The following is a 58484-nucleotide window of genomic DNA, read 5'->3' on the forward strand; positions in this document are numbered from 1 at the left end:
CTTACCATTGTCACAGGATGCGAGTGCTTTCAATTTTCTATCAGCTTTGAAAACTTTATCCATATCTGCCTTCACAAGGGCAAGGTGATGGCAATGGTGTGAGCATGGTTCGTATTCAGCAGCTTGCCATGCAAAAAAAAACGGCACTTTCATGGCTTTTTTCCCTAGGGGCATAACAGAAAGACAGGAACATGAAAAAATCCTGAAATCTTTCTCCAATTTCAATCTCAGGGGGACCATCCATTCATCAAAATCCATAACCATTTGATTCACTTTAAATCAACTTTAACACTAATTTCCAAAGCTTTGAAAACTCAATGTCCTGTTTTTCGAAGATGTCTGCATGTTCCATGTAAAATCATGTATTTTCCACTGCCGACCAGGCTAATCATTCGCACACTATGATCTCTGACTCACTCTCTCGCCCTCTTTGATTTCTGTAATACCCGCCATCCCTACCCTCAGCGACCTGTGCTCATATGCTCGAGGCTTCTCCAATTTTCTGACGTTCCTGCTAATGCTTTAAGATCCTTGCACTGAATGTCAGCAATTTTTTCCAGAAGCCTCAATGACGACTGCCCAGCGGCTCTTCCATCCATATTTATGACTATGAAGTGTTTTGAGAGGTTGGTCATGGGTCACATCAACTCCAGCCTCCCACATTCCCTTCATCCACTGCAATTCACCTGCTAATGCAGCAGAGCCATGGTAGATGCCCTCTCCTTGGCTTTACACACATCTCTGGAATGTCCAGATAACAAGGGCATTTACGTCAAGCTCCTACTTATTGACCACATCTCCACCTTCAACACCCTAATTCCAAACAAAAACATCTCCAAGATTGAGAGTAGGATCAATTTCTTATATTTTTATGCCAATTATATGGCTGAATTAATTAAGTCGATTTAATTTTCAAACAAGTCTAGGTTCCTTTTTATTTTATCAGAGTCCAAATGTAAATTTATTCACATTAAAATTATTTGTTTGTTGAAGCCATCCATCTAAGTTCTTATGACACTTACAAAACATGATGAAGCAAGGACACCCAACATGCTGTCTCTATGATAACACGGGGTCGAGCTGAATGAGCACAGCAGGCCGAGCAGCATCAGAGGAGTCAGAAAGCTGACGTTTTTGGTCTTGATCTTTCGTCAGAAAATGGACGCTAAAGAATCTGAGATAAAAGGTGTCGAGCTGGATGATGCTGCTTGGCTTGTTGTGTTCATCCAGCTCTACACTTTGTTATCTCAGATTCCCCAGCATCGGCAGTTCCCGCTATCTATGTGGGCCTCCTCCTATGTGGGCGCTCCAGTTTCCTCCCACAGTCCAAAGATGTGCAGGCTAGGTGGATTGGCCATGCTAAATTACCCGTAGTTTTCAGGGGTGTGTGGGTTAGAGGGGGATGGGTCTGGCTGGGATGCTTCGACGGGCGGTGTGGACTTACTGGGCTGAAGGGCCTGTTTCCACGCTGTAGGTAATCTCATCTCTGAGCATGTGCCTCTGTCTCAGTTCTGTCACAATTGCATTGAGACTTACCCTTCGTATTGGCCCTCTAATAATGCGGCACTTCCTCAAGACTGACCATACAGAATTGAGTCGCTGCCTCAGCATTGACCGCTTGACAACGAGCCACTGGTTCTGAATAGAGCTGCAATACCTCAGTCCTGACCCTCCATTCATGGGGCATGCCTTGAATTCTGACACCTGCATAATGAGGCACTGCCTCTGACAGCAATGCACTCCCTCAGTTCTGACCCACTCAGTACTGAAGATCTAACAGTGCTTCAAAAAAATCAGTGTTGATCCTATGAGAATGAGGCAGGCAGTCAGTGCTGACTCTCTGATAGAGCTGCATAAAGCTCATTCCTGATGAGTGAAACATGTGCATACCCTCAATTCTGATACTGAGGCACTGCCTCAGAATGGACCATCTGACAATGATGCAATACCTCAGTTCTGACCCTCTGACAGTTCTGCAACACCTCAATCCGCACCCTTCAATCAGTAGGCACTCCCTCAATTATGAGCCCTTTGTGGGGTCGTTCTGAGGCAATACCTCATTGCTGAGAGCGGGCCTTTTCATTCACTCATCAGTGCCTAAGGCACTGGCTAATTGTCAGCAGCTCAGTTCTGAGGCAACGTCTCTTTGACAGAGTGTCAGCACCAAGGCAGACCCTCACTGTAATGGTGTCAGAATTAAAAGATTGTCATTTCGAGGGTCTAAGAAGCGGTGTTTCAGATCAGTCAGAGGGTCTATACTGAGGCATTTCAGATCAGTCAGAGGGTGCCTCATTTTAATGCAGTAAGACTTGACAGAATGCCTCATTGTCAGAGGGTCAGAACCAAATCAGTGCCTCATTATCAGACACAGTCCAAAGAGAGGGCCTTGATGTCAGTAGATCTGTTATAAGGTGATACCTCATTGAAGGATCATTCTTGAGTGTGTGCCGCATTGTTCGTGGGTCAGTACGGAAGGAGTGCCTCAAAACTGAAGACAGCCACGTAATTAGAGATTTGGTGCTGAGGTCAGTGCCTCATTGTTACACGGTTAGTTCTGAAGCAGGCTCACATTGCTAGAGGGTTAGTTCTGAGTGAGTATATTAGTTGCACACAGTAAATACTGAGTCAGTACCTCAATGCATTGGGTTCAGAGTTGATGGAGTACAACATGATCAGAAGTTCAGTCCTGAACGATTGCAGCTCTGTCAGAGGGTCAGAACTGAGGGGGCAGTGCTTTACTGTCAGTGGATCAGTTCTGACACAGTACCTCATTGCTGGAGGGTCAGATCTGAATGAGTACCACATTGTCAAAAGGCCAGTACTCAGTCAGTGCCTCAAACAGAGAGTACCCATGCCAATAAACAGTAAATTAAATCTTAAAACACAGAGGATCCTGCAAACAAACCCAAAAACAGAGAGCCTCCTGGAAATAAACTCAAAAACACAGAATGCTCTGCAAATAAACTCAAAAACGCAGATGGCACTGTAAATAAGACACAGAGCTCATTGTTTAAAAAAAACCCTGAAACAAAGATCCAACTGAAACAAAACCATGAAATGAAGATCCTCCTGTAAATAAATGCTAAAGCCCAGAGCTCACTGGAAATAAATCCTAAACTACACTGCTCACTGTAAATAAACCCTAAAGCAGAGAGCCTTCTGTAAATAAACCTTAGAATACAGCCTTTCTATGTAAACCTTAAATCACAGAGCTCTTTGTAAATAACCCGAAAACACAGGCCTCAATGTAAATAAACTCTAAAACAGAGACCCCCCCCCCAAACCCAGCCAGTGTCGAAGCACTGCAACACAGAGCCCCGGTAAATAAGCCATAAAGCACAGATCTACCCTGTAAATTAAGTCAAAAACATACAGGACAGTGTAAAACACAGAGCCCCCTACAATTGTACACTCAAATACTCAGACCCCTTTAAAATGAACTCGAACACACATCCCCCAGGAAGTAGACAGGAAAAGACAGGGCTGAATAAAGCCGAAAATACAGCGCATCTCTTCATGCACCCGAATACTGAGCCGACCTGTAAACTATCTGTAAGACAGGGCCCTTCACAAATAAACCCGAAAAGACAGAGCTCGCGATAAATAAAGAGCGCCCTGTAAATAAACTCTAAAACACTGAGTAAAAACCCAAAGAACTGCGGATGTTGCAAATCAGAAAACAAATACAAAGTTGCTGCAAAAGCTCAGCAGGTCTGGCAGCATTTGTCAGCGGAAAAACAGAGCTAACCGGTTCCGGTTCGGTGACCCTTCCACAGAACCTCCCTCAGTTCTGCTGGGCTTTTCCAGAAACTTTGTTTTTGTTCCTGATTTGCAGCATCCGCAGTTATTTCAGTTTTCAATTCACCAGGCAGTCAGTAACATCAAATGGTTGTGTATCACATATTTACCAGTCAGACTCAAACACGCCAAACTCGTTCGCTCACGTGGTCTGAGAGAACAAGGTGTCGAGCCGGATGAACACAGCAGGCCAAGCAGCAGGAAGGCTGACGGTTCGGGCCGAGACCCTTCTTCAGAAAAGTGGTCACTTGTTAATCTTGTAATCTTTGCCCCTGAATATCCTGTGGTCTGCCCTGTTTACTCATATCGGTTAGCACTCAACAAGGCTTCCGGAGGCTGGCTGGTGTGTCTTTCGTGATACAGGGCCAATCGCCTTCAAATATCCTTTTGTGTGGTTTTTGTGTGACATTATATCATAAGCCTCTTTACTGTTGCACGAAAGGTCCTCTTGACCGAAGCACCCACAGCGCTCCATGTGACCACTATCGCGCTCTCATTCATTCATAACTTTACTGGCCACTCACTTGGGTCCTCTGTTTACTGTTAGCGCATTTCATTCATTCATTCATAAAATTGCGATCTTGCCATACTTTTCACTAATAAAGGGAGACTATAAATTAAAATGTTCCTTCCACGCATTACTGCCTTTTCACAGTTTGAACTCGTGTTGCTGACAGTGTCCAAACCTGTGTCTACATCAGAGTCAATCCCTGACTATGTGTTAATTTTCTAATCTATTCAGAACAATATCTTCCCATCCATCGTGTCACCCGAAACTATGAATAATTATAATATTAATCAGCCCTCAACAAACGTCTCCCAGGACTTGAATAGCTGGCGGGACATCAAACAAGTTTCTGCTTTACCTGTTTCTCTGTTAGATACATATTGACTAGGGCCCGCGATCACTTTCAGAAAGTTCCGACTCTCTCTCAACACAGCTCTTCCGTGAAATTGAGCGAGAAGAATGAGAAGGTCGGCAATAGTGAAATCTCAAGTCCCGGCCGCGGTAATCAGGCCACTGACCTTTCTGCTGTCATCAACTGATTGTCAGCCCAATCACATCACATCGGGTTGATAATCTTTCTGGTGTCGTCTAATTTTTAAAAAATAAAAAGGATCCACACCAGTCATTGCCCTATTTCAAATACCTCAGTCCTGTCCCTGTAATAGCCCTCAATCCTGACCCGATTGGCCGTCAGACAACACTGCACGTCTACGGTACTGACCCTCTGACGATGAGGTACTCTCACAATGAGATGTTATTGTATAACATCCCATTGATTTCGATACTTCTACAAATTAAAGTCTTTCATCTGCCAACGCACAGGGATGCAGGCACTGCCCTGAAGCTTCCTGCCCAGCTAGGAATTCAGTGTAAAACTTTTGTAACTCTTTGTCTTCCCACACATCGGTATGCAGACACTGTCTTAAGCTTCCTGACTGAATACAATTAGAATTAAACTGTGTCAAATAGGGTTCGGTGGGGAACATTTGTAAAGGTGTGAAACTTCGAAAGCATGCAATTTCTGTCGCTGACAAAGGGGCCAGGGCACTGAATTTGTGATTTCAAGTTGCCAGTGTGTCTGGCTGGCTGGAACAATCTGTCCGGATAACTACTTGAAATCGCCTCATGCCATCAGCAGCCACTTCAAGAGCAATCGATACGATATCCTGTGAAAATGGGAACTGCAGATGCTGGAGAATCCAAGATAATAAAATGCGAGGCTGGACGAACACAGCAAGTCCAGCAGCATCCTGAGATGTGCTGTGTTCATCCAGCCTCACGTTTTATTATCTTCGGGACTATATCCTGGTCTTTTATGTTCTTGATATAATAATTGTTTGGTATCCTGTCTTTGTCTGTTGTAGTAGTTGTTTTATGTATCATGTCATTGTAAAATGTGTAATTATTTTATGTATCATGTATTTTGTAAAGTTTGAAGAGCGGGTCTGTCCGCTGCTCGGGGAGAATTACCTGCGAGACTCTGCGCTCTGTGCCGGGTTAAGTGCTGTGATTCTCCACAGCTTGTACTTGCTTGGTAATAAAAGGATTCGTGTTTTTCTAAACAGGTCAGTGTCTTGTTATTGCAACAAATCCGTGAGGGTCTCCGAAAACGAACATGACAACAGTACTGATTCTCTGACAGTGAGGTCCTCCATCAGTACTGACCCTCTGACAGTGAGGTTCTCCCTCAGTACTGACCCTCTGACAGTGAGGTTCTCCCTCAGTACTGACCCTCTGACAGTGAGGTTCTCCCTCAGTAGTGACCCTCTGACAGTGAGGTACTCCCTCAGTACTGATTCTCTGACAGTGAGGTACTCCCTCAGTACTGACCGTCTGACAGTGAGGTACTCCCTCAGTACTGATTCTCTGACAGTGAGGTACCCCCTCAGTACTGACCCTCTGACAGTGAGGTGCTCTCTCACTCCAGTACTCTCACAGTGCTGCAATAACCATCATCCAATGGTACTCGCTCAAATCTGACTCTTTGACAAAGAGGCCCTGCCTCAGAACTGACTTGCTGACTGAGGTACTAACTCAATCCGACTAATTCGCAGTGCTGCAGTGGGAGCTGTGTTTTTTCATGTTGATTTACAGTGGGCCTTCTGTTTTAGGCTTTATTAACTGGATGTCCTGTGTTTTGGGGTTTGTTTGCAGTCGCCTCTGCGAGTTTATTTGCAGGAGGCTTAGTTGAAGGGAGGATTTGCTGGGGGCACTGTGTTTCAGGATTTATTTACTTGGAGCTCTATGTTTTACACTTTATTTACAGGGACTCTGGCTTTTATGGTTTCTTTTACATTTTATTTCCTGAATGACCCTTCTTAGGATTTATTTAAAGGGGTGTCTGTGCTTGAGAGCATATTTACAGGGTTAACAAGGTGTAGAGCTGGATAAACACAGCAGGCCAAGCAGCAGCAAAGGAGCAGTAAGGCTGGCGTTTTGGGCGAGACCCTTCTTCAGAAATGGTAGGGGGAGGGGGATCTGAAATAAATAGGGAGAGGGAGGAGGCAGACAGAAAATGGATAGAGGAGAAGATTGTTGGAGAGGAGACAGACAAGCCAAAGAGACAGGGATGGAGCCAGTAAAGGTGAATGCAGGTGGGAGTTAGGGAGGAGATAGGTCAGTCCAGGGAGGATGGACAGGCCAAGGGGGCAGGATGAGGTTAGTAGGTAGGAGATGGGGCTGGGTTTTGAGGTGGGAGGAATGACAGGTTAGGGACCCTGTACCCCACTGGTGTCAATGTGACTTGACAAACTTCAAAATCTCCCCTCCCCTGACCGCATTCCAAAACCAGCCCAGCTGGTCCCTGCCTCCCTAACCTGTCCTTCCTCCCACCTATCCCGTCCTCCCACTTAATTTCTCCTCTATCCGCCTTCTATCGGCCTCTCCTCTCTCCCTATTTATTTCACAACCCCCTTCCCCTCCCCCATTTCTGAAGAAGGCTCTCGGCCCGAAACGTCAGCTTTCCTGCTCCTCTGGTGCTGCTTTTCCTGCTGCGTTCATCCAGCTCTTCACCTTGTGACCACAGTCACAATGATCTTTAATTGTAAACTAATCTGTCATATAATTTGATCTGTTAAGGTTACAATGGTTCCCGTGCCTCCTATGGAATACACAAATGCTCTCCCTCAGCTCTGTCTCTGGGAATGCAAAGCTGCTTTCTTCCACGCTACCCTCAGAGATAACACCAGCTTTAAACCTAAGCCTAGCCTCAGCCCGAATGTTCACACTTGCATAAACATGAAGCCTAGCCTCAGCCCTAAATCTTATTTACTGGGGGCTGTGCGTTTATGGTTATGTACTTTATGTACTTGAGCTCTGTGCTTTAGGTTTTATCTAATGTGGGTTCCGTGTTTAATAAGAACCAAAAGAACTGTGGATGCTGTAAATCAGGAACAAAAACAAAGTTGCTGGAAAAGCTCAGCAGGTCTGGCAGCATCTGTGGAGGAGAAAAAAGAGTTAACTTTTCAGGTCCAGCAACCCTTCCTCAGAATGGAAGGGTACCCAGGCTCGAAAAGTTAACTCATTTTACTCCTCCACAGATGCTGCCAGACCTGCTGAGCTTTTCCAGCAACTTTGTTTCTGTGTTTAATAGTTTATTTACAGAAGGTTCTGTGTTCTAGGTTTTATTTACAGGAGGTTCTGTGTTTTCGGGCTTTTTACAAGGCACTCTGTGTTTTAGGAAAATTTACGAGCGGCTCTTTGTTCTGAGTTTCTTTTTTACAGTGATCTCCGTGTCTTCGGGAATATTTACAGTGAGCTCTGATTGAGAGCTTGTTTACAGAGGGCACTGTGTTTTAGGGTTTATTTACAGCTAGCTTTGTGTTAGGGTTTATTTACAGGGAGCTCTCTGATTGAGGGTTTGTCGGTAGTGAGATCTGTGTTTAGGGTTTATTTACAGTGAGATCTGTGTTTTTAGAGTTTATTCACAGGGTTTTCTGTATTTCATGGTTTATTTACAGGGTTTTCTGTGTCTTTGGGTTTGTTTACAGTGATCTGTGTTTTAGGGTTTATTTACAGTGAACTCAGCGTTACAGGGCTTATCTTCAGGGCCCTCTCTATTTTGGGCTGATTTACACGGTACTCTGTGTTTTAGGGCATATTTACCGGAAACTCTGTGTTTTAGGGTGTACATAGATATTCGAGGGTCAGTATGGAGGGAGTGCCAGGCATCAGCCCTCACCCTAACCTCAGCCCAAACCCTAACCTTCACCATCGGCCTAACCCTAACCAGAACAGGAAAGAGCCTAAGGGGCCAAATTGTGGATACGCACCCTTCAATGGAAGGAGAGGGGCACCTTCTTCCCCCTCTCCCCCAACTCGACCTACACCCCCACCCCCACACCCTATCCCATCCCCCATCCCAAAACCCTATTCACACTCCCCCTCTACTTTTTATTCTCAAGAGGAATCCAAAATTAGCGGTGTGCATCCATAATCCCTATTTCTGGGGGCGCGGGGGTGCTGGATAACCCCCAGATTAGGGTTGCGCCAAAATAAATGCAGCCTCTGGCACTCTCTCGCCGTGCCCCCCAACCCCGCAACCTGACCTTTATGATAAGCGGGTGGGTGCCTTCCGCCTTTAAAGGGTTGGTTTGTAGGGAGGGCGGGGATGGGGAACCGATGCTGCCTTTCGGGGACCGAGCCGGCAGATCGCAGCAAAGATGAGCACCACCACGGGCGGGCCGCCAGGGGGCTGCAGTCAGAAGAAACATCGCATGGGCCCAAGCTGTGCCTGCCTTTTTGTAGGTTGCATGGAACAGTCCCTCTTCCGTAGCGACACTGGCCCGAAACCCACCTCTTCCTCCATAACATTAACGACTGTATCGGCGCCGCCTCGTGCTCCCACCAGGAGCTTGAACAGTTCATCCACTTCACCAACACCTTCCACTCCAACCAGAAGTTAGAAGTATTTCTAATACCTGTTCACCTGGACTATTTCTAATACCTGTCTCACCTTCCTGGACCTCTCTGTTTCCATCTCCGGCAACCACCTAGAAACTGATACCTATTTCACCGACTCCCACAGCTACCTAGAATACATCTCCTCCCACCCACCTTCCTGCAAAAATAACACCCCCTGTTCTCAATTCCTTCACCTCCACCACACCTGCTCCCAGGATGAGGGCATTCCACTCCAATACATCTCAGGTTTCCTAATATTTCAAGGACCGCAAATCCTCCCCCCGACCCCCACAGTGGTCGAGAACGCCCTTGACCGCGTCTCCCACATTTCCCGTAATTCGTGCCCCCTCTCCGCAATAACAACCAAAACACAATCCCCCTCATCCTCACGTACCACGCCACCAACCTCTGGATCTAACGTATCATCCTCCAACCATCATCTGCAACCCGACTCCACCAAAGACATTTCTCCCTCCCCACCCTTATCTGCTTTCTGGAGGGACCACTGTCTCTGTGACTGCCTTGTCTGCTCCGCACTCCCCTCCAGCCCCAATACACCTGGCACATTGTTCCCTGCAACTGCAAGAAGTGCTACACCTGCCCCTACACCACTCCCCTCACTCCCCATCCCAGGCCCTAAGAACACTTTCCACCTCAAGCAGATGTTCACCTGCACATCTGCCAATGTGGTATACTGCATCCACTGCTCGCATTGTGGCATCCTCTACATTGGGGAAACCAAGTGGAGGCTTGGGGACCGCTTTGCAGAATACCTACACTTGGTTCGTACTCAACAACTGCGCCTCCCAGTTGCGAACTGTTTCAACTCCCCCTCCCATTCCTCAGACGACATGTCCATCTTGAGCCTCCTGCAGTGCCACAACGATGTCACCCGAAGGTTGCAGGAACAGCATCTCATATTCCGCTTGGGAACCCTGCGGCCCAATGGTGTCAATGTGGGCTTCATAAGCTTCAAAATCTCTCCTCCCGATACCGCATCCCAAAACCAGCCCAGCTCGCCCTTGCCTCCCTACCCTTGTCCTTCCTCCTACCTCAAGCCCCAACCTCCGTCTCCTACCTACTAACCTCATCCCGCTCCCTTGACCTGTCCATCCTCCCTGGACTGACCCAGCTCCATCCTACATCCCCATCTACACTCACCTTTACTGGCTCCATCCCCACCTCTTTGACCTGTCTGTCTCCTCTCCACCGACCTTCTCCTCTATGCATCTTCTATCCGTCTCCCCCTCTCTCCCTCGTTATCTCAGAACCTCCTTCCCCTTCCCAATTTCTGAAGAAGCATCTAGGCCTGAAACATCAATCTTCCTGCTCCTCTGATGCTTGACCTGCTGTGTTCATCCACCTCTACACGTTGTTATCTCAGATTCTCCAGCATCTGCTGTTCCTCCTCTCTCTGCTAATGCAGAAAACTTGTTTGATATCCTGCAAGCTGTTCAAGTCCTGGGAGACGGTTGCTGAGGGCTGATTAATATTATGCTTCTTCAAACGATGACACGATGGTATTGTTCTGAATAGGTTAGAAAATTAACATGTACTCAGGGATAGACACTGATGTAGACACACGTTTTGCAGCTGTCAGCAAAATAAAGCCGTGAGGATTAAAACTGTGAAAGGGCTGTAAATGGGGTGGAAGGAGCATTTTAATTCAGTCTCCCTTTCATAGTGAAAGAGTAGGGGTAAATGGGTGTTTATCTGGCTGGCGGTCAGTGGCTAGTAGTGTGTCTCAGGGATCAGTGTTGGGACTGCAATTGTTTACAATTGATACAGATGATTTATAGTCGGGGATGAAGTGTGGTGTGTCAACATTTGCAGATGACACTAAGCTGAGCGGTAGAGCAAAGTGTGCAGAAGAACTGAAGGCCTGCAGATGGTTATACAGTCTAAGTGAGTGGGCAATGGTCTGGCAGATGGAGTTCAATGTCAATAAATGTGAGGTCATCCATTTTGATAGGAATAACAACAAAGTAGGCTATGGTTCAAATGGTAAAAAAATTGCAGCATGTTACTGTGCAAAGTGACTTGGGTGTCGTTGTGCAGGAATCGCTCAAAGTAATATTGTAGCAGGTAATTATAAAGGCAAATAGAATTTTGTCTGTCATTGCGAGAAGGATGGAGTTTGAAAACAGGGAGGCTATGCTGCAGCTGTATAGGGTCCTGATGAAGCTCCACCTGGACTACTGTGTGCAGTTTTGGTCTCCTGACTTGAGAAGGGATATACTCTCACTGGAGGGGGCACAGAGGAGACTGACTTGGTTGATTCTAGACTTGAGAGGGTTGGAATATGAGGAGAGACTGAGTTGGTTGGGATGATACTCATTGGAATTCAGAAGACTGAGGGGAGACCTTATAGAAACATACAAGATTATGAAGGGAATAGATAAGGTGGAGACAGGGAGGTTGTTTCCACTGGCAGGTGAAACGAGGACGAGGCGGGTATAGCTCAAAATAAAAGGAAGCAGATGTCAGACTGAGGACAGGAGGAACTTCTTCACCCAAAGGGTTGTGAATCTGTGGAATACCCTGCCCAGTGAAGCAGTTGAAACTACCTCGCTGAATGTGTTGAAGGCAAGACCAGATCACGTTATGAACATGAAAGGAATTTAGGTTTATGGTGAGCGAGTGGGTGAGTGGAGCTGAGTCTCAAAAAGATCAGCCAGGATCTTATTGAACAGCGGGGCAGTCTCGAGGGGCCGGATGGCCTACTCCTGCTTAGTTCTGATGTTTTTCTATTATAATGTTATAGAACCTCACAGAAAAAGGATATTTTAAAGCAATTGACCCTGCATGACCGAAGACGCGCCAGCCAGAGGTTCTGAGGAAGGATCACCTGACCCAAAACGTTAACTCTTTCTTTTCCCTCACAGATGCTGTCAGACTTGCTGAGCTTTTCCAGCAACTTTGGATATTTTCCCTGATTTGCAGCATCCGCAGTTCTTCCGGTTTTTACTGTGTGTTTTGGTATTTATTTACAAGGGGCTCTTTACTTACAGCCAGCTCTGTCTTTTAGGGTTTATTTGTAAGGGGCCCTGTTTTACGGATAATATACAGGTCGGCTCGATGTTGGGGTGTATTGACAGGTGCTCTGTGCCTTCGGCTTTGTTGAGAAGGAGCCCGGTGTTTCACCTTTTACTTCCTGGGGGATATGTGTTCGTGTTCGTCTAAAGGGGTCTCTGTATTTGAGCGTATAATTACAGGGGGTGAAGTTGATATTGTAGAAGTTTATTTAAACAGGACTCTGTGTTTTGGGGTTATTTACAGTGAAGCCCGCTTTTTACGGATTATAGAAAGGTGTTTGAGGGCCTCTGTGCAGGCGGCTCCGTTTGTGAGGGCGAGGAGTGCGGCTGAAGCTTGGTTTAGTTTGGGCCTAAGGTTCTGGTGAGTGCCGGATTGGGCGAGCGTGAGGTCTGAGCTTTTCCAGCAATTTTGTTTTTGTTCCTGATTTTACTGTATCCACAGTTCCTTTTAGTTTTTACTTCTTTTTGTGTTTATCTACAGGGGGCTCTGAATGTCAGGGTTTATACACTGGGGTTCCTGTGTTTTAGGCTTTATTTCACGGGTGCTGTTTGTTTTAGGAGGCTCTATTGTTTAGTGTTCATTTACAGGGGCATCTGTGTTTGGGGTTTATTCACAGTGAGCTTCGTGTTTTCGGGATAATTTAGTGGGTTCTGTGTGTTCGGACTTAGATACGGGGGCTCTGTTTTCGGGTTTAGTTAAAGGGGCCTTTTTTTTAAGGAGTTATTTACAGGGCGCTCTATGTTTTAGGGTTGGACATCAGCGACCATCTCACAATGATCACTCCCACAGATCTGACCCGCCGACAGTCCTGCAATCTGTTAGTCCTGAGCATCTCATCATGTAGCACTCCCATCAATTCTGACCCTCTGATAAAGAGGCACTTTCTCAGACCAACACAGTGACAATGCCACAATTCCTCACTACTGACAAAGTACTAACTTCTGACAGAGGTAATTCCTCAGTATTGAGCATCCAATAGAAATGCAATACTTCCGTACTGACCTTCTGAATGTGTTGCTCACCATTAATTCTGAACCCGTTCCAATGATGCTCCTCCTCTGTGTTCAGTCTCTCAGAATAATGCACTCTGGCTGTTCTGATCCTCTGACAATGCTGCAATTATGTATGAATTATTATCTTGTATTATCAGTACAGGACTCCCTCAATGCTTCCTCCATTACACTGAGGTCTATCGTTTATATCGGCTCCAACAAACCTGCTCTTATTTGACGGGCCAGGCATTGCTTCACTTGTACAGATTTTGTCAAGTCCTGCTGATGTTTCTGGGAGGACTTTTTCTGACACCTCAGAATTGACCCCTGACAATGTTGCACTCCCCCCTCACTTATGACCGCACCTGAGCTGCAATACCTCGGGGCTCACCTCCTAATTATGTAGCACCCATGAATTCTAAGTCCCTAAAATGAGATACTGCCTCAGTATTGACCCTCTGTTACTAATGCACTAAGTCAGAACAACCCTCCAGCAATGTGACCCTGCCTCAGAACTGACACTGAGAATGAGGCACTCCTTCAGCACTGCATCTCTAATCATACATTACATTGAGACATTCCTTGTGTACTGACCCTTTGAACAATCAGGCATTCCCTCAGTCCTGACAGTCTGACGATTGTGCACTCCCTCAGTACTGGACTTCTGATAATGAGGCACTCTCGTAGTACTGACCTCTCATAGACCTGTAACACCTCAGCCCTTATGCTCTGACAGTGTTTCAATACCTCAGTACTGACCCTCTGACAACGGGTCAGTGCCTCAGAACTGCCCCCCTGACAATAAGGGAAACCGTCATACTGACCCACTGCTTCTGAGGCCCTCCCTCCACACTGACCTCCCAGTGCAAAACTATTTCAGTACTGGCCCTTGAAATGTGAACAACTTCCTTAATTCTGTCCCCCTTAAATGGCAGCACTCCCTCAGCACTGACCCTTTGACAATAACGCACTCCCACATTTTTGACCCTGTGACAATGAGGCACTCCCTCACCCCTGATGCTCAGACAGCGCCTCAATATCTCAGTACTGATACTGTCACTGCCTGAGCATGGACCACTTGACAACGAGACACTGGTTAAGAACTGACCTGCTCACAGAGCTGCAAGACCTCAGTACTGACCCTCTCATCAAGGGACACTATCTGAATTCTGACACCTGCATAATGAGGCACTGCCTCAGCGTTCACCCTCTGACAAACTCCTGACGACCCCCTGTAAAGACTGACTGTCTCCCTGGACGTCCTATAAATACTGACAGTCTCTCCTGGACTCACAATGAACACTGACACACTCCCCAGGGACTCTTTGTAAATACCCACACACACACACACACACACACACACAGGGGCACCCTGTAAATATTGACACACACACAGGGACACCCTGTAAATATTGACACACGACCTGGCAATTCCCTGTCAAGACCAACAGAGTCCCCGGGGACACACTGTGAATATTGACACATCTGTGTGACCCCCTGGAAATACTGACAAAGCCCCTGAAATCACCTGTAAAACTGACACGCTCCGTGGGACCCCCTGTAAATATTGACACAGTCCCAGCAAATCCTGAAAATACTGACAGTCCCTGGGACCCTCTGCAAAGACTGACGCATTTCCCGGGGCCCCCTTTAAATACTGAAAAATTCCCGCGACCTGCAGGGGTTCTGCGTCAGGACTGCGTCAGTATTGACAGGGGCTCTTGGTGAGAGTGTCAGTATTTACAGGGTGTTCCGCGGAATTTGTAATTATTTACAGGTGCTCCCGGGAGTGTGTCAGTAGTTACAGGCGGTCCCATGGAGGGTCAGTATTTACAGGGCGTCTCAGGGATTGTGTCAGGATTGACAGGGAGACTTGGGGAGAGCGTCAATAGTTACAGGGGTGCCCGTGGACTTTGTTTTTTCAGCGGGTGTTAGGGAGAGCTACAGTATTTCAAGGTGGTCCCAGGGAGTGTGCCAGTGTTTACAGGGATTCCAGGGGAGTGTGTCAGTATGCACCGAGCCCCTATAAATTCTGACACGCTCCGCAGGACTCCCTGTAAATACTGACATAGTACCTGAGAATCCCTGAAAATGCCACCACACTCCCAGGGACCCTCTGTAAACGCTGACACATTTCCCAGGGCCCGCTTTATACACTGAAAAATTCCCTCGGCCTCCTCTGTATACTGACACACATCCCCGGACCCTTGTACGTATAGACACACTCTACACAACTAACCACAAATACTGGGATATCCCGGAAATACCGACACACACCCCACGACACACTGTAACTACTGTCACATTCCCTGTAATCCGCTGTAAATACTGAGAAACTCCCTGGGGCTGCATGTAAATACGGACACATTTCCCAGGGACCCCTCTAAACACGAACACATTCCCTGGGACTTCACCGAAACACTGACACATTCCACGGAACCCCCGTAAACACTGATAAACTCCCAGGACCCACTGGAAATAATTACACATTCCCCATTCCCCCTGTAAATACCGATACACACGCCGGAACTCCCGTAAACACTGACACATTCCACCCCCGGATACCGATACTCTCCCTGGGACACCCTGCAAATACTGATGCAATCACCGGGACCGCTGTAAATTCTGTCACACTCCTCGGGAAGCCCTCTAAATATTGACACATTCCCTAGACACCCTTTAAATACTGGCAAAGTCCCAGAGAACCCCTGAAAATACTGCCACACTCCCCAGGACCCTTTGTAAATACTGATATATTCCCCGGGACCAGCTGCAAATATTGACACATTCCCTGTCCCCGCTATAAGTACTGAGAAACTCCCTGGGACTCCCTGTATACAATGACACATTTCCCAGGGTCCCCTCGAAACAATGACACATTCCCCAGGAGCTCCTCCAAATACTGACACACAGCCCCACACCCCTGTACAGACAAACTCCCTGCGACCCACTGTAAATCTTGACATACTCCCTGAGACCCCCAGGAAATACCGACACACCACCCCTCCCGGGACCCCCTGGAAATACCAAAACACTGTAGGGATTCTCTGATTCTATTCTATGATGCCCTTGTCCTGTGAATGAATAAATAAAGAAACCTGGTGAAGCCGCCAAACAGCATAGCCAGCAAGTGATAGACACAGCAAAGTGATCCCACCATCACTGGATCAAATCTGAGCTCTGCAGTCCTGCCACATCTCGTCATTTACTGTGGTGCACAATTAAACAACTGATTGGACGTGAAGACTCCACACATATCCCCATCCTCAATGATGGAAGAGCCCAGCACATCAGTGCAAAAGATAAGGCTGAAGTATTCATAGCAATCTTCAGCCAGAAGGACCAAGTGGATGATTCATCTCGGGCTCCGCCAGCATCACAGATACCGGTCTTCAGTAAATTCAATTCACCCCACGTGATGTCAGGAAACACTTGCAGACACTGGATACTGCAAAGGTCACAGGCCCTGACAATATTCTGGCAATAATACTGAAGACTTGAGCTCCAGAACGTGCCGCTCCCCGTGCCAAGCTGTTGCAGTGCAGTTTCAACACTGGTATCTACCCGACACAGTGGAAAATTGCCCACGTATGTGCTGGATTGCAAACATAGGACAAATCCAACCTGGCCATATACTGCCCCATCAGGCTGTACTCAATCATCAGGAAAGTGATAGAAGGTGTCAGTAACATTGTTATCAAGCAGCACCTGCTCAGCGACGGCCAGTTTGGGTTGTCAGGGCAGCTCAGCTCCTGACCTCATTACAGCCTTGGTTCAAACATGGGCAACACAGCTGCATTCCAGAGGGGAAGTGAGAGCTCCAGCCCTTTACAACAAGACTACATTTGACCAAGTGTGGCATCAAGAAGCCCGAGCAAAACTGGACTCAATGGGTATAAGGGGACAAATTCTCCACTTGCTGGAGTCATACCTGGCACGCAGGAAAATGAATGATCTTATTCGAGGTCAGATATCTTAGCTCCAGGGGATCCCTGCAGGAGTTTCTCGTGGCAGTGTCCGAGATATAACCATCTTCAGCTGCTTCATCAATGAACTTGCGTTCATCATAAGGCCAGAAGTTGGGATGTTCCTGATGATTGCACAATGTTCAGCATCATTCATGATTCCTCAGATCCTAAAGCAGTCCTTGTCCAAATGCAACTGGATCTGGGCAATACCCAGGCTTGGTCAGACAAGTGGAAGTTACATTCACACCACAGAAATACCAGGCAATGACCGTCACCAACAAGAGACAACCCCCTCCTTGACAAACAATTTGTTACATTCACTGCATCCCACACTGTCACCGTCGTGGGGGTGAGCTTTGAACAAAAACTGAACCAGACTCACCACATAAACACAGTGACTACAAGAGCAGGTCAGAGGTGAGGAATGCTGCGGCGACTAACCCACCTCCTGATTCCCCAGAACGTGTCCACTGTCTACAAGGCATAAGTCAGGACTGTGATGGAACGCTCCCCATTTACCAGGATGGCCGCAGCTGTAACAACATGCAAGAAGCTTGACTCCATCCAGGACAAAGCAGCCCAGTTGACTGACACGATATCGACAATCATCCACTCCCTCCACCACCAATGATGAGCGGCCTCAGCAGCACTGTGTACGATCTACAAGATGCATGGCAGAAATTCGCCAAAGCTCCTAATGCAGTACCTTCCAAACCCATGACAGCTTCCATCTCGAACGACAAGGGCATCAAGTACATGGGAACACCTCCTTCAATCCCACTCCAAGCCACTCGTGATTCTGATTTAGAAATATATCCGGAATCCTTCACTGCGACTGTTCAAAAGATGGGAATTCCCTCCCTCATGGCACTGTGGGGGCAACCCACAGCAGGCGAACTGCAGCGGTTCGAGAAGGCAGCTCACCACCAACATCTCCAGGGCAATTAGGGATGGGCAATAAATGCTGGACCAGTCAGTGACACACACATCCAACAAATAATTGAAGAAACAAACTATTATTAATTAGTGATTCTTCACAGTCTCACAGCCAGCCATGCCTCATATACACACATCTTAGTGACAATGTGGTGACCGTAACCAGACCCACAGTGAGCCTGGGCTCATCCACACTCCTCCCAGTCACATTTCTGATTTGAAAAATACACCTTTTTCACAAGAAATCTCTTTGTATATGTACAATGTCACAACTGCAGTTGCGTTCTGTCCAGATGCATATCAAATAAACAAATAAAGCATTGGACTTTGGCTCCACCCAATGAACCAAAGACCTCTCTGAGACATACAACAAAAATATTTACATACATGTGAGACACGGGGAGGGTCCGATAACTGAGTGGGCCCTCATTTACCTTCAGCAGGAAAACCTCAGACAGTGGTCCTTCCCGACTCTGCCTCGGCAGCAGCAGCCCCATCGTCCCAGTTATGCCCCAAGCTTTTAGTGCATCCCAGTTATGCCTCGTGGACACACCACCTGGTTACTGACAGGGAGCCTGGCAGCATCTACACGCTTCCGCGTCATGATGCGGTGACTGTAAATGGTCTCACAGTGGCCCTGGCCTCATTCGCACAACTCACAGGAAGTCCTACTTGACTGTAAACGGTCTGACAATTGCCCTCACCTCACTGACACACCTCCAGTAATTATACAGGGACACAAAACAGTCTCACACCGAGCATGGCCTTATTTACACTCCTCCCAGAAACTAAACAGTGATTGTAAACAGTATCACAGTGGGCCTGGCCTCATCTCCATGCTTCCGACTTTCTCTCCGGTGACTGTGAACAGCCTCACAGCAAGTCTGTCCTCATCCGTGCACCTCCCAATAACTATATGCTGAAGGTAAACATTGAGCCTGGCCTCATCCACACACTCCCTGCAGCTATACGGTAACTGTAAAAGGTCTCACACTGAGCCGAGAGAGAGTAGGAACTGCTAATGCTGGAGTCTGCGAGAACTAGGTGTGGGCTGGATGAACACAGCACGACAGGCAGCATCAGAGCAGCAGGAAAGCTGATGTTTCGGGTTTCACCCACAGCCACTTCCAGGGCAGTGTACTGTGGCACAGGCCAACAAGGTGCACATAAACAATCTGACAGGTCGTGCCCTTCTCACCACCCGCCAATCTATGTTTTGTTGTTTGTTGGAAAGTTCTGATGATGAGACATTGTACCAAATGACTTTGTCAGTCTGCTCTGGGAACTACACGACAGGATCCAGCCTCTCCTTTTCCCACAGGGTCTCGAGCACGCTGCGTGCTGACCACTACCTGATGGACTGGCGGTCAGAGGTTTGTTTCTTTGCAAATTTCACAACAAAGGACATATGTTATAGAACGGTCCAAATACTTGGAGCTTTCCGTGGCAGAGAGGCCAGTCCCTTCGTTCGCAACACTGGGATCAGGTCGTACCTCAGTACCTAGTGACACTTGGTCTTTGCGTACTGAGAGTCTACACACAGCTTAATGCACAACAAGGTGGACATCAGGATGAGGGTGACATTGGGTACGTTCTTCCCCCACTTAGCCAGAGCTTAGTACATGGAGTTGTTGCAGACACGGTCTATCTTAGGCTTTCAGTAGGAATGGAAGATGGCTCGGATGAGGGAAACAGTGCAGTGTGGGTGATGGGCCAGAACTGTGCCATGCACAACAACAGAGAGAGTGCCTCACACCTGATGACCAGGATTTTACCCACAATGTGCACCTCCCAAGGCTTTCTGCACGCCCCAGGCTCTCTGAACTGTGTGCCCAGCACTTTTAGGTAATCTGCCCTGACGGTGAAGGGAATGAAGGATCATTCAGGCCAGATCCCAAAGGACATGGCCTCACTCTTGTCTCGATTTACCGTGGCTCCCGAGGCCAGTTTGAAAGGGTCACAGATGCTCATGAACCTGCGCACTGACACTGGGGCTGAGCAGAGATTGGTGACATCGTTATCGTACAGGGATGCTTTGACCTGCAGGCCCGCTCTACCTGGAATAATCACACTTCTCAGGCTCACATCCTTACTGATGGACTCAGCAAAGGGCTCGATAGAGCACACAAAAAGGCACGAGGGAGTGGGCAGCCCTGCCAGACCCTGGATCTGATGGGTAAGCTCTGTGATTCCCATACGCAGATTGAGACTGCGCTAATGATGTCGGGGTAGATCTGTCGGGCCCAATTGCAGATTCTCTCCCCAAAGCCCATCTTGGTATGCAATATCCTGCCAAAGGCCTTCTCTTGGTCCAGGCTGATGAGGCAGGTATCCACCCCTCTGTTCTGCCTGCCGGTGATCGTATCCCTCGGAGCGCGAGGCTCTCAGAGATCGTCCTGTCCGCTGCAGCACAGGTTTGGTCAGGGTCAGTCACCAATCGCAGAGCAGACCTGACCCAGTTACAAATGACTGAGACAGGATTTTGTAGGCTACATTCGCCAATTATATTGGTCGCTGCTTTCTAACTTCCTCCCTCAATCCCTTCCACTTGCAGGTCAGGGTGATGATACCATTCCTCATGGATTCGCTCATAGTACCTGACAGAAGCATACTGTCGTACAGCTCCAGCAGGCCCTGGCCAATCAACTCCCAAAGAGCTGAATACAACTCGGCTGGAAAGGCATCACTTCCCAGAGTTTTATTCTTTTCGAAGGACTCGAAGGCCTTCTCCAGCTCATCCAGAGATAATGGTCGGTCCAGGCTCTCCTGCTTGGTGTTGTCGAAGACCCCCAGGATCGAGGACAGGAATGTCTGGGTGTCATTGCGCTGGCTGTGGTCAGAGTGTCATACGGACTGGCTTGAAAGGATTTGCTGAGCTTCAGGATGTCTGATTGAGACAAACTTATCGAGCTATGTTCATCCTTCAGGCTGCTGAGCACAGAGCTCTCCTTCAGCATCTTCAAGAAGACGGAATGTGAACACATCTCATTAGGTCACATGCAGCTTTAAAGGGCACTGATTTGGCCTCCATTGGAATACTGTATCGAATTCCAGTCTCCCTGTTTTGGGAAGGATGTTGTGAAACCGGAAAGGGTTCAGAAAAGACTTACAAGGATGGTGACTGGGTTGGAGGGTTAAAGCTCAAGGACGAGGTTGAATAGACTGGGTCTATTTTCCCTGGAGCATCAAAGGCTGAGGGATGACCTGATCGAGATTAGTAACAGCATGAGAGGCATGGATAGGGTTTATAGACATTGTCTGTTTCCTGGGGTGGGAGAGTCCATAACTGGAGGGCATAGGTTTAAAGTAACAGGGGAAAGATCTAAAAGGGATTTAAGGTACATTATTTTCATGCAGAGGGTGGTGTATGTATGAAATGAGCTGCTAGAGAGAGGATTGGAAGCTGGTACAATTTCAACATTTAAAAGCCATCTGGATGGGAAAATGAATAGGAAGAGTTTAGAGGGAGATGGGCCAAATGCTGGCAAATTATTTAGGATATCGAGTCAGCATGAACAAGTTGGACCAAACGGTCTGTTTCAGTGCTGTCTGTCTCTGACTGTTATTCTCTCTTGCTCCACAGTGCAGACCCTGAACCGCAAGATTATCTTGGAGGCCTCCAAGGCAGAGAGTGGGGCTTCCTGCCTCCACACCTCCTGGGGCTCCTTCGTGACATTGACCCGATTGTCTGTAGTAAGAGTAGGTTTTGCACGGGTTTCTGGAGTTTGAACAGTTTTGCCCAACTCTCTCTCATCTTCTGAACACTTTTCAGGACAAAGAACTTCTTGGTGTTCGCTTTGACTGCCTCCCACCAAGTGCAAAAAGGGTCTTCATCGTTCTCCAACCTGTGTGCTCTCTTTTGAGCTTCTAAATGTTTTTCTGGGGTCAGCTTCCATGTTCCCTTGCCAGCCCGCTGGTCATCCTGTAGGTGACAGTCAGCCAGCAGGAGGCAGTAGTCAGAGAAGAACACCGGCTTGACTTCAATGGATGTGATCGAGGACGTGTGGGCGCAAACAGGAAATCTATCCAATGGGTGGAGAGACCCGTCTGGCTATGACCAGGCGTTTCTACTCTATGCTCAGTCTGCAGGGGTGCTGAAGATGTTATGCAGCTTGGCAACTTTAACCGTTTCCATCAGAAATCTGGACATCGAGTCCAGTTCACTGTCATACCCTCCATATTGTTCATTCGTGCCGATGATGCAGCTGAAGTCTCTGGCCAGAATGACTGGCCTGGACATCACCAGCAGCAGTAGAAGCAGGACGGCCAACCCCTCACTCTTTCCCAGTGGGGTCTCCATGTTAATTACTCCGGGAAGCGTTTCTCTATGAGCCTGGCCTGATCTACACAGCTCCCACAAACTATATGGTAACTGTAAACAGTCTTAAAGTGAGCCCGATTGATTCACCCTCCTATCAGTAACTTGCCAATGATTACTGCCTGTTTCACAGTCAGTCTCGTCTGATCTTCTCTTCCTCTGAGTGAATCCTTTCTGTCCTCTTCCCTTCAGCCCGTGCCTTTGAGACTACAGCCAGATTCCCCTTTCATTGCATTACATTCTCCTCACTGTCTCGGTGCTGCCACATACATCACCTGTCTCTGCATTTCCTTCTGTGATAGTGCTTGTGAAACCCATCCCCCTTCCTGCCCCACCTTCCAGCTGCAATGTTGGAAGATCACCACATTGGGCATTGCCATTAGTGCTCCAGCTCATTCATATTTCTTCACCAAACAGAAACACAACTCATCAACAAGAGTAAGTGGCAGGCAAATGAGATACATCAGACATCTAAAAGCAGTTTGTTGTTCAAAAGTGGAACTAACTTTAATTTGTATGCATACAATAGAATCAGGAAGAATAATACATATATAGCATGCAACTCATTTCACTGAACACATTTGTGCAAATAAATAATATCTCTGCAGTTCAACCAATTCCAACAGCATAACATTAGAGACAGAACATTTGGAAATGATACAGAAATTTCAGATACTAATGATTTAAAGAGGAGTACAGATGAAGATCGGGGAAACTGAACATGGTGTATACACAAAAATCCATTTCGCAATTGGAATGCCTCATTCAGGCAATTACATCTCTCTCCCTCAGTCTCAAATGGTCTTCTTCCCATTCGATTTTCTTTTACTCTCTGGGCCACCCCCAATAAGCAGTTCCCTTCCCTCCCCAGTTTAGCCTCATGCCTTCCTTTACACTGGTATGGAATGGTATCTTTCTAGTACGTTTGATTTTCGATGAACACACCGCGCTGGTTTGTGACCAGGTCGGCCAGTTGAACCTCACAGAATATGAGTTGCCCGATTGTTCCATATTAACAGCCCAAATCAGGGAGCCCTGGCTGACAGATAAGAAGTGTGAGCATCAGAGATGCTGACACCCTGGCAACTATCTCTGAATGAGGCAGTGCTAAAGTTGAAGACAGTTCATTTGTAAATAAAAGTTGAATTGGAGATCGACACTGGCCTCCGTGTATTTAAAATACATCTCCAGCACTAGGTTTGAATATTATTGTTATCCTTTTGTTATCAAACATCTCTGTGTGCAGTGATCAGCAGGGTTATAACATGGAGATGTGGGAACAGGTTTGTTTAGATTCCCTACAGTGTGGATACAGGCCCTTTGGCCCAACAAGTGCACACCAAACCTTGGAGCATCCCACCCAGACCCACGCCCCTGAACACTACGGGCAATTTAGCATGGCCAATCCACCTAGCGTGCACATCTTTGGACTGTGGGAGGAGACCGGAGCACCTGGTGGAAACTCATGCAGACACAGGGACAAGGTGCAAATTCCACACAGACAGTTGCCTGAGGCTGGAATTGAACCTGGGTCCCCAGTGCTGTGAGGCTGCAGTGCTAACCGCTGAGCCACCGTGCCGCCCCATATCGTGTTGCTTTTGCACAAATTTTGATGAAGAGGAAAATGCCACTGATAATGGGAACTGCAGATGCTGGAGAATCCAACATAACAAAGTGTGGAGCTGGATGAACACAGCAGGCCAAGCAGCATCTCAGGAGCACAAAAGCTGACATTTTGGGCCTAGACCCTTCATCAGAGAGGGGGATGGGAGAGGGAACTGGAATAAATAGGGAGGGGGGGGGATGCGGACCGAAGATGGAGAGAAAACAAGATAGGTAGAGAGGAGAGTACAGGTGAGGAGGTAGGGAGGGCATAGGTCAGTCCAGGGAAGACAGGCAGGTCAAGGAGGCAGGATGAGGCGTGGCTTGAGGTGGGAGGAAGGGATGGGTGAGAGGAACAACATGTTAGGGAGGCGGAGACAGGCTGGGCTGGTTTTGGGATGCAGTCGGGGGAAGGGAACAGCTGGGCTGGTTTTGTGATGCAGTAGGGGGAGGGGAAGAACTGGGCTGGTTTTGGGATGCAGTTGGGGAAGGGGAGATTTTGAAGCTGGTGAAGTCCACATGGATACCATTGGGTTGCAGGGTCCCCAAGCGGATTATGAGTTGCTGTTCTTGCAACCTTCGGGTGGCATTATTGTGGCACTGCAGGAGGCCCATGATGGACATGTCGTCTAAGGAATGGGAGTGGGAGTTAAAATGGTTCGCGACTGGGAAGTGCAGTTGTTTGTTGCGAACCGAGTGGAGGTGTTCTGCAAAGCGGTCCCCAAGCCTCTGCTTGGTTTCCACAATGTAGACCGGGTCAGGAGTGAGGGGGCAGGTCACTGTGAGGGGGTCAGGACTGCAGGGGCAAGTCACTGTGAGCGGGACAGGACTGAAGGGGCGAGTCGCTGTGAGCGGGTCAGGTCTGCAGAGAGAAGTCGCTGTGAGCAGGTCAGGACTGCAGGGGCAAGTCGCTGTGAGCGGGTCATGATGGAGGGGGCAATTCGCTGTGAGCATTTCACTCAGTCACTGCATCCCATTTCACTCAGTCACTGCATCCATGCTGCATGGCCCATGCTATGTATAAATGTGGCATAAAATCCTTACTTGTATGTTCATTTCTTCTTGTAATAACATATGGCATCAGTAGCATCCTTAATCACTTGCATTTAATCGGAAAGCCTGGTACAAACACCAGATAACATGACAGTCCGAACAGAACGCTTTTTCCAATGCTTTCAACATATAGTCATGTGTGTCTCAGTGAATAAAAATCCTCCTCATTTTACCCCAATTAAATCTCATAATAAAGGGAGTATGTCTGAAAGTCGTCTCATCCGAAGGAAAACAGATTTGCTCCAGGAAAGCTGCTAAAATATATCAAGAAAAATATATATGAAATGATTCTAGAAATTTCTGCAACACAAAGATCAAAGGAAACAATAGTTTGATGAACACACTGTTAAGTGTTGCACTTGCAGATCACATTTTGGAAAACGAACCACACTGATTTTCTACTTTATAAAAAAAAATTGTTCCAAGTCTTCATTATGCAGCAGAGAACTGAAAAGGTGTAGACTTTTAACCTGCATAGAAAGTATGTGCGGAAGTTAAAACAAACAAAAAAAGCCACTTCTGTCCTAAAAAGACAATATTACATTACAAAAAGGCAGGAAAGTTGGAGAATGCAGCATCATGCTTCCTGCAGAGATCAAGTTTTGTCTGTGTCGTAAAAAACAAAAGAACTGTGGGCACTGTAAATCAGCAACAAAAGCAGAAGTTGCTGGAAAAGCTCAGCAGGTCTGGCAGCATCAGTGAAGAGTGAGATCTGAGGAAGGGTCACAGGACGCGAAACATTAACTCTGACATTGTCTACGTCATAGTGAGTTACGTCTATTGCTTCAGCAAAATCCAACCAACTCTGAATGAAAATCAATGCTTAAGAAATATCCAAAACATCCGCTGTCCCCGTTGTGGCTTCCTCTACATTGGGGAAACGATGCAGAGGCTTGGGGACCGCTTTTCAGAACACCTACGCTCAGTTTGCAAGAAACAACTGCACCTCCCAGTCACTAACCATTTCAACTCCCCCTCCCATTCCCGAGAGGACATGTCCAACCTGGGCCTCCTGCAGTGCCATAATGACGCCACCCCAAGGTTGCAGGAACAGCAAATCATATTCTGCTTGGGAACCCTGCAGCCCAATGCTATCAGTGTGGATTTCACAAGCTTCCAAATCTCCTTTCCTGCCACTGCATCCCAAAACCAGCCCAGCTCGTCCCCGCCTCCCTAACCTATTCTTCCTCTCACCCATCACCCCTCCCACCTCATACCGCACCCCTATTTCCCCTCATCCCGCTCCCTTGACCTGTCCGGCCTCCCCAGACTGACCTATCCCCTCCCTGCCTCCCTACCCATACTCTCCTCTCCACCTATCTTCTCCTCCATCCATCTTCCATCCGCCTCCCCCTCTCTCCCTATTTATTTCAGAACCCGCACCCCCTCCCCATTTTCTGAAGAAGGTTCTCGGCCCGAAACGTCAGCTTTTGTGCTCCTCAGATGCTGCTTGGCCTGCTGTCTTCATCCAGCTCCACACGTTGTTATCTCGCATTCTCCAGCATCTGCAGTTCCCATTATCTCTCCAAAACAAAGACTGCTGTCTTTCAAAACCCAATCTCAGATTTTGAAGATAGTCCTGACCCTGAAAAAAATACCAAATATGTATAAAGAGGAAAATTGGAGGTGAAACCATGCAAAAAATTTTCACTGGCACAACAAATGTTCCAACTGTAAAAGCAGGTTAAGCACCTGTATATAAGGAAACTGTACTCAAACTTTAAACAGACACTTACAGCCAACAAATGTGAGAAAGATCCATTTCTTGCTGGATTACCAATTTTGCTGTTGGGAAAATAGGCCTAGGCTTAGCAATGTACATTCAAACAAGATAGCACCCTCTCAGAACTCAACACTCACAGTTGTAGAGTTCTGTTTTCACAGGTTGGAGTATAATAGCATCAAGCACAATACACCAAATCTTCTTTGGTGCCTTTTCCTTCCATAAAACTGCTTTTAGTAGATGTGCACAGAATTCATTTTATACACATTGAACAGTTGCTAAGTTCAAGACGCCAGTTCCAGCACTTGGACTTGCATCTGCTTCATCATCAAAACAGAACAAAATAAAGACCCACTCCTTGTAAGTCACGTTTTCCATTTTTAGTGACAAGGTGAAGTGCGAGAACTGCTCACTTGATGTTAAAATCTCTTAAGTATGTACCTATATATTTCAATTCTGTGAAATATGTGGAATGAGTTCGAGAGAAGGATTAATTTTGTTGCGCTGGGAGAGAGCTGGGACAGTTAAAATAGGTTGAATGGCCTCCTCCCATGCTAAAAATGTCCATAACTGTTCTTGGCCCTGCTAAGTTCAAGTGGCCATCCTTTCATTGTGACTGTGAGACGCAGCATGTTACGATAGATGGCATAATGAAGAAATCCTTTGTTATTAATGAACTTTTCAGCACTCGGCATTCTTCCGAAGTCAAATGTTCGATATGTACCTGTTGCACTGACTTGGTTCCAAACAGTTATAATGTGGAGGTGCTGGTGTTGGACTCGGATAGACAAAGTCAGAAGTCACATGACATCAGGTTATAATCTGACACGTTTATTTGAAATCACACAAGCTTTGGGAGTGCAGTCCCTTCATCAGGTGCGGTCAGGGAGGAAAACACACAGTCACACAATTGATAAGCAGACAGATCAAAACATCATACAACTGGTGTGAGTGGAGTGTCAGATAATAAGTCTTCATCCAGGATGTTTGTTGGTTTGCAGATATTTTGTTGAAGAAACACACAACTTGTAGTTACAGTCAGTGTGGTATCTTATAAATTCTTGCTTTTGAAATAAAGGTTAAAACTCTAAGACAGATTCTGAACACAAGCCTCGAAACTACAAGTCAGAGTCTGACATGAGATGTCACCTTTTGTACATTCCTGTTGCGTTGCCTGATTATCATGACAACACAGCACTGACATTGACTTGATAAACGCATAATGAGAGGCATAGATAGAGTTGATAGCCAGAGACTATTTCCCAGGGCAGAAATGGCTAGCACGAGGGGTCATAGTTTTAAGCTGGTTGGTGGAAAGTATAGAGGGAATGTCAGAGGCAGGTTCTTTCCGCAGAGAGTTGAGAGAGCATGGAATGCGTTGCCAGCAGCAGGTGTGGAAGCAAGGTCATTGGGGTCATTTAAGAGACTGCTGGACATGTATATGGTCACAGAAATTTGAGGGTGCATACATGAGGATCAATGGTCGGCACAACATTGTGGGCTGAAGGGCCTGTTCTGTGCTGTACTGTTCTATGTTCTATGTTTACTTGCCTCTAACACTCTTGGTCAAGGTAACAAAGTGTGCAGCTGGATGAACACAGCAGGCCAAGCAGCATCTGAGGAGCACAAAAGCTGACACGTTGGGCCGAGGCCTTTCATCAGAAAAGGGGGAGGGGGAGAGAGTTCTGAAATAAATAGTGAGAGAGGGGGAGGCGGATCAAAGATGCATAGAGGAGAAGATAGGTGGAGAGGAGACAGACAAGTTAAAGAGGTGGGGATGGAGCCAGCAGAGGTGAGGGAGGGGAGAGGTCAGTCCGGGGAGGACGAACAGGTCTCTGGGGCGGGAAGAGGTTAGGAGGTAGGAAATGGGGGTGGGGTTTGAGGTGGCAGGATGGGATAGGTGGGCTGGTTTTGGGATGCGGGAGGGCGAGGGGTGATTTTGAAGCTTGCGAAGTCCACATTGATACCATGGAGTGCAGGGTTCCCAAGCGCAATATGAGGTGCTGCTCCTGCAACCTTCAGGTGGCATCGTTGTGGCACTGCAGGAGGCCCAGGATGGACATGTTACCTGAGGATTGGTAGGGAGAGTCAAAACAGTTCGCGACTGGGAGGTGCAGTTCTTTCGTGCAAACTGAGCACAGGTGAAGCGGTCCCCAAACCTCTGTTTGGTTTCCCCGATGTAGAGGGGGCCACAATGGCAACAGTGGATACAGTCTACCACATTAGCAGATGTGCAGGTAAACATCTGTTTGATGAGGAAATTCTTCCTGGGGCCTGGGATGGGGGTGAGGCGGGAGGTATCGGGACCAGTGAATTTTAAACGTTGTGATGACAACATTTATGGATATGCAGGGAAAAGTGCTGGGTGTAGGGAGTGCTAGAGGGGAGTGTGGAGCGGATAAGGGGGTCACCTAAGGGTGGTGGGAAAAATGTCTTTGGTGGTGGGGTCGGATTGCAGCTGGCAGAAGGGTCGGAGGACGACGCATTGAATCCGGATGTCGGTGGGGTGGTACGTGAGGGCGAGGACGACACTGTTTTGGTAGTTATTATGGGGTGCGGGTGTGAGGGATGAGTTGTGGGAAACGCGGGTGACACGGTCGAGGGCGTTTTTGACCACTGAGGAGGGGCAAGTTCCGGTCCTTGAACAACCCTCAACAGTTTCTCTTTCAATTCCTCCCACTTCCTACAGACAAAGGGGGTGGCCAGGGTAGCCAAATGGGCCCAAGCTATGCCTGCCTCTTTGTAGGTTACACGGAACGCTCCCTCTTCCGTACCTACACTGGCCCTCAACCCCACCTCTTCCTCCGTTACATTGATGACTGTATCGGCACCGCCTCGTGTTCCCACAAGGGGCTCGAACAGTTCATCCACTTCACCAACACCTTCCTCCCGAACTTGAAGTTAACCTGGACAATCTCTGATACCTCTCTCTCCTACCTGGACCACTCTATTTCCAACCACTGAGAAACAAATATCCATTTCAACTCCACCAATTCCCACAGCTACCAAGATTACACCTCCTCTCACCATATTCCTGCAACAATTGATCTCCTATTCCCCATTCCTTTGCCTCTGCATCTGCACTCCCAGGATGAGGTATTCTATTCCAGTATATCTCAGATGTCCTCATTTTTCAAGGACCACAACTTGCCCCGCTCTGTGGTTGATAACGCCCTCGACGGTGTCTCCAGCATTTCCTGCAACAAATCCCTCTCACCCCACCCCGCAACAACAACCAAAACAAAGTCTCCCTCGTCCGAACGTACCACCCCACCAACCTCCGGATACAACGCATCATCCTTCGAAACTTTCAGATTCTCTGGGAGGCTACGGAGGAGGTGGCGGAGCCTTTGGCCTTGATCTTTGAGTCCTCATTGTCTACAGGTTTAGTACCAGAAGGCTGGAGGGTTGCAAATGTTGTGCCCTTGTTCAAAGAGGGCAGGAGAGATGACCCAGGTAATTATAAACCCAGTGAGCCTTGCGTCTGTTGCAGGAAAAGTTTTGGAAAGGATGATAAGAGAGAGAGGATTTATAATCATCGAGCAAGCACCAATTTGATGGGAGACAGTCAACATGTATTTGTCAAGGGCAGGTCGTGTCTCACAAGCCTCATTGAGTAATTTTGGAAGGTGACCAAGCACATGGATGAGGGTCGGGCAGTTGACGTGGTGTACGTGGACTTCAGTGAAGCCTTCGATAAGGTTCCACATGGTAGGCTATTGGAGAAAACATGGAGACATGGGATTGAGGGAGATTTAGCAGGTTGGATAAGAAACTGGCTTTGGCGAAGGAGGCAACCAGTGGTGGTTGATAGAAAATATTCAGCCTGGAGTCTGGTTACTACTGGTTTGTCTCAAGGATCTGTTTTGGGACCACTGCTGTTTGTCATTTTTATAAATGACTTGGACGGAGGCATTGGTAGATCGGTTAGTAAGTTTGCAGATGACACTCAAGTCGGTGGAGTGGTGGACAATGTGGAAGAATGTTGCAGGTGACAGGTAGACTTGGATGAACTGCAGAATTGGGCGGAAAGCTGGCAGATGCAGTTCAATGCGGATAAATGTGAGGTGATTCACTTTGGGATGAATAATAGGAAGGCAGAATATTGGGTCAATGGAAAGATTCTTGGCAGTGTTGCTGTGCAGAGGGTGTCCATCTATGTCGATCCCTGAAAATTGCCATCCAGGTTGATAGTGCTGTGAAGAAGGCTTCCGGTGTTTTAGGTTTTATTGGCAGTGGGATTGAGATCCAGAGCAACTGTCCAAACAGCTGGTGCGGTCTCATTTGGAATATTGCGTACAGTTCTGGTCGCCCCATTACAGGAAGGATGTGGAAGCATTGGAAAAGGTGCAGAGGAAATGTTGCCTGGTCCGGAGCCAAGGTCTTCTGAAGAAAGGCTGAGGGACTTGGGTGTGTACTCATTGGAGAGAAGGTGATTCAGAGGAGATTTAATAGAGACATACAAGATGATCAGTGGATGAGGCAGGGTGGACAGTGTGGGTCTTTTTCCGAGGATGATGACGTCAGCTTGTATGAGCAACAGTGAGGGATAATAGATTTGAGATAGATATCAGAGGCAGGTTCTTTACTCAGAGAGTGGTAAGGATGTGGAACCCCCTGCCTGCCAATGCAGTTAGCTCAGCCACATCAGGGGCATTTCAATAGTCCTTGGATAAGCATATGGATGATAATGGGATCGTGTAGGGGGATGGGCTTAGATTAGTTCACTGGTCCGTCCACATCATCGCAATGAGCAAAAAAGCACACCGTTGTCTCTACTTCCCAGGAGGCTAAGGCAATTCCGTGTGCCCACAAGGGCAACTTTCACTGATGTACCACAGAAAGCATCCTATCTGGATGCATATCACAGCACGGTTCCTCGAGCAAAACAATCCCGAATTATTATGGCTCCTGCCTTTCTTCTTCCAGGCAGAATTGGTTCTTCTTTGTCATAACTAATTTGGGAGAAAATCCACGCTCAGTCTAAGTTAATTCTTCCAACAATTCAGATACCATGGAATACTGAGCAATGAGTTGGTATGTGAGAAAAAGAGAGAGAGAGAGAGAGAGACAAAGCCAGAGAGGTTGGGGGGGTGGGGGAGGGAGACAGAGACAGAGAGAGAGAGCGCGCGCGAGAGAGCGAGAGAGAGAGCGAGTGAGAGAGAGATGGGCGATGAGGGAGAGAGGGAGAGACAGACAGACAGAATAGGTGACACAATGTGAGTGTGTGAGCGCCTGCATCAGACAGTGAGAGAGATGTTGCTGAGGTGGAGATAGTTGAGAGTGTCGATCACCAACAATCTCTCCTGGTCCACCCAGATCGTCGCAATCGGCAAAAAAGCACACCAAATGTCTCTATTTCCCCAGCAGGCTAAGGTAATTTGGAGTGTCCGCAAGGTCAACTTTCATTCATGTACCAGAGAAAGCATCCTATCTGGATGCATGTCACAGCATGGTTTGGCAACAGCTCTTCCTCAGACCACAAGAAACTACAGAGTCATGAACACAGCATAGTCCATCATGCAAACCAGCCTTCCATTCGTTGATTCCACCTCTACTTCCCGCTGCCTCGGGAAAGAAACTGACATAATCAAAGGCCCTTCTCACCCCACAATTACACTCTCTTCTCCCTTTTTCTGAAGGGAAGATGTAAAAAAAGTTTGTATACATGCGTGAAAAGATTCAACAACAGCTTCTTCACCGCTGTTATTGGACACCTGAATAGGACACTGAAAAGCTTAAATCTAATTTTGATCTTGCTCTCTGTGCATCTTCTCTGTAGCTGTCACTATGTTCCGTTTCACTCATGCGCCTTGTTTGATATCACCTGTCTATACTGCATGCAGAAGAAAACTTTTCACTGTACCTGGGCACATGTGACAATGATGACTCAAATGAAGATAATAAAATGTGAGGCTGGATGAACACAGCAGGCCAAGCAGCATCTCCGGAGCACAAAAGCTGACGTTTCGGGCCAAGACCCTTCATCAGAGATGCTGCTTGGCCTGCTGTGTTCATCCAGCCTCACATTTTATTATCTTGGATTCTCCAGCATCTGCAGTTCCCATTATCTCTGACTCAAATCAAATTGACTGTGTGCAAGAGAGAGATGAGCATATGATTGTGCTCAAGAGTGCAAAGACAGTGCATGAAAGTGTGTGTGTGCGCACGACAGAATGTGTGTGCCAGTGACTGTGCTTGAGAGTGTGTGAAAGGGCGTTCGCACAAGAAGGGAGTGTTACAGCATGCATGAGGGAGTGAGTGTGTCTGTAAGTGTGAGTGAGCTTGACAGCAAGTGAATTTGCAAACCTCAGTGTGTGAGGGAGAGATTTGTGGTAGTGTGTGTGTACTTGAGAGTAAGAGCATTGGCAAAAGATCCTGCAACAGTGCATGCAAGTGTGCCACAGAATGTGTGCAAGACCGTGTACGACTGTGTGATAGTAGGGAGTATGAATGAGTGAGAATGTGATAGAGTGTGTTCGTGAGAGACTGTGTTCTCGACTTTTTTTTGTGTGTGTGTAGTGTGTTTGTGCATGAGGGACAGAATATGCATGTGCAACATCGTGTGACTGTGAACCTCTGAGATAAAGACCACGAGAGCGAGAGAGCGAGAGAGAGAGAGAGAGCGAGCGAGAGAGAGCGAGCGAGAGAAGAGATGAGGAATTAGAAATGATGAGTGGTCAATACCTGGAGGAAATAAAGAACAATGTGTGAGTGTTAAGAGAAGCCGCTGGATGTAATATGGAGGCTATTGTTTTATTGATTGTACGAAATGAAAAGCAAGTGTCACCTCTCAGTGTCAGTGGACAGGAGATGCGCATTAGAGAAGGAGATATAGTCAGCCTTGTGAGAGACAGCAGACAAGTGGCAAATGCATAGAAACTGACATTAAAGCTTTCTTGTCAATGTGTAAAGAGGTGAGACAAATATGACGAGTCAATATTGTACCTTTGCACTCAGTAAAATCATAGAATCATGAATCAGAGAACCCTTACAGTGTGGAAACAGGTCCGTCAGCCCAACACGTCCACGCTGCCCCTCACAGCATCCCACCCAGACCCATCCACCTATAACTCACCTAACCTACACATCACTGAACACCTTGGGAAATTTTGCATGGCCAATCCACCAACCTTGCACATCTTTTGACTGTGGGAGGAAACTCGAGCACCCAGAGAAAACCCATGCAGGCACATGGAGAATGTGCAAACTCCACACAGAAAGTCACCAAAGGGTGGAATTGAGACAGCGGTGTTAACCAGAGCCACTATGCTCTATATTATGCTCATTCAGCTGCAAGCATTTTTTCTGAAAGAAGGGAAACTTACCATCGTCACAGGACGAGAGTGGTTTCAATCTTCTGTCAGCTTTGAGAACCTTATCCATATCTGCCTTCACAAGGGCAAGGTGATGGTAATGGTGTGAGACCGGTTAGTATTCAGCAGCTCGCCGTGCAAAACATGAACGGCACTTTCATTGCTTTTTTCCTAGGGGCATAACAGAAAGACATGAACATGAAAAAATCCTGAAATCTTTCTCCAATTTCAATCTCAAAGGGACCATCCATTCCTCAAAAGTCATAACCAAACTGAACATGGGCCTCCTGCAGTGCCACAAATGATGCCACCCCAAAGTTGCAGGAACAGCAACTCATATTCCGCTTGGGAACCCTGCAGCACAATGGACATGGCTGACAGCTCTGTCAACCACGAATGCAAGGAATGCTCAGTTGAGGAAGAATGCAGACATTTCGGAATCCCTCCAGCAGAAGATGATATCATGAGAACAAATGGATCTGTCTGGACAGTCCTGTTTGTAGATTTTGGGAAGTAAGACTCTATTGTTTGTCATCAAGGATATGGTTGAGTGATCATATTCAGACTGAAGAGACTAAATTTGTGAGGCTGGAGAATGGGTGCAGAACCATGCCTCTTGGAATTCCTGTGCGTGTCTATGCTTGGCTTGGCTACTACGGTTACCTTGTCGCAGTGTCCTCTGAGAGGCGTGATTCTCCACCCATAATGCAACCAACAAACAGATACAATTGGACCCCCACACACAAACCCATACAGATCAAAACCGGAAATGACAGTACTCATGGTAACAGACTGGACAGTGTCAATTCCAGACAGAGTAGAATAACATCGTCTCATTGGAGGCTGTACCGATGATGTCACCGATCATGGTGACGAAACGTCTGAATGAGAAGCCGCCAGCTCGGCGAGCGAGTCAACAACCTCAATCAGAGAACTGGCTGTTTTGAACTACCTTGTTCAAGAGTTTCAGTTTTGATTTTGAATGTTAAATCTCGCTCCCACATAGGGATGGAGGATTACTGTTAACAGCTGCATTCCAACTAATTCATATCGAATCATTATTGTTTTGACCAGTCTTCGGGTCAGGCTCCCTCGGTGACTGAGTCTCCCAAATTGTTAAGTTCCCTCGTGAAAGACTCCCCTTCTTTACACACCCAACTAGATCCACCTCAGTTGGTACGAATTAAGCTGATTAAAAAGGATCTTTGGGTTGTGGATACCTTCCTATGTTTCAGAAGGAGTCAAGATAACTCAGGGTGACACGGTGACTCAGTCGTTAGTAACGCTACCTCACAGCACCAGGGACCTGAGTTCCATTCCAGCCTCGGATGACTGTCTGTGTGGAGTTTGCACATTCTCCCCTTGTCTGTGTGGGTTTCTGCTGGGTGCTCTGGTTTCCTCCTACAGTCCAGAGATGTGCAGGTTAGGTGGATTGGCAATGCTGAATTACCCACAGTGCCCACGGATGTGTAGGTTAGGTACATTAGCCATGGGAAATGCAGGCTGACAGGGATAGAGTAGGGGAATGGGGATGGGTCTAGGTGGGATGCTCTTTGGAGGCTTGCTGTGGGCTTGTTGAACTGAGTGGCCTGTTTCCACACTGGGGATTCTATAAAACTAGCTTCTCCTGAACTCGTGAGAGAGTGAGTTTATCAATTGCTAAATGCAACAAGTCATAAGGCACCACAAATATGCACAAGTTAGAAACAAGAAATTTGCTCAAAAACCATAAAAGTTAAGAGGGATACGGATACTTCAGCCTTTGGATTGTTTGTGAAGAATAGAAAGTGGGATGTTGTGGCCACTAAGTTGGGCGATCCCCGTAATGTTGATATGAATTCAGCAGTTAATTTTGAGATTCTTGTTGAAATTCTTTTGACCTTGTTTCCCTTTTGACATTGCCCAGGTTTGCAGAGCTCAGAGCAAGAGATTTTCTTTTCTTCTTAACTGCAGCATTGGGCGATGAAACGGCTGTCCCAGAGCCGTGACCTCCCCAACTCCTGAGACCACATGAGCACATTCGCCCAGGAATACACACGGACTGAGACGAAAGAACTATCGGGATAACAACACTCAGCGTGGTACTGGAAAAGGCAGCATGTACAAACAGAAAACAGCTGTAAATAGTGTCAAGAGGTGAAATCAAGTGATAAAGCTAAATTCATGGCTCTTTGCTTGCGTGCTCATTGTATTCAGAACAAAGTCAACAAATTAATAGCACATTTCGAGGTTGACGGGCATGATTTTATAGCTATTACAAAGACATGTTTACAAGGAGATCAACACTGGAGGTAAGTGCGCAGGGCTGTACGACATTCCAAAAAGACAGGCAGGAGGGAAAGTGACTGTAAGCGAAGAAATTAGTATGAGAGCAAGAAACGATCTTGGATCGGAAGATGTAGAATCCAATTTTATTTATTTGTTAATGGGAGGAGGACATCCCTGGCTACGCAGTGTTTGTTGTCCATCCCTAATTGCCTCGGGGACAGTTCAAAGTCAATCATATTGCTGTGGGTCTGCAGTCACATATAGGCCAGATCATGTAAGGGTGGCAGTTTCCTTCCCTAAAGCACATCAGTGAACCAGCTGAGTTTTTCTGACATTTGGCAATGAATTCATGGTCATCATTATATTCTTAATTCATGATTTTCTTTTATATTGAATTCAAATTCCACCATCTGCTGTGCTGGGATTTGAACACAGGTCCCCAGAATGTTATCTCAGTCTCTGAATTAACAGTCCAGCAATAATACCACTAGGCCATTTCCTCCCCCATCGTGGAACAAGAAAGCCTGTAGCTGATTCCCACTTGGGAAAAACAGTGAACCAGGAGCTTCTTAAATGGGCGATCGCATCTCCTTACATTTTAAGACAGCCATGGATAATCAGGACCTTGTGGGAAGGGACGAAATTGGGGGAGGGAAAATTACATCAGTGTTAGGTAGGAGCTGAGCAGTATTAATTGGGAGGAGCTTTTATTGAACAAGTCAACATTTGATATGTGGGAGTTATTTAAAGACCTACTCTTCAGTTCAGAACTGGCCTATTCCAGGGAAGGAGGAATGACATGGATGGCAATCTAAGGACATACGGACATAAGAAATAAAACAGGAGTAGGCCATCTGTCTCTTCCAGCTCGTTCCGCTGATCTTTTTTGCGGACTCAGCTCCACTTACCCTCCCATTCACACTAACCCTCAATTCCTTTCCTGTTCAAAGATCTATCTGTTTTGGCTTTCAAAACATTCAACAAGGGAACCTCAACTGTTTCAGTGGGCAGAGAATTCCACAGATTCACAACCCTTTGGATGAAGAAGCTCATCCTCAACTCAGTTTTATATCTGTTCACACTTATTTTGAGGCTGTGCCCCCGAGTTGGGATTTCGCCCATCAGTGGAAACAATTTCCGATCCATTTGTTTCATAATTTTAAAAGTTTCTATTAGATCACCCCTCATTCTTCTAAATTCCAGTGACTGCAATCCTAGTCTACTCAATCTCTCCCCGGACAGCAACATTTTTAATTCTGGAATCAACCTCGTGAACCTCCTTTGCACCCCCTCCAGTGCAAGTACATCCTTTCTCAAGTGAGGAGACTAAAACTGCACAAACTACTCCACACCAAGCCTCACCAGCACCCGAGACAACTGTAGCATACCCTCCCGATTTTTAAACTGCATCACTCTCGCAATGAAGGACACTATTCCATTTGCTGTCTCAATTACCAGCCGCATCTGCAAACTACCTGATTCAGACACAAGGCTGCCCAGCTCACTCTGCGGAGCAGCATGCTACAATTTTTCACCATTTAAGCAAGACTCCATTTTTCCATAATTGCTACCAAAATGGATACCCTCACATCTACCATCATTGGACTCCATCTGCTAGGCCCTTGTCCATTCACTTAAACTTTCTGCATCCTTCCGCAGATTTTCATTGTCCTCTTCAGACTTTACTCTCTCACTCATTTTCGTGTCATCTGTGAACTTCGAAAAATACAGAGCAGAACAGGTCCTTCGGCCCTCCATGTTGCGCCAACCTGTGAACTAATCTAAGTCCGTTCCCTCACACGATCCCATCATCATCTATATGCTTATCCAAGGACTGTTCAAATGCCCTGAATGTGGCTGAGTTAACTGCATTGGCAGGCAGGGCATTCCATGCCCTTACCACTCTCTGGGTAAAGAACCTGCCTCTGACATCTGTCTTCAATCCATCACCCCTCAATTTGTAGCTGAGCCCCCTCGTACAAGCCAACATCATCATCCTAGGAAAAAGACTCTCACCGTCCACCCTGACTCATCTTTCTCTGATCGTCTTGTATGTTTCTATTAAAGGCCCTCTTAGCCTTCTTCTCTCCAATGAGGACAGACTCGAGTCGCTCAGCCTTCTCTCATAAGACCTTCACTCCAGACCAGGCAACATCCTGGTAAATCTCCTCTGCTCCTTTTCCAATGCTTCCGAATTCGTCCCGCAATGGAGCGACCAGAACAGGTCGCACGAGCGTTTTGTGCAGTTGCAGCATGACATCACGGCTCTGGAACTCAATCCCTCTCCCAATAAAGTCTAACACACCGTATGCCTTCTTCACAGCACTATCAACATGGGTGGCAACTTTCAGAGATCTACGTACATGGACGCCAAGGTCCCTCTGCACATCCGCACTACCAAGAATCTTTCCATTGGCCCAGTATTGTACCTTCCTATTATTCCTCCCAAAGCGAATCACCTCACATTGAACTCCATTTGCCACCTTTCCACCCAATTTTGCACTTTATCCAAGTCTCCCTGCAACATGCGACATTCTTCCACATTGTCCACCACTCCACCGACTTTAGTGTCATTTGCAAACTTACTAACCCATCCACCTATGCCTGCGTCCAAGTCATTTATAAAAATGACAAACAGCAGTGGGCCAAAAACAGATCCTTGAGGCACACCACGAGTAACCGGACTCCAGGCTGAATATTTTCCATCAAACACCACTGGTTGCCTTTTTACCGAAAGCCAGTTTCTAATCCAAACTGCTAAATCTCCCTCAATCACATGGCTCCGTATTTTCTCCAATAGCCTACCATGTGGAACCTTATCAAAGGCTTTACTGAAGTCCATGTGCACTACGTCAACTGGCCTTCTCTCATCCACATGCTTGGTCACCTCCTCAAAATCTCCATGAGGTTTGTGAGACACGACCGGCCCTTGACAAATCCATGTTGACTATCTCCAATCAAATTGTTGCTTCCGAGATGATTATAAACCCTATCTCTTATAACCCTTTCCAAAACTTTTCCTGCAACAGACGTAAGGCTCACTGGCTGTAATTGCCTGGCTCATCTCTCCTGCCCTTCTTGAAGAAGGGCACAACATTTGCAATCCTCCAGTCCTCTGGTGTTAAACCTGCAGACAATGAGGACTCAAAGATCAAAGCCAAGGGCTCCGCCACCTCCTCCCGAGCTTTCCAGAGAATTCTCGGAAAAATCCTCTCAGGCCCAGGGGATTTATCTAGCTTCACACCTTCTAGAATTGATAACATCTCCTCCTTACTAACCTGAATCCTTTCAAGTCTAATAGCACGTATCTCAGTCGTCTCCTCGATGATATTCTCCTCTTCCTCAGTGAAAACAGATGAGAAATATTCATTTAGCACCTCTCCGATCTCTACCCGGTCCACACACAACTTCCCACTTCTGTCTTTGATTGGCCCTATTCCTACCCCAGTCATCCTTATATTCCTCACATACCTTGAGAAAACTTGACGGTTCTCCTCTATTCTACCTGCGAATGACTGCTCAGGACCCCTCCGTGCTCTTCTTCACTCTCTCTTTAAATCCTTTCTTGCTCATCTGTAATTCTCCATCGCATCAACTGATCCATCTCATCTCAACATCACATAAACCTCGCTCTTCTGCTTAACGCGAGATACAATTTCTTTAGTAAACCACAGTTCCCCTACCTTATCACTGACCCCTGCCTGACAGGGACATACCTATCAAGGACACGCAATATCTGTTACTTAAACCAGCTCCCCATTTCGATTGTCCCCATCCCCTGCATTTTGCTACCCCATTCTTTGCCTCCTAAGCCTTGCCCAATTATAATTGCCTTCCCCCATCTGTAAGTCTTGCCCTGTGGCATGTTCCTCTCCCACTCCATCGCTAAACTAAACGTAACCGAATTATGGTCACTCTCTCCAAAGTGCTCATCTACCACTAAATCAAACACCTGGCCTGGTTCACTGTCAAGTACCAGATCCAGTGTGGCCTCCCCTCTTGTCGGCCCTTCGACGTACCGTGTCGGGAAACGCTCCTGCGTGCATTGGACGAAAACTCATCCATCCGACGTACGAGAGTTACAGCATTTCCAGTCAACGTTTAGGAAGTTAAAGTCTCCCATAATGACCACCCTGTTCCTTTCACTCCTGCCCAGAATCGTTTTGCCAATCCTCTCCTTCAGATCCCTGGAACTTTGCAGAGGCCTATTAAAAAACTCCCAGCAGCGTGGCCTCTCCTCTCCTGTTTCTGACATCAGCCCATACCACCTCAGTAGACCAGTCCTCCTCAAAAGCTTTTTCAGCCTCCGTTATACTGTCCTCGACAAACAAAGCCACACCTCCCCCTTTTTTCCCACCTTACCTGATCTTACTCAAAGATCTGAACCCTGGAACCTGCAACATCCATTCCTGACCCTGCTCTATCCATGTCTCCGTAATGGCCACAACATCGAAGCCCCAGGTACCTATCCATGCTGCAAGCTCACCTCGCTTATTCCGGATACTCCTGGCAGTGAAGTAGACACACTTCAATTCAGCTTGCTGTTTGCCAGCACACTCCTGTGACACTGAGATCCTGTCCATGTCCTCCCTATTCTCTTTCTCCTGTGTACTGAAACTACACCACAGTTTCCCATCCCCTTGCTAAGCTAGTTTAAACCCACCCGAACAGCACTAGCAAATTTCCCGCCCAGGATATTAGTGCCCCTCTGGTTCAAGTGGATACCGTCCTGTTTGTAGAGGTCCCACCTTCCCCAGAATGAGCCCCAATTGTCCATGTACCTGAAGCCCTCCCACCTGCAGCATCCCTGCAGCCACGTGTTCAGCTGAAATCTCTCCCTGTTCTTTGCCTCGCTATCACTTGGCACGGGTAACAAACCAGAGATAACCACTCCGTTTGTTTGAGCTCTCAGCTTCCAGCGGAGCTCCCTGAAATCCTGCCTGACATCCCTATCCCTCTTTCTACCTATGTCGTTGGTACCTATGTGGACCATGGCTTGGGGCTGGTCACCCTCTCCCTTCAGGACCCCAAAGACACTATCCGAGATAACACGGACCCTAGCACCTGGAGGCAACGCACCAATCGTGAGTCTCTTCGGTTCCAAACAAGCCTTCTATCTGTCCCTCTAACTATTCAGTCCCCAATGACTAACACTCTCCTCCTATACCCCCTTCCCTTCGTTGCAAGAGCGACAGACTCTGTGCCAGAGACCTGCACCCCAGTCAGTATTGAGGTAATGCCTCATCGTAAGGAGGTCAGAATTGACCGAGTGGCAGATATTTAGAGGGTCAGTACTGAGGCAGTGCACAACCGTCAGAGGGTCAGTACTTCAGGAGAACCCCATTATCAGAAGGTCAACACGAATGGAGAGTCACATCGTCAATGGTTCAATCCTGAGGAACACTTCATTATCATAGGGTCAGTCCTGAGGCAGTGCTTCATTGTCAGAGGGTCAGTATTAAGGTTTAGAATTGAGGGAGTGCTATCTGATTATGTCACTCTGACAATGAGGCACTGCCTCAGGAATGAGCCTCTGACAATGAGGCACTTTCTCACTTCTGAATCTCTGACAAGGAAGCATTCCCTCAGTGCAAACCCTCTGTATGGACCCGATGTCAATGAGGCACTCGCTGAGTACTGACCCTCTGACAAAGTTCCAATAGCTTACTACTGACCTTCTAATCATGTGCCCCCTACCCCATTTCTAAATCTGTTACATTGAGGGCACTGCCTCAGAACTGACACACTGGCTATAAGGCAGTCCGTAAAGACTGACCCGCTGATCATGAGGCTGTCCCTCAGTTAATGACCCTCTAAATATGAGGCACTCCCGTAATTCTGACCGTCAGGAGCTACCTCAATGTTGACTCACTGATATAGAGGCACTGCCTCAGAATTGACATGCTGACGATGGGGCACTTGCTCAGGACAGACCCTCTGATAGAGCTGCAGGTTTGATATTAGAGCAGTGATGCACCACGAGCAGGTCAGTATTAAGGGAGTGCCACACAGTCAGTGGACCAATATTAGGGGAGTGCCACACTGTCAGAGGATCACTCTTAATGGAGTGCTGCACTTGTGGTGAGTGAGTACTGAGGCAGTGCAGCACTGCAAAGGGTCAGTAATGAGAGAAAGCTCCATTTTCAGAGGGTTAGCACAGAGGAAGTGCTTAATCAGAGAGTTATTTCAGAGAGAGTGCTGTATTGTCAGAGTTTCGCACTGAGGGAGTATCACACAATCAGAGGTCCAATATTAAGGAAACAGTGCACTGTTGGAGGGTTGATATAAAGGGAGGGCTGCACTGTCAGAGGGTTAATGATGTGGGAGTGCTGAAATATCACAGAATCAGTCCTGAGAAGTGCTGCACATTCAGAGAGTTAGTGCTGAGGGAGTGGTCTAATGTGAAAAGATTGATATCAAGGGGCACTGCCGAAGGATCAGTAGTGCAATACTGTCAGAAAAACAATATTGAGGGAGTTCTGCTGTGTCAGTGGGTCAATATTACAGGATTGCTACACGATCCACGTATCAATGTCAGATGGTCAGTCCTGAGGGAGTGCTGCACTGTTGGAGGGCCAATATTGAGTGTGTGCGACACTCAAGAGGATAATTTTGTTGGACTTGTGCACTGTCAGAAGTTCAATTGTAAGCAAGTGCCACACTGGTCGCGGGTTAATATTATGGGAGTGCTGCACTGTCAGACGGTTAAAGATGAGGGAAAGCTCATCATCTGAGAGGGCATCACTCCCTTCAGACGAACCCTCAGGCGGTGCAGCACTCCAACAAGTTAGTTTCAGAGGCATGTTGTCCCATCAAATTGACCCTCTCAGACAGGAGCATGCACTAAATATCGATCCTCTCACAATGCTGCACTGCCTTAATATCGGCCCTCTGGCAGGGCGGCTCCCTTTCAGTACACACCTTCCAACAGCACAGCACTCTCCCATCATTGACCCTCTGACAGTGCAGTACTCTCTTAATACTGAATGTGTCACACTGCTCGACACTGTTGGAAGGTCAATACTAAGAGTGTGCTGCACTGTTAGACAGTCAATGATGAGCTAGTGATGCATGTGCGACATTCCCTCAATTCTTATCCCATTACAATGAGGCACGGCATTAGTATGGCCCTCTGACAAAGTAGCACAGCTTTAGAACTGACCCACTGATCATGAAGCTTTCCCTCAGTACTGAACCTCAGAGTGCTCCTCAGCCACAACACTGACTCTCTAATCCTGCAGTACTGTCTCAATTCTGACCTCAGTCCTGACCCTGTTACGTTGACATTGCAGTTCTTCCTTACCATGGACACTCTGGCCATGGGACAACACTGTTGGCCCTGTTGCAGTGCAGAATTCACTGACACTCACCCTCTCCCATACCTTCAATACTGAACGTCTGATAGGACTGCGGGCAGCTGACTCTGACAGTGCAGCATTCTCTCAGTATCGACCCTCTGACAGTAATTAGGGGACTGCTGCATTGTCAGAGAGTCAGGACTGAGGAAGAGCTGCACTATCAGAGGGCAAATATTAATGGAGTTGTGCACTGTCACAAATTCAATATTAACAGAGGGCTGCACTGTCAGAGAATCAATGATGACGGGGCAGTGCGTTGTGAAAAGACCTGCAATAAAAGGCATGCGGCCTGTCAGAGGGACTAAACGGAGAGCTTCACTGTGAGAGGGCCAACATTAGTAAATGCTCCAGTCTCAGAGGGTCAATGTGATGGGAGAACATCTCTCTGACATTATCTTGTTGGCGGGTCAGCGCTGACGTAGTGCTGCACCGTCCGAGGGGTCGGAGAAAGGGAGTGATGCACGACCAGGTGATCAGGGAGTGCTGAAGTGAGGGGGTCGTCAGCGATAAGTGGGTGAGCTCTGAGGGAGTGCAGCACAGTGTGGGGTCAGCACTGCGGGAGTGCTGTTCTGAGGGGGATCAGGACTGAAGGGGGTCAGCACTGAAGCAGGTCAGCGTTGAGGGAGTGCTGCACTGAGGGGTTCAGAATAAAGGGTATGCTACACTGAATGGGTCAGAAATGAGAGGGGGGTCAGCACTGAGGGAGAGCGGCACTTTAAGATGTTCAATATTACTGTGTCCTGCACTGTGAAAGGGTCAGTATGAAGGCAGCACTGCAATATCAGAGAGGCAATGATGAGTGTGTGCTGCACTGCTGAAGGGTTAAATTTGAAGTGGTGTCCCACGGCCAGAGTGTCAATGGTAAGGGAGCATGGTATTCTCACAGTGTTATTGCTGAGAGAATACCAGTATGACGGAGGGTTAATACTGTGGCAGAGATGCACCGTCAGAGAATCAGTCATCAGAGAGTACGCAGTGTTGGAGGGTCAGTACTGAGGGAGTGTTTCACAATCAGAGCGTCAGTTGTCTGGCAGTGCTGGAAAAGCTCAGCAGGTCTGGCAGCATCTGTGGAGGCAAAAACAGAGCCAACATTTCCGGTCCAGTGACCCTTCCTCAGGACTGTTCTGAGGAAGATCTCCAGTTCTGAGGAAGGGTCAATGGACTCGAAACGTTGAATCTGTTTTCTCCTGCACAGATGCTGCCAGGCCTGCTGAGATTTTCCGGCAACTTTCTTTTTGTTCCCGACTTACAGCATCCGCAGTTCTTTTGTTTTTTATGTCTGGCAGTGCTTGTTTGCTTGTGACCTTCTGAAAGCACAGCACACCCATAATCTTGGCCCTGTGACAGTCCAGCACTCCCTCAGTACTGATCCTCCAACAATGGAGCATTCCTTCAATACTGACCAGCAGCGCAGCACTTTATTTCTGAGAGTAGTCTGAAAGAAACTACCTTTGCTTACCGAGAGAGACAGGGAGAGCAAGTGCGTATTCTGTAGGTGACTCAGGATGTATTGTAACCTTAACAAGTCAAACAGTATTTCAGATTACTTTATAATTAAAGATTATTCTAACTGTCTTCCTGGAAAAGTACAGCCCCAACAACATGGGGCTGATACTAATACACTCACTCAGAAGTGACCCTCCAGCAAAGCAGCCCTGCCTCAGAACTGACCCTGTGACAATGAGCTACTCCATCAGCAGTGAATCTGTAATCACGTGGCACTCCCTCAATTCTGAAAACATTACACTGAGGCTCTCCTACAAAGGCCTCTGCGTTTTAGGGATTATTTACAGTCATCCCTGTGTTTTACAGGTTATTGAAAGGGGTCACTGTTTTCGGGTTTATTTTCACCCTCCAATCTTGCAGCACTCCCTCAATTCAGGCGTGTAGCAGTAATGTCTCCAGACTGAATCTCGAAAAGTGTTGCAAACCCTCAATTCTGATCTGCTCAAAATGAGCCACTGACTGAGTATTGGCCTTCTGACAAAAAGTCACTTATTCAGAACTGGCCTTCTGACAATGTGACACTCGTCCACATCTGACCCTCCAGCAATGAGGTACTGCCTCAGAACTGATCCGCCGACAGTAAAGCACTGCCCCCTCAGTTCTGACCCTCTGACAGAGCTGCAATACTTCAGGACTGAACTTCTAATCATCTTGTACTCCATCAGCTCTGAATCCAATGCACTGAGCTACTGACTCAGTATTTACAGTCTGCTCCTAATACACCCTCAGAATTGACCCTAAGGCAATGTGACCCTGCCTCAGAACTAACTCTGTGACAATGAGGCACTTACTCAGCGCTGAATCTCGAATTGTGTCGCACTCTCTCAGTTTTTAGGCACTCCTTCCAGACTGGCACACTCTCAAGGCTGATCCTGCAGCAATGAGGAATTGCCTTACAACACAGCCACCAACAACAAGGCCCTCTTTAGGACAGTGTCTGATAACGAGGCACTCACTTGGTTCTGAGCCTCTGACAATGAAGCACTTGCTCAAGTCTGACCACATTAAAATGAGGCACCCTCAAACTGATCTGAAACACCTCAGTTTCGACCTTCTGATGGCTCTGAAATGCCTCAGTTTATATCCTCTGACCGGTCTTTTAATTCTGACACAATTACAGTGAAGGTCAGCCTCCGTGCTGACACTCAGAGTACATCACTCCCTCTGACAGTGTTGCACACCCTGAGCATCACTGACAGTTTCAGCGTTCCCTTAATATGGACCAACTCACAATGCAGCACTCCCCTGACATTATTATTTACATTGACGATCTGACAGTACAGCCCACCTCAGTGCTGACCCTCCGACAGCGCAGCATTCCCTCATTACTCACCCTCTGATACTGTAGCCCACCTTTGGTAATGACACTCTGACAGTGTCACACTCCCTTACTATCGGCCCTTAACAGTGCAGCACTCCCTCAATGATGACACCGTAACGATGCAGGATTCCCTCAGTCCTGGCTCTGCAACAGTCAAGCATTCAATCAACACTGGCCCTCTGTTAGTGCAGCACACCCCTAATATTGATCCTGTGACAGTGCAGCACTCCCTTAATATTGGCCTTCCGACAGAGTGGCACTTTCTTGACGAAGACACTCTGACAATACAGTTTTCCCTCATTGCTGATCCTCTGGCAGTGCAGCATTCTGTCATCATTGGCACCTTGCCAGTGGAGCTACATGCTTCTTATTGACCCTCCACAGTGCAGCACTGCCTCTCTACTGACTCTACAACATTAATATTGATCCCCGAACGGGAGGTTCTCTTTCATACCCACCCCCACAAAGAGAAGCCCTCCCTCATCTTTAACCCTCTGACAGTGCAGCACTCCCTTAATATTAACCCGCTGCCGGTGTGGCACTCCGTTACAGTGCCGAACTCCAACAAAGTGATCATCTGAGTGTCGCACACACACTCAATATTGACCCTCCAACAGCGTAGCCCTCCCTCAGAACTGACCGTCTGACATCCATACACTGATAGTGTCGCAATTCTGTAATATCGACCCCCACCGACGCAGCAGAACTCTCTCAATATTGGCCTTCGGACAGTACTGCGCTACTGATCCTTCGGCGGTGCCTCTTGATATCAATCCTCTGACATTATAGCACTCCCTCAGTACTAACTCTCTGAACGTGCAGCACTCTCTCAGGTCTGATTCTGCGCTATTTCAGCACTCCCACGTCATTAACCCTCTGACAGTGCAGCACTCCCTTTATATTATATTATATTTATCAACTCTCCAACAGTGCACTATTTCCTTAATATTGGACCTCTGATTGGACAAGCTGACGGCATCTCATGTTCTTTATCGACAGAGAGTCAGTTCTGTGGTAGTACCTCATTGTAATGGGTCAGAGTGGGTCTAATCAGTCCAACCCCAAACCTAACCGCAGCTTCAGGCCTAAGCCTAGCCTCAGGCCTAACACTCACCCTCAACCCCAAACCTAAAGGTGGTCTGAGCTCTAACCCTAACCATAGACTCAGCCCGAAGCCTAACCTCAGCCTTAACCCAAAACCTCTCGCGAGCCCTACCCCGAACTCCAAACTTAACCTCATTAGTCACCCTAACACAAGTCTCATCCCTCACCCTAACTCTACCCTCATCCAAAACCTCGTCCAATCCTCACACCTAACCCCTAGCCTTGGTCCTAACCCAAACCCTAACCCTCGCCACCCTCTCACGCTAACCCTCATTGTTAATTAGTGAGTACTGAGGTATAGCAGCACTGTCAGAGCATCAGAATAGTGGGAGTGAACTACGGTCAGACTGTCGATACTGAGGCAGTGTCTCATTATAGAAGGGTCAGAATTGAAGCAGTGCCACACTAACAGAGACTCAGTACTGAGGTACTGCAACAGGGTCATAGAATCTGAACTGTGGGTGTGCATTATTGTCAGAGGGTCATGATCTGAGGCAGTGTCTCCTTGTGAGAGGGTCAGTACTGACAGAGAGCCTTCCTTGCCCGACGGTCAGTACTGAGGCACTGCTTCTTTGTCAGGGGGTCTGGAGGGATAGTGTCTCATTGTTGGTCAGTCCAGTGTGAGGCAGTAGCTCATTGGTGGAGGGTCAGTCCTCAGGGTGGGCGGATGATGTGGAGGTGCTGGTGTTGGACTTGGGCGGACAAGGCTGAGTATTGACACTCTGCTCCAAATGCACTCTCTAGTTCTGACCCTCTGATAAAGGCAAACTCCCTAATTGCTGACACTCTGCCAAGTAGGCACTGGCTCAAACAGACCCTCTGACAATAGGCCACTGACCCTCTGATAGAGCTGCAGTACCTCAGTGAGGCAGTGGCACTCCTTGAATTCTGATCCCATTACAATCAGGCACTGCGTCAGTACTGACGCTCTGCCAAAGAGGTACTGCCTGAAAACTGATCCAATGACAATGAGGCACTCCATCAGGACTTACCTCTGACAGTGCTAGATTACCTCTGTACTGACCTTCTAAAATGGGTGGCACTCCTTCAATTCTGACCCCCTTACAACATAGCCCTGCTGCAGTGCCGACCCTCTGACAACAAGGCATTCTCTGAAGCCTGATCCCCTCAAGATGAGGTCATACTTCAGTATTAACACTGACAAAGAGTCACTTCCTCTATATTGACCCTCTCATTGTGCGGCACACCCTCAGTTCTGATCTTACGACAATGGGGCACTTTTGACCAGCTGACAATGGTGCTCTCCCTCAGTTCTGACACCTCCACAGTTCTGCACTACCTCTGTACTGACTCTCAGTACTGACCCTATTCTGATCCATTACAATGAGGCGCTGCCTCACTTGTGGCTGGATAACAATGATGCACTCCATCGATTCTGCGCCGCACACAGTGCTGTAATACTTCCGTACTGCCCTGTAATTGTGTGGCACTCCCTTAATTTTGACCCCCTTACACTGAGGCTGCGCCTCAGTATTCACCTCTGAAAATAATGCACTCCTACAGATCTGGCCCTCTGATGCTCCTGCAATAACTTAGTTTTTATCGGCTCGTCACGTGGTTAGCTTCAATGCTGATGCCATTACACGGAGGCAGTTTCTCAGAACTGACCATCTAACAATGGCACTCCCTTCGGACTGTCAGATACAGCCACACTACCTCCGTTTTGACCCTCTCATCACGTGGCAGTCCCTCAATTCTGAACTCCTCACAATGAGTCGCTAACTCAGTACTGACCCTCTGACAAAGAGGCACTCCCTTAGGGCTGACCTTGCACCAATCAGATACTGCCTCACACCAAACCCTCTCGAATAATGAGGCACTGCTTCAGTACAGACCCTCTGACAAAGACGCACTGCCTCAGAACTGACTGTCCAGCTATGGCGACCGGCCACAAAACGGACCTGCTGACAATGAGGCACTTCCTACCATCTCCAATCATGTGGCATATCTCTAATCCTGTGGCCCTCTCTCAGTTCTGTCGCCATTGCATTGAGGCATTCCCTCTTCGTTGATCCTCTGAACTCCCTCAAGACTGACCATCCACCGTTGATGCACTACCTCAGATCTGACCCACCGACAGTCCTACAATCTGTCACCATTCCATGTAGCATTCCAGCAATTCTGACCCCATTTCAATGAGACGCTGTTTCAGATGGTCACTCTGAAAACGAAGCGCATTCTCAGGACTAAATCTCTGAAACTAAAGCACTTCCTCAGTACTAACTCTCTGGCAGGCAAGTATTGCAAGTTAGCTTAGGGCTGAGGTTAGACTTGGAGCTTAGGCGAGGGTTGGGGTTGAGGCTAAGCGTTAATTGGGGCTGTGTGTTACGGTTCATTTTAGGGCTGAGGCCATAGCTAGTGGTAGGGCTGAGACTAGATGTTCGGCCTGAGGATCAGCATTAGGGCTGAGGGTAGGGAGGGTTTACGCTGAGGATAGGGTTAGGGTTAGGGTTAATGCTGAGGTGAGGGTTAGCCTGAGGCGAGCGTTTGTATGGATTTAGGGCTGAGGCTGGGTTTAGAGTCAGGGTTCGGGCAAAGAGACGCTGCCTCAGAACTGACCTGCTGACAATTAGCCAGTACCTTAGGTACTGATGAGCTAATAAAAAGGCCCGCTCTCAGCACTGACACTGCAGCAATGAAGTCTTGCCTCACAACTAACTCACAAAGGGCTCATAATTGAGCAAGTGCCGAATGATGAAAGGGTGCGGACTGAGGTGTTGCACAACTGTCAGAGGGTCAGAACTGAGGTATTGCATCATTATCAGATGGTCAATACTGCAGCAGTGGCCCACTGTAATAGGGTCAGAAAGGTCATACTGAGGTCTTGCAAGATAGGGTCAGAACTGTTGGAGTGATTCATTATCAGAGGGTGGGCACTGAGGCATTGAAGCATTGACAGAGGGTCAACACACTGTCTGTATTGAACATGTGGCAATAATGTTCTGACTCCATAACATCAAGGCACTGCCTCAAAACTGACCCTTAATCCTGACCCTCACACAGTGCTGCATTGCCTCAGTCGTGATGCTGCATTCGTGTGGTACTAGCAGTTCCAACCCCATGAATAGGATGGGCTGAAGGGTAACATTTCTTGATATTTGAGAAATGGTTGACTTTGAATGAGTCCTGTCAGCGTTCCTGTTTTACAGTTAATTTTATTTCTGTAACTGCTTTTTTTCTTTGCCAAGTCGTTTGTTACACCGGAGCAGAGGGAGCATTTTGTTCCTCGGCACTGGACGTCATCTCGGAATGAGACCGCGAACGGTGCCAGGAACAACCTCAGCCTCCAGGCCAGCCATTGATCGAGGGGTCCCTCACGGCCACAAGAACATGAGGCTTATTCTTTTTTACTCTCTACTTGTTATTCTTTTTAATTACTCTTTCTCCATCTTTTATTTCCTCAATAAATGTTCATCTTTCAGAAAATTGGCAACCATTCCTTTAACTGCACTTGATAGAATCACAAAAGAACCACTTCGATGTACGCTGTCATCAAAAACACACCATTATTTTGAGGCACTGCCTCAGCATTGATCCTCTGACAATATCGCACTCCCACAGATTTGACCCTTGGACAACGAAGCAAGGCCTCAGTATTGAAGCTCTGACAATGCTTCAATCCCTCAGTTCTGACCATCTGACAAGGAGGCACCTTTATTTCTGACCCTCTCACAGTAGCAATATCTCAGGACTGACCTTCTATTTGTATTGCATTGCCTCACCTTACAATGAGGTGCTGCCTCAGTCTTGCCCTTCTGACAATAATGCACTCCCACAGTTTGGACCCATTCATATTGCTGCATTTCCTCAACACTGACACTAAAAATGTGTGGCAGATCTTTAGTGCTGATCCTTTTACAAGGAAGCATTGTCTCAGTATTGACCATCTGACAATGATGAACTCTCACAGGGGTCAGGACTGAACCCCTGTCAATGAGGCACTTCTTCAGTGCCCGCACTCATTATTCGCCTTCTGACAAAGCTTCAATACCTCAGTACTGACCCTCTCACAGGGCCGATCTTCTGTCAAATCTAGAGAATTAATACAGAGGAGGTGTCTCTTATTAGAGGGTCTGCCTGAACTCTTGGTTGAAGTGTTCAATAAATTGCTACAACCTGAAAGAAGTAATTCTTCCCTGAATTAATAGGCAACCAATTTGAAAATGTGGCCTCTGGTCGTAAAATCTTTCACAAATGGGAGTAATCTATACGGATATACACTAACAAGCCTCTTAAGAATCTTAAATGTCGAAAAAATAAGTTTTTTTTCAATCTTATAAACTCCAATGAATGTAGCCCAACTTTCCGAAGCATAGCAATCCCCTCTGCCATTTCCGAAATCAACCCAGTCAACATGAGGTGTTCGGCCTCCGCAGCACTCGCTCTGTGGCCGTACATGACTTCTAAGTTACCATCCTGCTACTACGATTCTACTTCTATTTACGATGCAGTCCTCCGTCCATCCGAACATACCACCCTTGAACACACGGGCTCTTTTCTTTTGAGACACCTTATGAGCTGTACCTTAGCAAATGCTTTGTTGAAATCTCAATGTACTACATCAACTGGTGGTCCTTCGTCAGTAATGTTTGTTTCCTTCTCAAAGCACTGTAGCAAGTTTGTCAAGTATTATTTCCCCTTTATGAAAGGATGTTAACTCTGTAGGATGTTATAGCACACTCAGTACCCTGTTATTTCATCTTTCATTGCCGGCATGAACATCTACCCAGGTTGACCTAAATTGGCTACACTTGCTTACTATTTTGTCCAAGTATCTTTGTAATAATGGTGTTATGTTCACAATCTTTCAATCCTCTGAGAATTTTCCACAATCTAAGGATTCTTGGAAGATTATCATCAGTGCCTCCATTGTATCTGTAGCTGCGTTGTTCAACATGAGAGGATACAACTCATCATACCCCTTGGATATTTTCTGTACTGATTGGAGTTATGTTTGGAATTCTGTGCAGTGACATTCACTTTTAACAGTTTGCTAAATACTACCAGGAACAGAAATTGTGATCCAGCTGCAACTAAACTAAAGCTTTCAGCACACAAGGAAGTGTTTCAATTCAATATGAACCTCTTAACTCCTGAAAAGGGCAACACGATTTGCCTCAGTCCATAAATGTTCTTTCTCCAACATCCTGAGATGCATTATCCGTATTTCTTCAAATTTACCACAGAATCTGTTTCACTCACCCTTTCAGCAATACGCAGAACAACAAATCGGCATTTTTAGTCCCCCTGTAGCCTCCGTTGCACACGTGCATTGTTAGATGATTATTTATTTGTGTGCCTGCTTTTTTGCTCGAATGGATAAAGGTAAATTTCTGTTCTTTTGTCATCAGAACTCTTGCCTCCTCACTCTCATCTTCCTTGTTTTATCCTGTGCTGGAATATTTAATTTGTTGACATATCTGAAATATGTTGTTGAATGGATCGGGTTTTGTAACATTGCATTCCCCATAGACCATCTACCGATATTGTTGCTTGTTCTAACAGTTATTATCTCGCAGAGTGGAAAATGCAGTTTGAAAGCAATGGAACGTTATCGATGAAGAAGTTGATGCATAAATTGCTGCGATCTTCCAAACTACAAACTCACCTTCAATTCTTTCTCGGTCAGAGCATTATGCCGGCGCAAATGAATCGTGTTCTCAATGGGACTTCCAAAACCATGGAATTGAATTTGCATGTTGATTTCTTCTTCCCTCTTCAGAAATGCAAAGTAGTATCGTGATGAAGCTTCCAAGGCGATGATTGTGTCCTTCAATGAACGGAAAAGTGACTTTTAGATTCATGGAAATAATTCACGACTTCTATCGACATGAAATGCAAACTTTCTCCCTGCATATGACCCAGTCTCATTTTATCGTATCTTTCTGATTTTACACGCCATGGGATAATCATTGCAGTGTAACAGAAATGTTGATCATGGAAATTTATCACTGTTTTCATAAATAATGGCAAATTTTCAACATCTTGCAATTGTATGAAGGCTCAGTCTCATCACACCTCGCCTGCTGCACAAAGACATTCTTACACTGCTTTCAATGTTAGGGCTGAAACAAAACACAATCATGACACAAATGCATCAACACACTACTTTCAATAGGATCTGATATCCTTGCCAGGCACTGGAGGGGTTGCGGAGACTGGTGAGTGGACAAAGTCGTTCCTCTGTTCAAGCAGGAAAACAGGGACTTTCCAGGAAACTGCAGACAGGTGAGTGTCTCATGTCTCAAAAGTATGGGCTAATGAGGGACAGCCAGCATGGCATTATGCGGGGCAGGTTATGTCTTACCAAGTCAGTTGAAGTTTTCACGGAGGTGACAAGGGTGATCAATTCGGGTAGAACAGTTGATAACATATACATGGATTTTACGAAGGTTTTCAACAAGGTTCCTCATGGTATGCTCATCCACAAGATTAGGATCCATGAGATCCATGGTGACTTGGCCTGCCCATATAAGGCAGACGGTAGTGGTGGAAGGCTAACAAAGATAACACAGTATAGGGCTGGAGGAACACAGCAGGCCAGGCAGCATCAACAATGTCAGCTTTCCTGTTCCTCTGATGCTGCCTGACCTGCTGCGTTCCTCCAGCTCCACACTTGGTTAACTCTGATTACAGCATGGACAGTTCTTGCCGTCTCAGTGGTGGAAAGCTGTTTTTCTGGCTGCAGCTCAGTGACGAGTGGTGTTCCGCATCGATGTGACTTCTGCTGTTTGTGACATATGTAAATGACTTGGTGGCAAATGTAGACGGGGGATTAGTAAGTTTGCAGATGATATAAGGACCAATGGACTTGTGGGCAGCATGGAAGGTTGTCAAAGGACACAGCAAGATACAGACCAATTGCAAACTCGAGCGGAGAAATGGCCGATGGAATTTAATCTGGGCAGGCATGAGGTGTTGCATTTTAGGAGACCAAGTGTTAAGGAAAGGGATACACAGTTAATGGCAGGACCCCAAACAGCAGTGAAGTCCAGAGGGATCTTGGGGTCCTAGACCATAACTCCCTGACAGTAGCCACACAAGTAGATAGGGTGGTCAAGAAGGCATATCGCATGCTTGCCTTTATTCATAGGGGAACTCAGTGCAAGAGTCAGGATGTCACATTGCAGCTTTGCAAGACTTTGTTGAGACCACACAGAGTATTGCATTCAATTCTGGCCGCCACATTACACTAAGGATGTGCAGGCTGTGGACAGGGTGCAGAAGAGATTTACCAGCATGCTGACTGGAATAGAGGGTATGAATGAGAAGGAGGAGCTGGAAAAACTCTTCGTTTTCTCTGGGGCAGTCGAAGCTGAGGGCGGGCTTGATAGAAGTCTATAAAATTTGGAGATACATAAATACAGCTAACGGTCAGAAAATTTCTCCCCCGGAGTTGAAGTGTCCACTATTAGGGGGCATGCATTTAAGCTGAGAGGGGGTGGGGGGGAAGTTCAAAAGAGATGTGAGGGGCAAATATTTCACACTGAGCATGTTAAAAGTGTGGAATACATTGCCCGGGGTGGTAGTGGATGCAGATACGATGAAAGCATTTAAAACGGTCTTTTAGTTAAGTGCACGAATATGCACGGAATGGAGAACTATGGATCAAGGACAGGCAGAAGAGATTATTTCATTTCTTGTCATGTTTGGCCCAACACGGTGGGCCAAAGGGCACATTCCTGTTGCTGTAGTGTTCCAAGTTTTATGCTCACTTGTATCATGATTACAAAAAGTAGGATTGGGAAGAATATTTGAGAAGCATTTGAGAACATTATTTCATGTAAGGACAAACGGGATAAGGATTAGGTGACACAGCACAATCAGATTTTGGAGCCCATGATGAATCATACGGACCTCACAAGCACCAATGATCAGAGGGATCTCAGGATCTTGATGTGTATGCCTGTTGATCCCCCAATGTAATGGACGAGGTCGTTGAAGTGGTTTGGAAGGCACATTGGATACTTGTCTTTATTAGGCTTAATATTAAGTGACAGAGTTTCAGAATAGGTAGGGTATGTACAAAATGTTGGTGAGACCCAACAGTGAAGTCAACGATGAGAAAATACAGTGAGACTTGGACAACGATCAGGCTTGGCCTGATAAAGGATGTTACATTTGCACCATACAAGTGCTAAGCAGCAATCAGCTCCAGCAAGAGAGAATATGACCATATCAAAAAAATTCCATGTCCTTACACTCACATCATCCTTACATTTATTTTTTTTTTAAAATGTGCAAGTGCTATCCAAGCCATGCAAGGCTACGGGCCAGGTGTTGGTAATCAGGTTAGAACAATTCAGTGCTTGTCCTTGACTGTCACAGAATCCATGAGCTTAAGAATGTATTTCTCCTGTATTGTCGACTACTGAGGTGCTTGGCTATCCACTAAACCAAGGTTAACACTGATCTAAAACTAAACTGGGTCAGTTATATAACCAGCAGTAGCCAGGCCCATGGTACAAACCACCCTGCTGTGGGACAGGGTCAGGCAAATCCAAGTGAGCGAGCGTGGTTGGAGACTCATTCATTGGGGGCATAGATTCTGTCGCCACATTTGAGACACCAGGGCTGTGTGTTGCTTCCCTGGTGCCAAGGTCAAGAACATCTCTGAGTGGTTGCAACAAATTCTTAAGGTGGAGGGTGAGCAGCCAAAGGCCACCGTGCACGTTGGTACCAATGACATAGGCAGAAAGAGGGAAGACATTCTGCGGACGATGTACAAGGAGTTAGCAAAGAGGCTGAAAGGCAGGACCCAAAGGGTAATAATTTATGGGTTGCCACGAGTGCCACATGTTAGAGAGTTGTCATAGAAAGATAGGTGAGATGAATGCATGGTTAAGGAGCTGGCACAGGGGGCAGGGTTTCCGGCTCATGGATAATTGGGACCGTTTCTGAGCAAGGGGTGACCTGTGCAAGAGGGATGGGAGGCAAGACGCTGTGAGCGGGACAGGACAGAGGGGACAAGTCGTTGTGAGCGGGTTACGACGGAGGGGACAAGTGCCTGTGAGCAGATCAGGAAGGAGGGGCAAGTCGCTGTCAGCAGGACTGGGCTGCAGGGGGCCAGCCGCAGCGAGCGCGACAGGACTGCAGGGGGCAAGTCGCTGCGAGCGGGTCAGGGCTGCGGGGGGCCAAGTCGCTGTGAGCGGAACAGGGCTGTGGGGGCCAGTCCCTGTGAGCGGGTCAGGACTGAGGGGGCAAGTCTCCGTGAGCAGGACAGGGCTGCGGGGGCCGGTACCTGTGAGCCGGTCAGGACTAAGGGGGCACATCGCTGTCAGCGGGACAGGGCTGCGGGGGCAAATCGCTGTCAGCGGGACAGGGCTGCGGGGGCCAGTACCTGTAAGCCAGTCAGGACTGAGGGGGCAAATCGGTCAGCGGGACAGGGCTGCAGGGGCAAATTGCTGTCAGCGGGACAGGGCTGCGGGGGCCAGTACCTGTGAGCCGGTCAGGACTAAGGGGGCACATGGCTGTGGGGGCCAGTACCTGTGAGCCGGTCAGGACTGAGGGGGCAAATCGCTGTCAGTGGGACAGGGCTGCGGGGACCAGTACCTGTGAGCCGGTCAGGACTGAGGGGGCAAATCGATGTCAGCGGGACAGGGCTGCGGGGGCCGGTACCTGTGAGCCGGTCAGGACTGAGGGGGCAAATCGATGTCAGCGGGACAGGGCTGCGGGGGCCGGTACCTGTGAGCCGGTCAGGACTGAGGGGGCAAATCGATGTCAGCGGGACAGGGCTGCGGGGGCCGGTACCTGTGAGCCGGTCAGGACTGAGGGGGCAAATCGCTGTCAGCAGGACAGGGCTGCAGGGGCAAATCGCTGTCAGCGGGGGCAAGTCACTGTGAGCGGGTCAGGGGTGCGGGGCCCAGTCCCTGTGAGTGGGACAGGACTGAGGGGGCAAGTCGCTGTCAGCGGGGCAGGGCTGAGGGAACAAGTCGATGTGAGCGGGTCAGGGCTGCGGGGGCAGGTCCCTGTCAGCGGGTCAGGGCAGCGGGGGCCAGTCCCTGTGAGCGCGACAGGACTGCAGGGGGCAAATCGCTGTGAGCGGGACAGGGCTGTGAGGGCCAGTCCCCGTGAGCGGGTCAGGACTGAGGGGGCAAGTCCCCGTGAGCAGGACAGGGCTGCGGGGGCCAGTCCCTGTCAGCGGGACAGGGCTGCGTGGGCTGGTACCTGTGAGCCAGTCAGGACTGAGGGGGCACATCGCTGTCACCGGGACAGGGCTGCTGGGGCAAATCGCTGTCAGCGGGACCGGGCTGCGGGGGCCAGTCCCTGTGAGCCGGTCAGGACTGAGGGGGCAAGTCGCTGTGAGCGGGTCAGGGCTGCGGGGGCAAATCGCTGTCAGCAGGTCAGAGCTGTGGGGGCAAGTTCCTAGGAGCGGGTCAGGGCTGTGAGGGTAAGTCCCTGTCAGCGGGTCAGGGCTGCTGGGGACAGTCCCTGTCAGCGGGTCAGGGTGCGGGGGCAAGACCCTGTGAGCGGTTCAGGGCTGCGGTGGCAAATAGCTGACAGCGGGTCAGGGCTGGGGGGGGCCAGTCCCTGTGAGCGGGTCAGGGCTGGGGGGGCAACTGGCTCCGAGTGCGTCAGGAGAGAGGGCGCAAATCGCCGTGAGCGAGTCAGGACGGAAAGGGCAAGTCGCCGTGGACGGGTGAAGACTGCAGGGGCAAGAGGCTGAGGGGGTCAGGACAGCTGGGGACGGGTAATGACAGAGGAGGCAAGTTGCTGTCAGTTGCTAAGTACTGCAGGGGCAAGTGGCTATGCGC

The 58484-nt window shown here is 47.7% G+C and overlaps 1 long non-coding RNA gene across 1 annotated transcript; it reads right to left on the bottom strand.

Moving 5' to 3' along the window:
- Positions 1-22958: 22958 nt before the first annotated feature.
- LOC132208647 (uncharacterized) lies at positions 22959-53496 on the bottom strand. The gene is made up of 3 exons (XR_009444773.1): positions 53339-53496; positions 34165-34323; positions 22959-26698 (listed from the first exon to the last, which is right to left on the bottom strand). It is a non-coding gene; the product is annotated as an uncharacterized LOC132208647 (long non-coding RNA).
- Between the last annotated feature and the right edge of the window lie 4988 nt (positions 53497-58484).

This window comes from Stegostoma tigrinum, unplaced genomic scaffold (assembly GCF_030684315.1).
Source record: "Stegostoma tigrinum isolate sSteTig4 unplaced genomic scaffold, sSteTig4.hap1 scaffold_491, whole genome shotgun sequence".
Classification (NCBI taxonomy): domain Eukaryota; kingdom Metazoa; phylum Chordata; class Chondrichthyes; order Orectolobiformes; family Stegostomatidae; genus Stegostoma; species Stegostoma tigrinum.